The 72,089-nt window shown below is 36.0% G+C and overlaps 1 long non-coding RNA gene across 6 annotated transcripts; it reads left to right on the forward strand.

Annotated features, from left to right (window-relative positions):
* The first annotated feature begins 5,666 nt into the window (after nucleotides 1-5,666).
* LOC103887288 lies at nucleotides 5,667-43,689 on the forward strand. Of its 6 annotated transcripts, none has more exons than XR_004177103.1 (8): nucleotides 5,667-9,859; nucleotides 32,398-32,535; nucleotides 32,749-33,020; nucleotides 33,109-33,708; nucleotides 35,262-35,492; nucleotides 39,753-39,975; nucleotides 40,616-40,777; nucleotides 43,491-43,689. It is a non-coding gene; the product is annotated as an uncharacterized LOC103887288 (long non-coding RNA). The 6 variants fall into 6 exon arrangements; XR_004177099.1 differs by lacking the exon at nucleotides 40,616-40,777 and having other exon boundaries at nucleotides 5,671-9,648; nucleotides 9,759-9,859; XR_004177100.1 differs by lacking the exon at nucleotides 40,616-40,777 and having other exon boundaries at nucleotides 5,671-9,253; nucleotides 9,759-9,859.
* The last annotated feature ends 28,400 nt before the right edge of the window (nucleotides 43,690-72,089 follow it).

Here is a 72,089-nt window from a genome sequence, read left to right on the forward strand (position 1 = left end):
ACTACAAAATGAGCATTGGATACTGTAGCTATTTCATAGATGGACGCATGAAGGTAAGGTCTGACTGCCATGGATGAGGGATAGGATTTTGTCCGTGATGGTTACATACTAAGAGCAAAAAATGATATCCATGTACTGTTAAGTCACAAAATATATTTATTTCTAAGACTTCTAGGCAGCTAATTCTTACCTGGGAAAAAAGGTTGCATAAATCTACTCCCCATGTACTTAAAAAAAATCTGTTAGGAAGAATACAAAATAAATGGTAATCGATGGGGCAAAAAAATGCAAGAGGTAATCAAATATCAAATGCAGTTTATTCATTGCTAAGCACTTAACAAACTTTATCTGGTTTAATTATCAGAACAACCTGGTGAGGAAGATAATATTGCCATTCTACAAATGAGAGGCTAAAGTTCGGAGCATTTAAATACATTCATGAAGTTCGTATGTTATGTAAAGGTAAGAGTCAACGAGAAGCAGAGCCAAAATTAATACTGAGTTCTAATGAAATTCTAAATATGTCTTTTCCCCACACCACATTTCCTTCTTCCAAAGTAAAGTGGTTTGTTACCAGGTATCCATGACTTCGTACTTCGTAGATGTCATTAGATATAAAAAGTGGTAACTCCTGCAGAGGTAGAATTTGAAGAGGTGAAAAATATTTTGCAAGCATTTTGTTTTTATTTTGATATGGCTAAAACTTCTCCTAGATTTAGAAGGTGTGTCTTGCTGTTATGGTGCCAGAATGGAACATTAGTGAACAAAGTTATTAACGATGCTTTTATCAAAGACCCTGTGGAAAAAAGAGTCTCTCTGATGCCATCATTCTTACCCCATCCTCAGACATTTTTGTCCCATTATTGGGTGTTCTCTGGCCAGATTTTATAAGAGCAATAAATTTAGTTATTGAGACTCAAAATTTTTAAAAAAATATGAACCACCCAGGCAAATGAGTTCTATAATAAATTAATTTTATAATAAAGTAATAAAAATATTTAAAATTAATTATCTGTGAATTTATAATTGAACCATTTATTTACTCAAAAATAAGTATACCAAAATGCCCTTTAAAAGAAGTTTGATATGATCAAATTTGATACATATTTAAAATGCATAAATCCCAGTGAACTCAAAACTTCCAAGAGGTTTCTTTCCTTCCTTCCTTCCTTCCTTCCTTTCTTTCTTTCTCTTTCTTTCTTTCTTTCTTTCTTTCTTTCTTTCTTTCTTTCTTTCTTTCTTTATCTTTCTTCTTTCTCTTCCTCTTTCTCTCTTTCTCTTTTTCTTTCTTTCTTTCTTTCTCTTTCTCTCTCTCTTTCTTTCTTTCTCTTTCTTTGTTTCTTCTTTTGTATTTTTCTTTCTTTCTCTTTCCTTCTTTCTTTCTTTTTATTTTTTTGACAGAGTTTCTCTTTTGTTCCCCAGGCTTACTGCACCCTCTGCTTTCCAGGTTCAAGCAATTTTCCTGCCTCAGCCTCCTGACTAGCTGGGATTACAGGCGCATGCCACCACACCTCGCTAATTTTTGTATTTTTAGTGGAAACAGGGTTTCGCCATGTTGGCCAGGCTGGTCTCAAGCTCCTGACCTCAGGAGATCCGCTCACCTCGACCTCCCAAAGTGTTGGGACCACAGGCGTGAGCCACCACACCTCGCCTAAAGTATTTGTATTTTTATCTCTTTCCAGATCCCTTTTTTTTTCTTTTTCTTATATCTCTCTCTTACTCTCTTCACATGAGTGAATGACAGAGAAAGGTATATGAGAAAGTATCCCATGACCTATAGGCATTCTCATTCACATATCTGTAAGAAAACATTTAGGAACAAACACGGTTTGTTGTATGTGTGTTATAGACATACATAAGTCTATAAAATTGCATTGTTTTGTAAGTTAAAACAGTGAAACAGCGACAAGTTCATGTGGCTCAAACCAATACAGCACAGGTCTCTTTCTACAGTGTTCTATGATAGTAAAATCGTTTCCTTTTTCTTGTGGTGCTTGGAACTGTATTCAATATGTGCTGAGCTGTTCAGGGTTATAAAGCTGGCTGTGTTCTATTTTCTGGTTAACTCAATCAGTTAAGGCAGTATACTATCATGGCAGTTAGTTCCTTTAGAACAATGTGGGTAAATGTTGGTTGCTGATTCCGAGGAGTGAGTAAGGGAGTGTGGGTTCCTTTTTCTATTCATGGTTAATTTCTCTTATAACAACCTCTTCATCTATCACTTTCCCTAGTCTCTCAAAATATGCATATTAACCTCTCTCCATTTTATGCAAATCTCAGTCCTCTTACTGACTCTTTACTGCTTCTTAGAGGAGTAAAGGTTTAGAGAAAGAAAAGACATGGTCCATAAGTTGGCATATTTTAGAAGATTTTTTTGAAAACCAAGTTAAAATTTTGGCTAAAGCTATTTCTGTTAGGATAAAAATAAACTTTAACATATTTTTTCATAGCATTTCTTTATTATCTGTCTTTTATCTCTCTTGTTACTTTTTACGAATTATGCATCTTGATTATGTTTATGCAAAGCTCCCTAAATATAATGCCAGTCAACCCATTAGTCCCACACACAGCATCCCACAATTCTCCTTTGTGGTGCTTGCTGTGATACTAATTTGTAATTTGTAAAATTGTTTTTAATGTCTCTACATAGTAGGCTTACTGAGAGGAAATGTGTTTTGATGCATGTGCTTATTTATTAATTATACATTTTTTATTGTAGCTGTAAATACAGAATCTGCCACAGGGCTGGGCACATAACAGGTGCTTGTACATTTTGGCTGAGTGTCTGAAGTATTGAAATAGTACAGCATAATAAAAATAAAAAATAAAAAATAAACCACATAATTCTCTTTATAAGCTGGAGACAAATGCAATGTAGCCCAGTAGCTTAGGCAGTGATCCTGGCGTTAAGCAGGCCCTTGTTCAAACTTTGCCTGTGCCATTTATCAGTCAGCTAATACAGGGCATTATCCTAAGTATCTATGCGACCAATGTTTCTTTTTGTAAAATGTGCATAATAATGTACCCATATCATATTATAGGATCAGTATGAAAAGTAAATGAGACCGTGAACAATGCCAAATGTCTTGAGGATAAAATTCAGAGAAAAATTTACAGGAATGATTAATAATATGAGAAAAGGTTAAACCTCACTCATCATAAAAAAATTCAGATTAAAGCAATAGAAAGCCATTTGACTTATGACATTGGCAAAGATTGAAAGGGTTGATACCATCTGGTGCTGGTAAGGATGTGGTGAAATGTTTACACTCATATGCCCTTGGTGGCAACATAAATTAGTGCAACTTTTAAGAGAAATTAGCCATTTTCTTTTAATATCTAAAATTATCTATCCAATGACTCAGCAATCACACTTCTAGGCATGTATCTTATAAATATATTCACACGATTGAGAGGGGGTGCATATGCCAGGTAATTTATGGTAACATTTCATGAAACAGAGGAAAAAACAAACAAAAAAACCCACAAAATTTTCATCAGTTTTATAATTTTTCAGAAAAATCCATCATTGTTCTCTCTAAATGGAACCCATTTATTCTTGTGTGTATTGAAGGGACATAATTTGGAAATGAGAGGGACATCATATTTTTTTCTAAATTTCATATATATTCATATTTCTTATATTTAATGGTCTATAGCTTTTATTATTATAGACAACTTTTATTTTTATTGAACTTCTTTCCAGATCATAAAATCCATTCTTATTATAGAAATTGTGTAAGACAGGAAATCTGTAATAGATTTTGTCCCTCAATTTAAAATGAAGGATTTTGTGGCAGTTATTCTTCTCTATTTTGAATGTAAATTTCACCGTTCATGCATATGCTCTAATAATCCTAGAAGGACATGTGCAAATCAATAAACCTTCTCTCTCACCAGGTAAAAGTTTAAGGAAAACACAGATGAATCATACATTTCTGTATAATCTGTGCTTTTTTCACAAGATTGCCATGACTCATTTATGACTTTCCGTATTTTTACAACCAGTGTTTTTAACCATAGAAAATCTACTTCATGGTTCAATTATGATGACTCTTGAGTCAATAACATACTCTTTAGTTTACACATGACTGTTTTGTAGCCATAAAACCAAGTAAAGTTGTCCTTGACCATTACTCCACAAAGCAAAATCCTAAATAAAGGAAGAAAGAAATTATGAAATCAAGAGAGTGCTCTTAAAGGTACACGTTGTGTTGGGTGCCACAGACATCATTTAATCCTCACAACTCCCTACAGATCAGTCTAGAAGACAAGGACCAAATGGCTATGAGGAAGGGACAGGGTCGAAATGTGAAGCAAAATCCATGTGATTCCAAATATCACTAAAACAACCAAATTACAATGTTGTGTACTGACTTCATTATTTCAATATCTGTTCCATTTTCTAGCTGGTTTCACGGTTTTCAGGACCAAGTCTTTTGGACAATATTATGTACAATGAATGCTTTTATTACTTAATTGTTAAGCAGTCAGCCCTGGTACTGAGAAAGAAACAATATTCATGGACAATTCTAAAGCGTCATTTTAACCAATAGTTTTATCCTTTGTTCATAAAAGATTGGTGGAAACAGAAACAAAGTCAGTTTCCTTCAATATCTTTAATAATAATTATACCTGAATAAGTGGATGCTATCTGTTCAATTGTATTCTTTTAAAGTAATTATTTCTAAGAGGATGCCTTTAAATTAACTTCTTGACCATAGAGAGAGAGGTCAAGTTTTGAATTACTTCAACAATTCCAAAAATGTCAGGAGCAAGAAATATGTTTGATTTGCCTCATGTTTCCTTTGAGAAGTCCTTTGGGCAAGCTACTTTTAGTCCTCATTTTATCTCGCTGTGTAGAAAAAATAGTAATATTTAAATAAAAGTTTGCTGCAGAAACTTAGAAATAATCTAGCAGTTTCTAAGATCATATTTCTTTAAATCTCTTTAAAAGTAATAAGAAGCTCATGAATGTTGGAAATCACAGAAGATAAAATCTTATCTCCTCACCGTATAACACATTTCTTGTATCATAGCACTGACTTAAATGAAGTCATGGTGTTGTTTTCTTAAAATGATTTTAACTCGGAAGCTCTGGCTCAAAAAACAAGCCTATTTCTAATATAAATAATTATACTGCAACCCCATGGGGAAAAAAGTAACCTGCTTTGTATACCAGCAGATGCTGTTCTGTCATTTTAGTTTACAAGTTTCTCCATGTCTCTTGTTTTGCTCTTATAAATGACCATATTTGAGAAAGAGGAAATTGGGTGTGGTGATGTATATGGAGTTTCTATCTTTAATAAACTCATAAAGTATAACTACCTGCTGCCTTTATTACCCGAAACACTATAGATTCTGGAGTTCTTGTTTGGGAACAATGAAGAAAACAATTTTACCATTTAAAAATTTGAAATTGATTGCAACCCTAAAATTTGAATACTTTGAGTTATTAAAATACATGTTCTGGATATATACTGAGATTTACTGAAACCCAACTTGCTTTCTGGAACGTGCGTACTGAAAATTTCATTTGGAAGGCTAAAAATCTTCACTGCCTCATAGGGTTAAAATTTATCCTATGAGATTTCTCATGGACCTGATTCACCTATAATAGTGGGAAAATGAATGAATTATTAGATCATCAGGTCACTTTTCTTTGCTAGTTATATGTCACATCTTTACTAATAATTGTTCATAGATTTAAATGTTAACAAAATGACATTTTAACAACATAAAAAAGACACATGACAGAGGCGTGTGTCACACACTGCAATCATGAACCCTTCCTGACAGGCATTTTGCTGAATCACTAAGTTCGTGAAGTTAACATTTATCTAACAAAGGCTCAGGTGAGCTTCTAGTCAATTACATGGTGCCAAAAAACAGTCATTAGAGAGTAGAAATTTCTGAGCTTCAGAAAATATAGAGTTCATATCCCAAAAGTGTCTTAGGGAAGCCATTTATAATCATGATGGTATTAAACCAAATACGAAGTTCATGAAATTCACATTTGCATTTTTTTCATAAATAGAGCAAATGATACTAATTTAAGGAGAAAATTTTAAAGATGTGTCTCTTATGTTTAAAAGTTCCTGTGTTCTTTCTCTGGCTTTTCTTCACACTGCTTAAATTCAGGGATTTCCCAAGGATCTGTCCCCGGCTGTCATCTCTGCATATGTCCCCTTGGAAGGCTCTATCATCCATGTTTCTGGATTCAACTACCATCCCTAGACTTAGCATTTCCCATTTGGGATTTTTGCTCTCTTTGGTTCTACATGTCTAAATACTTACTTGATATGTATCACTCTGAACTCATCATATGCCCTCCAAATTCTGACACCAATTTTACATTTAAAAACCAAATTATAATGGTAATTCCTCATTAACCAGCTACTCTTTATTATAAGCACTTTACATGCATTGTCTCATTTAATTCTTACAACAAATAGCAAAGGACACATTATGGTGGTTGCTTTACAGAAATGGAAACAGACTTAAGGATGGGTAAGAAACTGATCCAAAGCAACTTGGAAAGAAGAAATGGAGCTGGAATTTCAACCTAAAGTGGTTCTGACTCCAAAGACGGAGTTTTTAATCATCTTCCCCATCCAGGCTTGAAACCTCAGACAGATCTCTGATGCTACAATGTCTTTTAACCTGCACCATTGTTTATCTTACTAGTTTGAAGATAAACAAAATATACAACTTTGGAGCCCCATGAGAAAATACTACTATTATATATTTACAAATATAATGTCCTTTGTACAAATATCATTAGCTCCTTGTAGCATCCTGAGAATTATGTCAAAAATGAAGTATGTTTGTCAGGCGAATGGGAGTTATTTTAATTCTAGACCCAGATTTATTTTCTGCACCTGTCTCTTTTACATATTTACTGCAGCTTCCCCTGTCCAGACCTTCCAACACCGTGACCCTGGTTTTTCTAAGTGTCTTAACCATTTCTCTTATTTCAATCATCCCTTAGCTTCAGTTGGTCACAACATGTTGCAAATTTTCAAAATTTAAATTCTGAGCCCTGGCTCAAAACCTTCAGTGATATCCTACTGCGTGTGGAATAAAACTCTTTACCCTAGTATGCATAACATCTTTGAATAATGTCACCTCATTCCCCTAATGTCCCGGGCAAGCTAGGACATATCCTTGCAGGACCCACTGGGGATCCATTCCTATCTTCTGTTCTTCCTCATACTTGTGAATCAGCGTTATTCTCTCAGCACAATCACATTTTCATGAGCCTTCTAGGTTTGGCTCTTTCACAGGAATTGCTAGTTCATAAAGCAAGGAAGGAATTAATGTACACAATACACTGTGACATCTCCTGAGCATTTATCCTTTATTCTTAGCATTTTAAATGAACTTTAAATAAATAAGTGTGTGTGTGTGTGTGTGTGTGTGTGTGTGTGTGTATGAGAGAGAGAGAGAGAGAGAGAGAGAGAGAGAGAAACCTATTTATTCAATCATTTGTCCTTAATAGACCTAACCTGTTGGAATCTCAATCTGGTTTGTCTCGAAAAGAGTTTTGATCATATTAGGTACACAATCAACAACACAATGGGTCTGATTGTTTATCAAATTCTAGACTCCCCAAAAGAAACTTGTAAAAGTAAAAGAAGTGCAACAACATTTACTATTCGCTCAACAGACCTTTCAAGGGTCCTCCTATATGGCAGGGAATGCATTGAGTACTTTTTTTTTTTTTTTTTCCATGTCTATGTTCATCTGTAAGTGTACTTCAGGTGGCAGAAAATTCCTGCACATTTCAGACACAAAGGAATAATAAACTCTTGGGTAGGTGAGCTGCCACTTAACAGCTCAATCAAAGGAATATATTTAACTCTCCATGTTAAAAATGCAAACAAACCTTTAACTTCCAAGATCGATTACACGTAAAGGAGGAGGCTTGCTGGCAACAGCATGCTGTCTTGTCAAGGACTCCTTATCATCAAGGAAGAATAAACACTCTAATTATGTTTTTTTTTTTTTTTTACTTTTTTTGTTTGTTTTCTAATTGGATCATTCATTACTCCCTAGAATTCAAATCAACATCAGATTTATAGTTGGAAGCTATTGAAATATTGATTTGGTTAGAGAAATGTCAAGCTTGGCAGGTAAGCTGTCTTACTGCCAGAGAATGATTGTTTTAGTAAACTTGTTTAAAAAGGTTGATAGAATGTAATGAGCAAGCAATTTGCATCTGTATCAGGCATAGAGAGAACTTTTTAAAAATTTAAACAGTCTCCTTAGCATCCCTCCTATTCCTAATTCCTGAAATTAAGATAGCAAACCTGAGCCTCATTATTAAAAGGCCCGGCGTTCATTTTCTACTGCCTCATCCTTATGCTACATTTAAAGTGAGGTACAGAGCATACTAAATTATACAGGATGTCATTCTAAGGATAGAGTGTGCCATTGCTGTACCGTAGTTAAATGTGAGTTCTACATGGTTCTGCAATTTCTAGCCCTATAAACCTCACATGCCGTGTCATCTCTCCATATATCTTAGTTTAATCGCCTTTAATTTGGAAATAACAGATCTACCCTGCTTATCTTACTCTGTTGTAGTGAGAAGAATGACTACGTTTTTTGAAACCACCAGCCATGCTGTACTTTTAAAACACATTTTTTTCCCTTGAGAAATCATTGCATACATCTTATACATATGTGCTTCTCTGCAGAAAAAGAAAAAAGCAAACAAACATTAAACTAAAAATATGTATTTCCAATGAGCTAATGAGGAAAAAAGGGGTGATGAAAAAACAGGGGGTGGGAGCAATTTGGAAATAGAAAGAATGCTGAATACCTGTAAGATGTCTAATTTAGGAGAACATTCTGGTATGTAGGATATTATTTTCTACTCTATCACTTATGGCAGATTTTTTTATATGCAGACGTATCTCTACTCTATAAAGATATACATGTTTACACTTATAGTTGACAGCCAAGTCTCCCTTACCATTGGTGAATGAAAAGGAGCTACTGAAAATAAAAAGAGGGTCTTCTACTCAGCCTCTACCCCTAATATTTATATCAGAAACAGAGATTCACTGTCCTTACTCATTCACACATTCGTAGAAGAGAAGGAAGTTTCCTAGAAAAATAACCACCTCCCGTGTCACCCCTCAAACTTTGTGCTTTTCTGTTACATAATCAGGCAGGGGCAAGACCTAAACTATTTTGAATTGGTGCTGTTGAGGCTCAATTATCTGCTATTGACAGAATTGAGAAGGTAATCAGTTTCAGAGTAGCATGTTACGAATTTTGTCCCAATAGGGACAATTATAATAAACTAGTAGCGGTTGGCTGAATCTGTTCTTTCTTTCCTCCCATCCAGTGGCTTTTAAAACACATATTTTTGTGTGTTGTAAAACAAAACTAGGATTTCAGGAAATCCTAAAATTTGTGACTTAATCCTAAAATGTGACTAGGATTTGGAAAGCAGTGTTTTCTATCAGGGTGGTGTATAAACATCACACTTTTAATGCTAAGAGCCGAGCACTTTAGCAAGCCCTTCTGAACACACCCTGTGTGCTCTCTCCCTTGTGCATCTCTATCTGATGATTCAAAAAAGAAACCTTTTAATCTCACTCCACTGATCAGCTAAGATACTTAAATGTTTTAGTTGTGAGTAAAATAATATGCATTCTCAAAGAAAGTATCTTCAGACTTCAGTGGCCAAGACTCTAGAGTTAGCAATGGAAAAATTAATCTTGGGCTTCTGTTTCTGCCCACAGTTTTCAAATTAAGAACGATGCTTTTGCACTTAATGAAACAACCTCTATTTCTCTTCAAGAGGACTCAGGATATCAGTTCTCCAGGCCCCTGGCGGTCCCCTGTAAGTACCATATGCTGTCCTTCTAAGCTCTAGCAAATGCTTTCCCCACTGGTATTGAAACTTTCAAAATTCTCATTTTCAATCTGCTATCCCCTTCAAAATAGTAATTTTAGATTAGATTTCCTTTTCTCTTTCTTTTGTGGAATTCTTCCAAAAAATGTGAACTATGTACATTAAGGGAAATAATAAATCAGCAAACTATGCAATATTAAAATGCATGCGGTTCACTTTGAGGATTTGCAGTTAGTCAGTGCTAGATACACATATTTGGTGGTATTGTGGTGGATGTGGAAATATCATTCATGTAAGGAAAATGAGTTTATGGTCTCAAGACCATAAATCAGTGGGTTGTCTGAGAAACCCAGGGTACCAATGAGGCATTTCCTGATTTTTACTCATAATATTTACAAAGATTAAAAGAGATAAAATTCCAAATGTGAAGGCTTAAATTGTTCAAATCCTAACTCAAAGAAATAGTGGGAAAGGTGGGTAAGTTAGAGTCTGCTACTGATAAAGGAAAAAAAATCAAGTTAATCTCTTCTGAAATTATCATGTTTGGTTTGGTTTAGATTCCCAGAAATGAAGGAAAAAAAAATGGAAAAAGAAGAGGACAAAAAGTACATTCTAAGCACTTCTTATTTCAAAATTAAAAAGTCAACTTTGGCTAATTCAATGTTTTCAAAGAACAAAAGCACAATCGAAAAACCAACATCCAGATATTTTACTAGTGTGTTATTTGTAATATTCCAATGTAGCTTGAGACCTTAAGGATGAGGTATACTTGAGTTCAATTGCTAGAATTCCAGATGCTACCCAATGATATTCATTTTTATACTGGAGCAAGTAATTTTTTGTGGAGCTAGCCATTGGACACTAGAAAGCAATTTCATTGAAAAGAGAAAAAAAAATGGATTGTATTGTATATCAATTTCCATGGAGAAGTCATTCTGATCTTCTGAAGCTCTTTTTCCATAAAGCAACGGAAACAATTTTTCAGTTGTAGAGGACTTTAAAAATTACATGGCAAATGGCTTAGCACTTGGCTAACCTTTTACTTTATACTGGAAATTACAGTAAACATACTCCAGAATATACAATCTGTTGATTTTTATCCTTTGTGGTAAATTAGATATTCTCAAATTGTATTAACCGAATATTTTAGATGCTGTGAAAACGGACAGAAACAAACGTAGACAGAAGGAAATATTTCTTGATCATTCATTGTAATTCAAATAATATCCATCACCCATAGATTTTTCAAAGGAATTAAACTTCTCTTGTATCATCCTTCTTGCCTACTGGAAAAGTTAAATGTTCTCTTGAAAGTTCCCTGGGGCCTGAAGATGTGTCCAGAGATGAATTTTCCATGGAGATTCTATCAGCAAAAAATGTTTTTAGTATTTAAGTGTGCGAACAATTAGTAAAGAGAGATTCGCCAAATCTAAAATCCTATTTGTGGGACCTGTTCAGTGCATTTGGGGCATCACCTAGCTTTGTGCATGTTTGATTTTCTTAACCAACATGAGACTGTAATCTTCATAACATAAATGAGAAGACAGAGTCTCGGTTACATCATTTGCCAAATAACAAATAATTGGTAAGTGTCTGAGGCTAACCCAGCTCTCCAACCAAGTCCACGCTCTCCCCTCTACTTTTAACACTCTTTAGATGCACTGCAGACCTCATCCCCAGGAGGCGGCTCCCACAGTGCTCCCCTTCCCGCTGTACACATTTCTGGGCTGAGTTTTCCTCTGGCCAGGTTCAGGCACTACCTCGTGCCAGGGAGCACTCTCCCGTTCACTTGGAGGCTGATAGAGTTCTTTCTCTTCTCTCAACATCCTGTCCCTGAGGGCCTTAAAAGGACTGCATTTGAATTTAAGGAATTTACATGGCCACTGTAAATGGAACCAGTGATCTCTAAGAATCACTCTGTGATTCTTCCTACACTTAACGAAAAATAAGATGCCTTTTGCCAACTGGGCTCATGAATGTACATGTCACTGAATTATATTAGACTATTTGCCTACCCACCCACAATTTTTATTTTCTCTACATTGTGTCCCAAGCATCTTACCATTGCACTTTGTAGAGAATATGCGATCAAAAGATAGAATTAAATAAATAATCCATGAGCCAATAATAAGGATCTTAAATTGTTTCAGTCTGCATAGTTATAAAATAGGACTTTATTTTTCATGGTTAGGTTAAAAAAATAAAAAACCCATTATTATCATGTCCTTGAAATATTCCCATCTGAACTGTGCACCAGAGGTAAATTTCTACTTATCTCAGGTAGATTTTTTTCTTTTTTTTTTTTTAGAAAAAGTAGACTTATATACGTGATGTTAAAATGTAATTGTGGTTTTGTATTTTCAGGAGCTGATATTAACTTATAAAACCTATAAAACATAAACAAGAAAGCCATTTTAAGTCTCTTCAAATCACTTGCTTATATAATGAAAAATTTCCCTGAATATATTAGGCATCTCAAACTTAGCTTCTATTAGTCAGTTACATTGATATAAGTTCATTTAACAATATCTGGCTTACTACAGAAATAGTATAAGATGTAGCATCTAAAGTCTGGACTATTTTCTAGGATCAATTAAATTCATTTAAACCGAACATCACATATTTGCATTTAACTCTAATCATGCAATGAAGACAGCTCCATTCTCTGTTGCTTCCGTTTTCCTTTCTTCTCTATTGTTGAACGAGTTTGTTTTTGACTCCAGTTCAGCTTCTTGGGCTCACCCAGTTCTTAAAACTGTTAAAAAGTGTTTAGTTTTACTAAAGTCCTCTATTATGCTTATTACTATATTTAACCCATTTTTTTATCTGAAGAAACTCCCTGGAAATAACCATTTTTTTCCAACATATTGTCATGTCTTTAAAATAGTCTACACAATTCTAAGAGTAACAAATTCAGTTTCTAGAACCATCTCTTTAGACTATCGCAGTCAGGTAAGACACTACAGTTACAAAACAACTTCAAATTTTAAGTTGCTTATTATTCTAAGAAAATATCAGCTCTGTTTGGTTTTCATCACAGCACCCAGGAAACAAAAACAGGAGCTTCAAAAGAAGCGAAACTATTTTTTTTAAATGATTAGGGGACTCTAGACAGTGTTAGACAATCCAGAGTGTTTATTGCCTATGATGAATTGCTTAATTGTATACCTCTGATAAAATTAGTAAGTGAACATTGTACGATTTTAATTAAAATATTTTTGTAAAAATGATGTTTCCCCCCTCTCCTTAAGGGTATTTTTTAAAATTTAAGGAATGAATTATGCAGGAAAAAAATCCGTTGTGTTTGTAAGATAGCCAGTTAGGTATAAATTTTGGCTTGATCCTTTCCAGATCATTTCACTCCCTACAACATGATTTTTCTTAATTAAAACCACAGTGGAATGATTCATTGAAGGAAGATAAAAGCAGAGCTCAAGGGTCAGCAGAATGACATAGTGGAAAGTGTCAATGTGGTCCCCCGGTATTTTCAAAGTTAGGAGGCAACTATTTCCTGGTTTGGTTCTGCCCACAGATCTCCCATAGAAATTCAAAAGAACTAATGAACACTCTGAGTCTATCAAAAGGAGAACAGGCCCCCAGAGAGTGGTTGATTTTAATAGTGTTGACTTTTACATCTCCGTCTTCACAATGCTTGGCTTCATGGCCAAAGTTAATCCACCTCATTTTAGTTATGGGAACAAATTTCAAAAATAGATCTTTCTTCAACTGATAACAGAAAAGGATGGAAAAACTGCTCTGGTAGAGAGGAAGCAGTTCAAATAAGTATATATGAAGACTGTGTTTAAGGCTATGAGCAGCAATAGTGTCACTTGCATGAAAGTATTGGGCCCACATCTATAACATTCTTCCTTAAACGCACCAGCAATTCAAAGGTTAGTGATTAATACATCACTAAAGGTGAAAAAGAGAAAATTAAACTTTTCAAAGGTATTTCCTAAATTTAACTTAAATTGTCTCTGGCTAAACACAAACCTTGAATATTTAGCTAAAATAATTCCATATTTAAAATATATATGACTGAACTGGATATAGTAGTGATTCCCCCTGAGAAAGATTACAAAAGGCCCATCAAGGCCTTAAATGAAGTTATTTAAACGGTACTATCTGCATGACAGCAATACCTCTATTAAATCATATAAAACCCAAGGATGAAACAGGATATCTCCTCAGTTATAAAGGGATATTTCTTATGCTTTCAACACAGTTATTCTAATCTGCAAGATTCTACTTTCTAAAGAAAGAAAGTTGAAATACTTTAGTGAATGGTAAAACATATCATGAAAACTATTTTACAAATGATACTACTTGGGATTAAAAAAAAAACATACACAGGACAGATGCGTGTATTTACGAGGCTGCATTTTAACTAAAAGACAAATGGCTGTTTCAGAGGTTTCTATCTCCAGCTAGTAAATTAAAATGTCTGTGGCAAAAACCAGTGTATTTAAAGTTTCAAGATGACTTTTGTTATTCCTCTATGTCGTTGGTCACTTACAAGTTTCTGAAAACCTTGTGTGTGTTTCAAGTCTGTTCAAAGTTAAACTCTATGTAGATATTTGGAGGTAAATCAATTCAGCTATTTTGAGTTTCACAAAGGAGGAAGAAAAAGAAAATTTTTTGTGCTTCTTTCCACATTTATTTTACACTTATAGATACATAAAAATGTCTGAAAGTTTAAAATAATACTTATTTACCTAAAGGGAGGAATCAAAAAGTTAAATCTGAGAAAGAAGTTTAAAATAGCAGTGTTAGAAAAATATAGAGCCCATGAGTGAAAATATCTAAAAACTTGATGTCCAAGATCTGTGGTTCATGTCAAAACAAAAGTTGTCAACTAAAAGAGAAATGGCTATGATAAAATTATAAATGATAAATTAGTTTGGCTTATATTAGTCAAATATAATTATACTTATGTGATATACATTATTTTATTTTACATTTAGAGGAAAGAGATTCACAGTTGTCCTTTTGAGAGATAAAAACAGGAAGATAGGGTTAGAGAAGGCAGGTTTAGTAATTTTGAATCTAATATGTACTGCAGTGACATTTCCAGTAGGGTGTGTCAAGTATATAAAGTCTGTTACATCTCTTTTAGGTGTTTCATGCATATATTTATGTAGAATAAAGTGAGATTCCTCTACTGACTTGACCCTACATAAGTCAACTAGTAAATAACTAACTTTGGGGGTAAAAACCACCACTCCAGAGAAAACCTCCAGAAGTCTTGCTTTAATAGAGAAAGATGTAATTGTGAAGATGCATTAGAATACTAACAGTGGAAGTCTGAGGAAAACATAAGAACAACGGAAATTGAGAAAATAAACATTTTAAAGATAGAGCATTGAAGCAGAATCTAATAACCTACTTCTCATAAGCCTCTGTGACTGAAAATGTAATTAAATGATCTAAATCTACAGTAAGTTCTTAAGAGTTTGTTCACATTTTAGGAGGCTAGTGCATTTTCCTGTATAGGCATCTCTGTCAAAAATTCCAGGAGGATAATAAGCTAGAAAATATATAACATATTTAAGCTCGTATTCTTGCTACAAAGGTTGGAGTTATTCCTGTGTGATTCACAATTTATTTAATACTATTGAAATTCCAATGGAAATGATTATTAAAATCATGAAAGGGAGACTGGGTGAGAATAAATAAGTTTATTGGAGGAACCCAACTGGGTGACTGCTATCATATTTGGAATACTGACTGAAAAGTCTTAGATTAGTAAGCCTTATACATTCTATCTACATAATGCCCAAATCCTGAATCTTTGCAAACATATGAGTATGTGGTTGAGTTTTTAGACTATTATCTGTATGTGACCATCAATTTCAATGTAAGTTAAAATCAGGAATCACAATAGAAGTGATTTGCTAATTTTTCTTTTCATTTGCAAGATCTGCATTAAGTGGAATTTTGTAAAATATTCTTTTACCAAAAGAGTAAAATTCTCAGCACGCATGAGACATCTTTATTTGCTAAATATTTGGACACATGCTATATGTATGTTGCAGATATCTGAATATAACATAAAACACTTACTACCAAACTCTAGGTGATTCAGAATCGTGTAGCTCAGAACATGTTCCCTAGATGCTCATGAATTCCTCTAGTTCCAAAGTTTCATGCTTGGTAGACAACATAGCATTCCTTGATATAAAATTATGCAGAGCAGATTTCTATGCTATAATGACATTGTAGAGATCAACTGAAATTCCTGTATTTAGAGGTAAACCAACTAAGTCCCAAAAATATCTAGTGACTTTTTAAGATCACATATATGACGATGGCTAAAATTTTTTAAAATGTGGGGCAAATGTTGGGAAGAAAAATATAGACGTATTACTTATTTCATTTATAAGCATTCCCTCCCTCCCTCCCTCCCTCCCTCCCTGCCTCCCTCCCTTCTTTCCTTCCTCTCCCTTTCTTTATTCTTTCAGAACATTAGTAGAATATGTCTTGTATTGCTTCCAAATCTCTTGAAGAACAAAACATATTTAAGTTGCTTGGCGGCAGTTTTAAAAGCTAGATGGCCATCTGGACTAGCTGATACCTTTAAATATAAGCCCCCAACCCGCTTCCCGGCCCTTAAGTTGTTTGTATCCAAAGCAAATATGTTCTCTTAAAATGACTTTCTTTTAATCAGGGAGGTAGGTTGCAAATGGAAATCAATTGCCAGAATCTACTTCTTTCACAAAAACAAAACAAAACAAAACAAAACAAAAACGCTATAAAGTGCATCAAAGTATAGCAGTTAAAGGGAAATTAAATAATAAAAGCAACTATTAATCTTTAAAGACAAATTTCTTTCTCAATACAGATTTAGGTAATGACTTCTCAGGTGGATTAAAATCAATGACATTTCAGGAAACATGGTAAAAAATACCATTTAACTAAATAATTTATGAAACAGTGAAGGCAAGGATGGAATACAAGAATATTAATAAAATATGCAGCATTTTGGCTAAAACTTCTATATGATCTGAGCTATCAAATACTGAAATGGGTTTTAGAAAAATGCACCTTCAGAACTAATTTCTTTGTTCTTTCTCTTTTTTTATACTAAGTCACCCTCAAGGAAAATATTTGCTTGTTTGAGCATCTTGGTTACTTATACACTGGGAAATCAGTAACGTAATGTGCTATGAAAAACAAAATTAGCCAGGACTGGTGATGCATGCCTGTGGTCCCTACGCAGGAGGCTAAGGTGGGAGGATGGCTTTAGCCCAACAGGTGGAGGCTGCAGTGAGCTGAGATTGTGCCACTGCACTCCAGCCTGCGTGAAAGAATAGAACCCTGTCTCAAAAAATAAAATAACATAAAATAAAATAAAGAAAAACAACAAAAAAGAATGTTCTAGATACCTTCCATAATAATTAATGATTAAGTTATTTGAGTTGAAGCTTATTTTAATATATTTCATTTATCTTAAAATACTTTCATAGCTACTATAAAATCACAGTCTTGAAATTTATAAACATCCTATAACTTAATGAGAAAACTTCACTTATGACTCGGGATTTCTCATTCATTTGACAATTCAGAACATGTTGATCCTACCCCTCCTGTGGCTATTTTAATGGCATACTTGGAATTATAACTGTGTGGACTTGCCAAATCTGCCTTCCCACAATATACCATGCTACTTGTCAATAAAAATTACCTTACTATCTCGTAAGTTTTAAAGTACTTTGCACTGAATTTGTTCTTCAGAGCCGATCTTTATTTTAATAAAATATTCTTTGATTTATTCAAACAATATTAAACTGAGCAAAAATATGAACATTTCAAAGATTCATAGAACATCAGATTAAAGGAACTTTCCTATGCTTTAATCTTTCTGGTAATTCAATTAATACGATCTTAAAACTTCTTGAAGATTTTTCTTTAGAAAAATGTAATCCTAGAATTTTGGCGCAATTTTTTTAAGCTACAAACTGCCACTATTGGGACAGTCACTGTCCATACGTTGAAAGTAAACACAATTTTCGCCTTTTAGCTCCTGGATTTAAGCCTAGTAAGCTTTCTAAATATTCATTAGAGGCATTCTGTAAGTATAGTTATCAATATACATTTATTAATTTTCTACATGTTGTGTGATACTGCCCAGGGCAAAAGCATAGAACAAGATGAGTTGATTCGAAGTGGTAAACTAACCAAAGCACTGCTCAGATGAGATGTACCTCAATTTCAATATCAACACAGCACTGATTTCAAAGAGGGGCGGGGGAAACTGTTTTCGAATAGCCAGCCTGTGTATATCATTTAAAGCAAAATACATCAAGCTGAGAAATAAGGCAAGGGTTCTTGGTGGTACTGCTGCACAGCAGGAAGTGGAAACAGATGAGATTGCTCTGCAAACTGTGTGTGTGTGTCTTTCACCTCTCACTTTGAGGGTTGAGTGGTGAAATGCCACAACTTTTTTTTTCAAACTTCCCTTTCAGGGCACAGAATAGACTTAAAAAAAAAAAAAAAAAAAACCTGACAGCTAGATAGATGTTCATATGTACATCAAGGCATAATGAAAGAATAAAATGAATATGCTTTCTAATTTTGTCCAAAACAATACTGTTTCAGTCTAAAATGAAAAGAATTATACTTCCAAAAGCAATACCATTACACACAAAAACTCTTGCAACAGATTACTTTAAAAAGGAAACAAGACTTGTTTTTGTTTTGTTTTTTCAAATTCTGATTCTCGAGCATCCACATTCTTAATATTTCTTTCCAAAATTTAGATATAACATCAGAGAATAACATCCTTCAAAATAAATTGTGCAACAGAAAACTTGAAGCAACAGGTTTTATTCCTGCTTGCTTGGTTAAAAAAATATGCTAATATTACTTGAGGAAGTAGAATAAGAGGTACAGAAGGATTCTCCAGAAAGTGAATAATCTTAGAGTTCAACATTTTTTCTTATTGACTCGCTGAATTTTTTTTTTTTTTTCTTAGCCATTCTTTCAATGGTATATTCAACATACAGTCAACTGTACGAAGGAATATAGGCCACTTTAGTAAGCGTGAACAGCGTTCAAGACAAAAAAAGGTTGACCGGGTGCGGTGGCTCATACTTGTAATGCCATTGCTTTGGGAGGCTGAGCCGGGTGGATCATCTGAGGTCAGGAGTTCAGGACCAGCCTGGCCTACATGGCAAAATCCTGTCTCTACTAAAAATGGGCCAAAAATTAGCTGGTTGTGGCAGGTGCCCCATGGGTCCCAGCTACCGGAGCGCTTGAGGCAGGGAGAATCACTTGAACCCAGGAGGTGAAGATTGTAGTGAGCCGAGATTACGCCATTGCACTCTAGCCTGGGACACAGAGCAAGACTCCGTCTCAAATAAATAAATAAATAAATAAATAAATAAATAAAATAAAAAAGTTAAAAGATAGATAGTTCCAAATGTACCCGCTGGTTTACTAAATAGTTCAAGTTGATCAGTATCACTAAAGCCATCCGGGTAGATTTTCCCCAAAACCCAGTGAATGCATCATTATATTTTGTTTATGTCCTTCTTCAACCTAAGGTGAGCTTTGCTTTTGTTCTGTTGTATGGTAATGTTGATAGGTTACCTTCTATTCTTGAATCATAATGTCTTACTCAGATGATCTGGGCTTGCTTTCTTAAGTATTTTAGTCTGTTTCTCAATCCTGGAAATTGAAGAGTGAGGAAGATTCCTGGAATAGTCATTGATCTGCATTAAAGAACCATGTATTTAGACACCTACCTTTTTGTTATCTTTGTCCTTGTTGAAACATTAGTGTCAATCCTAAATTAATCGGAGCTAAACACAGATTCTTTCTCTGCCCTGGATGTTGGAAAAAATGGTGGTGATATTCACCATTTGCATTGATAACTGAGACTCGGTTATTTGATTGGGATGGGCAGGTATCTCTTTCCTTCAGCACTTCTTTATGTAGGTTCTTCTTAATGGTGAAAGAGAATAATTTTCACTAGAGAAAGAGCCTTAGGTCAAACACACATGAAAACCTGTGCTCCCTCTGGCCCTGTTTGGGATTTACTGGGAATACTCTAACATCCTGCTAAGAATTTGGTGTGTTAATCTAAAGAGCATTGTGTGCTTTCTTAGTGTAAGAATCTGTAAAAGATTTAGGAAGGACTTGGGAACTAACACTTGGTGCCTCTTTCTGGTCGTAGTAAACAGCTATAGTATTTAACTATCTTAACCTGGGAAACCTCACAGGATCTGAGATTTCAATGGGTTTGATATTGGTTTAAGTTTTGGAGATGGTTAGCAGTGAGTGCCTGCCTGTTTCAGGACCACTTCCGGCCCCCTAAAAGACTATTGTTTTTTAGACAAGATATATACCTTTCAAAAAATAAGGGAATTAATTTATGCTCAGTGAATTGTCCATTCTTTCTATATCTTTAAAATAGAATGCCAAGAATAACTGAGAAGCTTGTCTGGGTAGTTGTGTAGAGTATTCCTACATACAGCAAAATCTATATATGGCCAAGAATTGAAAAGTCTCACTACAACTTCGTGGCTAATTGCATGTGATTCCTGCAGGTAGCTTCAGAGTATGTGGGGCTTAAGTGACACTCTCTCTCTCTCTCTCTGTCTCTCTCGATCGATATACACACACACACATATAGAGAGAGCACTATTTTTTTAAGCTACAAACTGCCATTACTGAGACAGTAACTATCCATACATTGAAAGTAAACACAATTTTCGCCTTTTAGCTCCTGGATTTAGGCCTAGCAAGCTTTCTAAATATCCAGCCACCGGCACAGCCATCAATATGCATTTATTAATTTTCTACATATTGTGTGATACTGCCCTGGTCAAAAGCGTAAAACAAGATGAGTTGAGTCGAAGTGGTAAACTAACCAAAGCACTGCTCAGATGAGATGTACCTCAATTTCAATATCAACACAGCACTGATTTCAAAGAGGGCCGGGGGAAACTGTTTTCTACTTCACGCCTGTGTATATCATTTAAAGCAAAATACATCAAGCTGAGAACCAAGGCAAGCGTTCTTGGTGGTACTGCTGCACAGCAGGAAGTGGAAACAGATATATATATATATATATCTGGGAGAATACAGGCTTGGTGGCCATATATGCAGGATAATATTTGATGTCACAGACCAGACACAGCACTGAGAAAAACAAGAAAAGGGGAAAGGGAAGTATTGCTCTAGACAGGAAGGGGTTTTGGCAGAGTTAAAGGTCCAGAATGAAGCTGACTATGTTTGCGTTTGTTTCTCTGCAGTCCCTCGTATAAGGTGAACAATGGTTAATAACAAGAGCTTACATTAACAGCATTTAACATATGCCAGGCACTGTTCAACATGCTTTAACAAGTGTTAACTTTGGTAATCCTCAGAATAGGATATGAGTGCTAATGTTACCCCATCTCACAGATTAAGAAAAAAAAAAAAAAAAAAAAAAAAAAAGACCTGAAATTAGGTTTAAGTAACTTTAGGGTAAGCAACTGAAACAGACTGAGCCCATGGCTTTCCCAGCTCACCCAAGCTGGTATCCAGCAAGTCATGTTCCTGAGTTAATAGGCACAGCTGAGCCTGTTCAAATTATTATTTTATATTAGTCATATTTTAATCATTTGTTTTCAGTGAAACACAGGAAAGATCCATTTTCTTTTTCCAAATTCTCACCTTTCTGAACTGCCCCTTTTTTTCCAGTCAGTAGCCACAACCATTCACATTAATAGTTATTTTAGAAAGTGAAAGGATGTTGTTAAAAACTATTTTATTGTGAAAATAATCTGTACCCACTGAGGAAAATTTGGAAACTGTAGAGATACATTGAGTGGGAGTGGGAAATAACACTGTATTTTTTTTTCCCCTTAAGCAACTTAATATTTTGGAGATATTTCCCTCTAATTATTTCCCTTACCACTAAATAATTTATGATCAGGATATATATGTAATACTTACTGTTTTTTCACCTAAAGATTTTTCAGGACTCCAAAACATCCTCCATATATTTGACTGCATATTGAATCCACCACACTGATTCACTCAGTAACAATCTAGTGTTTACTATTTGTTGGTTACTGTTCTATACACTAAGGAGCAGAAGGGAACAAGACAGAATTCTGTTCCCATGAAGTTGAACTTCATGTGAGTTCAATAAACGTTTCCCTAAATGTAGTTATTTAATAATAGTTCTCTCAGTTCTGATTAATAATTAGTAGGGTTTGACTTTTAAGAAATCTATTTTGTCTGAATAAAGGGAGTAGAATTAGGTTATTAAGTTTACTGTTCTAGTGCTGGGTAATCATATTGAGTATAATTTTTGTTTGTTTTGTTTCCCTTTTTTCACTAGTGGGGAATGCTTTCCAATTTTAAATAAACTACAGCATTGCCAACAAGTCTAAGGCTTAGCCCAAAGTTTTTACTGACTCCCTATGTCCTTTACGGTGTAAGGGTTTATGTTCAAAACTCATCAAGATTAAAAGGAATCTTATATTAAACTACATGTATGCACCACTTAAGGCAGTCACATTTTTCACTTTTAATGTTTCATGTTACTAAAATGTTTTGTTTCTAGGATGCACTCTTATGATACATCACCCAGGCCCTGCTCGAACTCTAGGCACTGTGCTCAAACAAAATTTGAATATTTTTTTTGTTAGAATGGATTGAGTTGAATAAATGGAATAATATAATTCCGTTAAGTGGAATAATATAATTAAATTCTCAGACAGCATTGTTAAAAGGCAAAAATAGCAAAAAGCATCTCAGATTTTTGTTGTTATTTACCCACAAACTGCATTTTGTTTCCATTTCTTTCATAAATTCAGTAAATGGAAATAATTATTGGATTATTCAATTTTGCATATATCTAGCCAATACAGAGAGATATTTGCTGCTTCGGCTGTTGGTAATAATTTAATAGTATCCAAAAGAAGAAAGGTGCACATGTTTTATTTTTCAGAAATATTTGATTAAAATTACTGAAATAGGTTTTATGCAAGAAGTTGTTATGTCGATAGTGAAAATTGCTTCATTACACTCTTTACGAAAGGTGAGTCACTGAATTACATTGATCTCTCTTTGATCAAAGAGTCTATGTTAGTTATGTGTAATGAGCAGAATTTATAGAGCAAATCTGTTTAATGTAATGCTGATTTCAATTATTTTTCATTTTAACTGGCTGTGTTTACCCACACATGCACAGGTACAGATTGAATAAAATTTCCAAAGTAGATTAAATTGTAGCCCAATTCTCTGTACACAGTGCACTGCATGTTCCATACCTTCCAAGTTAGAGGTATGATGATAAATGAATGGAATGCATTTTTACATAGAGTATATGATCAATATACAATTGAGTGTTCGTTACTTGTGAGTTACACCATAGAAGCTGGTGTCTGCTGCCAGTCAGGCTTGTTCAGCTTTTCTGCCTGTTAAGATACAGTTGGATACACTGCATTCTGGTGTCCATGTTTGACAAAAGTTTCCATTTGCTAATGGTTATGTGAAACTTCTTACAGCAGGTCAAAAACAGAAGTGCTTTAGGAAAACCATGAAGAAAGTGAAACCATCTAGAAAGGAATCTAAGTTTCCCTGTTTGTTCCGTTCCCCACGCTTCTCCCCCAGTGAATTCTCTCTGTCCACTCTGACCACTTTTTCAGAATGCTGCTGTCTTGGAGAACTCTCTCAAATTGGTTAATAGAAGTCGAGGCATCAAATAAGAGTCAGCTAGCGCTTTCAGAGTTAGAAGTACTTTCATCTCCTTCAGCTTCTAAAAACTGCTGGTGTTACCATCCTTATTTTAGAGATGAGGAAGCAGAAATTTAGACAGGAGAAGGGGCTGAGTGAAATGGCTTGAGAGAGATTTGAGCTCCTGTCTTTGGCCCTAAGTGTTTTACTGTTACCTGTTTAACATGCTGCCTGCAAGAAAAAGCTACCTGCTATCAATGGCTGTTTGCTTCTCCATGTGAATTTACATTACCTGCTGCATTCTCTGAGCCATTTTGTTTCTTCATCCTTAGTTTTAACGATAGATTTAAAGGTTTTGTGAAGAAGGCCATGCCTTAGAGACCAAGTGGAGGGAGAGTTCAGTTTAAGAGACTCCTCCCCAAGTGTTTGCTGTCACCCCCCTCAGGTATGTGAGCAGCCCTGATGAGAGAAATCTCCATCACTTAAGCGGTGAGGGAAGATGCCAAACAGCATCGGAGGAATGCGAGTGAGGTCTCAGTGGCTGTGCTCAGTGCACACATGTGAAATGTGATGTCCTAAGTTTTCTCCAGGTGAACAGGACTTCCTTGACCAACTGGCTTTTCACAACCAAGAAATGTCAAGGGCTGTCATATTTTTCATGTGATAAAACTTGCTTTATATTAAAAAACTGAAATACAGGATACTTGCGTGTTCTCCACAATGTCTAAATTTTCTTCTAGATAGGACACTGCCATATAAAAGGAACTTGTGGAAATCATAGGTTTAATTTAGTAATGCCCAGAGCACAGCATGTGAAAATATGTCGTGTTATTTTGTATGTTGTATTCTCTATGCATTTTCACAGCTGTATAAATGTCATCGGCAGTTACAGAGATTTTGTGGAAATGCCCACATTGTCATTATATCACCAAGTAATATCGTAAGAACTCATGATGGAAAGTTTTATTAGAGGTGCGTAGGAGTAAAAGTGTCACTCCTATTGATATAATATTGTTCTGCCAAATGTATGACTTTGGTAAATGACCAAAATTGAGCAATTGATATAATATTGTCCTGCCAAATGTATGACTTTGGTAAATGACCATGACCTTCAACTATAGTATGGACATCATGACAGACAGTTACTTGTAATAACAACATTTCTGGGAAAATGTGACTTTACTAATCTATCTTTATTTTGCCAACAAATAACTGCCATATCAGTTTAATTTTACTTTCTTGAAATATATCAAATGAGTTTAGGTGTCAAATATAAAATGGATAGATAGGTAGGTGAATACATAGCTGGAAAGATGCTATATAGAACAATAGGGAATAAGGGATAAATCATACATGGAAATATTCATTAGATTGAATCAAATTAGGTAAGCAGTGTAACCACATGTGAATATATTCTTGTGGAATACAAATTCATGTTTTCATAAACCTGAATTAGCAAGAGTAATCTGTGGGCAATACTTATTAGTTTTACTAATTACTTTATTACCAAACTAATACTTTATTAGTTTTTTAGCTTGCTCAGTGGGAATAAATGCATCTATTAATATTTGGCCTGGAACATTCTATTCCAACTGGCAGCACTACTCTACGGTATATTAATAGCTACAGTTTAGCTGCTAAACTAAGTTCATAGCATTGTTACTAACTTTTGCACACATTTATTTTGAAGTCAGATGAAACTATGAAAATGTTTTAACTACCTTCAAAGTTATCCATGATGTTATGCAATATATAGCCTCTTATTTTTTTCACACTGTCTTTGTATGTGCTTTCACGAATTATTGGACAATAAAATTTTAGATTTCATTTAAGCACAGGTATGTGGGGAATGAAGAAAGTGCAAGATCAATGATTATATAAAACTTGTATTCATTATATAAAACCTAGAGATCCTGAGGTTTCTCTCTCATGTATAAGATATAAGGCTAAATAAGTAAATGATGGACACATATGTGTCAAAAAGCAAGATGCGGCTTAGCTAGAAAAGGCTTCAATGTTAAAGTTTTGCGGAAGAAAACATGTTTGTAAGAACTGAGCACAATGCACTGTAATTTGTGTAGAGGTTGATTCGAGAACAGTTTTTCACTTTCTTGTTTGCTGAATCCTCTCTCCTCCTCACTTTCCGCTACTTTGGGTTTCTCTTTGCGTTGTAGGTATCCTTTCTTGGCTCTCCTTTGAAACGTTTAGGTGGTTAGAAATGGCATGCTTTGCTGCATCTTTAAAATAAAACCTTAAAATTATTATTTAAAAATTTTTTTGCATCCCTAAAAAAAGAAGGAAGAGAAGGATGAGAGGGAGGGAGAGAGGACGAGGCCAAGGTGAGGCAGGGAGACCACTTGATCAGATGCACATGTACCACGGTGGCCTGTACTCATCATTCACTCCTAAGGTATTTGTACCACTAAGAAAAGTATTTCTTAGAGGTCTTCTGAAGAGATTTGCTGTCCCCAATCTCCCCCCAAATACTCATTTGAATATGAATATTAATTTAAAATATAAATCAGTTTTTAATTAAAAAAGCAATACTTGGAATTTAAAGCAACACTTTGTAATTGGGAATGTATACTGGTGATCAGTGAGGTGAGAAAACAAAACAAAATAAAATGAAATGCCCAGCCTTCCCCCGCCACCCCCCTCAAAACACACACACTTGATTTCAGGCTTTCACATCACATTCTAGTGGAATAATTGCCATTCAACTTATTATACAATTGTTAGGGGTCTTATAGTTAGAAATTTCATCAACAATTTTTGTCCATGCAACTGTAGAATTCAAGCATTCTTGCTCAGTCATTTAAATATATGTGTGAGATGTGTTATTCGTATGTTCATTTACTTACAAATTCTTAAATAATTTTGGGACACCTAGTGTAGGCAAAGAATTATGCTACATCTTCTAAGTGCAAATTGAACTGGGTAAGTACTTATTCACTTTTACTTAATAAATTGTAAAACAAATTATTATAAGTAAAGGAAGTGATACATTAAACTCTGCTTTTCTAAGAGATCCATTTATCCACCTTCTTTTCATCCATTTTCCCTGCCACTATCCATATCCCTCCATCGTGTCCACTGCTCCATCCATTTTCCATTCCATTCCTTTCTTTCTTTCTTCCTTCCTTCCTTCCTTTCTTTCCTTCCTTCCTTCCTTCCTTCCTTCTTCCTTCCTTCCTTCCCTTCCCCTCCCTCCCCTCCCTCCCTCCTTCCTTCCTCCTTCCTTCCTTCCTTCCTTCCTTCCTTCCTTCCTTCCTTCTTTCTCTCTCTCTCTCTTTTTCTCTCTCTCTCTCTTTCTCTCTCTTTTTCTTTCTTTCTTTCTTTCTTTCTTTCTTTCTTTCTTTTCTTTCTTTCTTTTCTTTCTTTCCTTTCTCTCTCTTTCTCTTTCTTTCTTTTTTTTCGAGACAGAGTCTCACTCTGTTGCCCAGGCTGGAGTGCAGTGGCCAGCGATCCTGCGGCTCACTGCAAGCTCTCCCGGGTTCACGCCATTCTCTCAACCTCCCAAGTAGCTGGGGCTACAGGCGCCACCCGTGCCGGGCTAATTTTTTTGTATTTTAAGTAGGGACAGGGTTTCACCGTGCTTGCCAGGATGGTTTTGATCTCCTGACCTCGTGATCCATCTGCCTTGGCCTCCCAAGGTGCTGTGATTACAGGCGTGAGCCACCACGCCCTGCCGCTCATGTTCTTTTATCACCCTTCTTGCCACTGCCTGGAGCATACGACATATAACCCACCGCTGGCTTACTGGTTTGTTTCAAGCACTTGACCAGAGTTTTATGGGATGGAGTTATATCTAAAAATATGTGAATATGGTTTGGGAAAAGGAACTCTTTCTAGCAAAATCTCAGCAAAAGGGATTTGCAACAAAATGACAAATGGTTCAGGGTTTAGGATGGAATACATTGTGAGTAATGTCTTTATCAATTAACCTGTTAGTCACACACCCACTTCTCTTTCACAAGGGATGTAAGCTCAAAGTGCTACGACAACCTATAGTTCTGACATCCAGGGGCTATCTGAGTGTAATTCTATTGGTTATTGAAAATATGCCTCAAAACTAAAGAAAGATAGGCTTTGTAGCTTACCAGCAGGGTTGTAGATGTCATGGAGAAAATTAAAAAAAAAAAAATGATTAAAATGGTGCAAGATGATTATTGAGCGAAGTTAACAGAACTTTGCAAACATTATCCCTAAATGCATTTGGTCACATGTCTTCCTGGTTTATCAGACAAGAGCACCAAATGTATTACAACTTGTGAAAAATGTTTAGATGGTAAGCAAAGGAAAGGTTCATTTGAGGAAGCTAAGATTGCCTTGGAAACTACATAAGGCATATGATTCATGTGCACTAATGTACAGACAACTATTAAATACTTATTTGCACGTGATAATAAATTGTATTTACAACAACCCAAATTATTTACCTGAAGACCTCTGATTAAGGGGAATTATTCCTTGAGCAGTAGGCAATAGTGTCATTCCCATTTTGGTAACTCCAACCAATGGAAAGTTCTTTTTATTTATTTATTTAGAGTCTCACACTGTTGCCTAGGTTGGAGTGCAGTGACGTGGTCTTGGCTCACTGCAACCTCCACCTCCCGGGTTCAAGTGATTCTGCTGCCTCAGCCTCCTGAGTGTTGAGTACAGGCATGCACCACCATGCCCGGCTAATTTTTGCATTTTTATTAGAGATAGGATTTTGCCATGTTGCCCAGGCTGGTCTTGAACTCCTGAGTTCAGGCGACCCTCCAGCCTCGGCCTCTGAAAGTGTTGGGATAACAGGGGTGAGCCACTGTGCTCCGCCGGAAAGTTCTTTGTTAAGAATCAGAACTTGGCCCTCTCTTACAGGTTGTTTTCCTCCAGTTATTTTAAAGTAATTTTCATCTCCTTCTAGCACTGGCTGTTTTCCTGGGCTTACTCATAGTTTCCTACATGAGGAGTTATCTGGAACCTATTCATGATGGAGACCAATTGCCCTAGAAAAACTCACTAAGTATGTGATGGACGCAGTGCTAAACCATGTTTTGACTGGCCTGGAGCAGTGTCCGGACACTTTAATTCTTTATTTAGTCCGAGGTAGAAATAGCTTCTCAATGGCAGCACCATCACATTGCAGATGTGTATCGACTTCGTAATCAACGCAAACCCCTAAATTGTGTTTTGTTTCCCACGTGTGCGTCTGTGAAGTCATAGAGTTTTGATCCTGAGCTTTGCTTTTCTTCAGCTGATTAGATGTAGTCCATTGTTACAAGACGTATGGTTCATTCTATACCCAAATTCTGTCAATCAGATCCAATTCTACTCAAATAATTTTCTAATTTGCATACTTTATTCTGAAAAGACCCACTTGTATTTGAATTTTCAAGGAAATGTTATTTCTTCCCAGACATTGTATTTTAGCCTTCTTAAAGTAAGTGTTGATATATTTCTAAGGGAAAATATAGAATATGATTTATAGAAATCTCAGGCCTTACAAACTTGGAAAGATTTGGTATTACAATGTTTCAATGTTTCTGAATGTTTGGGGTTCAATAGAAAACCTCAGTCATATTTTGCCCAAAGCAAGTCTTAAATTTTTAATTATGTGTAATAAACCCAGGCATATTTAATCCATATATTTCATGATTCATTTACACTTCAATCACCACGTTGTTGTTTTTGAAGAACATTTGATGTGTATAAGCCCTTTGAGCCTTTAAAATATGCTTATAAAACCCAATCCCTTCCCATCCACATCCACACAGATATACACATTATTTGAAAATAGATCATTATATTTTGCCCAGGGTAAAAAAAAAAAAAAATGAAATGCCTATTCTTGCGGTGTGGTTTTAACTTTTATATCACACTTGGCGAGATATTTTACTCAGTTAAAAATCATGCCTATGTCAAACCTTTGTTTAAAAAGTGCCTCAGAGTTTAAATATTTTAAATAACTATTTCATAGACTCATATGACTCATCAAACAGACAAAAAAGTGGTTAGCTAAAGGCCTAAAAGAGATTTAAAAGCCCCGAATCTCCTTTTATGTACCAGCTTCCATACAGAAACATTATAAAAGTTCATCCCCAGTCTTTCTCTCTTTCCTGATATTTAAACCAAAATATTCAATTGCCGGCTGCACTTCTCCATCTGAGTGCTCAGATCCAGCATAACCAAATAGAGAACTCATTTAATTCCATTATCATTTACTCTTCCTTCCAAAAAATCCTGTGCTCTTCCTACCATCCTCCTCCTAATTAAAAACAATCTTTTCTCCTTTTCAGGTTTCGAACTCTGTAAAGACTGCTAATGATCTACCCAGCTGCCCACTTGAAAACTTGGCAGAATTGTGGGCCAGAGGGAGGAGAATTTCCCCTTCTCACCCTGAACATCACCTACATTATGCAATCTTAGGAATTCTGTCTCCTAAATACTCCACAGCCCACCTAAAGTTCTTTACCCCTCCCGCCAAAACAAGTTCAAAAACTCATGTCTAAACTACATTCATATTGCCTACATTTTCTTCTTTTTCCTAGTCTTAACCTCATTTAATTCATTGGCACCACAGCTGTCCAAATAATCTTTCAAAAACACAAATTTCAACTTGTCTCTCTTCATTTCAAAATCTTCTAATGGCTTTCCACGCCCTCAGAGTAAATCAAAATCCTTACTATAGTTCACCAGCTTCCCCCATGGCCATCTGTGTAGCCTACATGACCACCTTTTCTCACATCTCTTCTCTGTACATATCATGGGAACACTGGGAACACCATTTCCTTTAATTTCCTTATTTTACTTCTAGTCTTCTCAAAGCATGTCCTCTGCGCCTAGGACACTCTTTATTCACTGGGCATTTTCACACCCAAAGAGTAAAAGTTTTAGGGCTGGTCACAGTGACTCACGCCTGTAATCCCAGCATTTTGGGCAGCCAAGGCAGCTGGATCACTTAAGGTCAGGAGTTCGAGATCAGCCTGGCCAACATGGAGAAACCCCATCTCTACTAAAAATACAAAAAATAGCCGGGTGTGGTGGTGCGCGCCTGTAATCCTAGTTATTAGAGAGGCTGAAGCACGAGAAATGCTTGAACCTGGGAGGTGGAGGGTGCAGTGAGTCGAGATCACACCACTGCGTCCAGCCTGGGTGACAGAGTGAGACTCTGTCTCAAAAAAGAGTAAAAGTTTTAAGATAGCTTGTATCCTACTCACAGTCATGTTCCCAGACCCTAGCAGAGTGCTGAGCATATAATATGTGCTCAGAATGCATCCTAAGGAGAGAGAAAGAAAGGAAGGAAGAGAGAGAGAGAGAATGAGAGGGAAGAAGGGAGAGGGGAGTCCGTGAGTGGACACATAAACTTTTCCCAAATAAACCCATAAAACCACTGTTCTCTGAATAATGTTAGTATCAACTATCAAATTTTTATAATATTAAATCAATGGTGGATATAAAAATAGAAGGAGGGGTTGAAATATCCAAAATAAAGGTCAATCACAGTAAGTCTGGTTTGAAGGATATGAGTAAGTATAAGCCCAATCCTTAGAACATCATCAAACATATAATCATAAAGCTAGAAGACACCTTAGGTAGCTTCTAGATAAACACCCTTACTTTCTAGAAGAAGAAATAAAGATAAGTGAGCCCTTATTCATTTTCTCACCTCCCTTCCTCCTCTGTCTATATGTAATACAAGATTATGTTACTTTATTAGCTTTGCAAAAAGATTAAAGGTTATGGAAATTTGAACCAAATTTTCTTTTAGGGTGTTACTTCAATATGACCTAGACATTGAAATCTGAAAACAGATCCATTTGCCCATCCAGCCCAACACACCACGGCACGGATGGGTGGTGGCTGTTTAGGAGGAACTTGGACATAACCGTGTGGGTGCTGCGATTTAATGCTCTTCTTAAAAAGATGTGGAGAACACCACGAATGACAGCATTGGAGACTCGAAAGCTTTAGCAATCAGTTGTTTGTTTTCCCACCCCTAAGGAGACAAGCTAGAGCTGAACATCCTAACATAGCAAAACACCAAGAAGAGAAGAGGACCATGAAAAGAGGGGAAGGGAGGACATTAGTAAAGCAACAAAGACCACCCATTTGGGATAAAAGGATCTGTGCTATAGAGATAGAGAGAAAAGTGACATTTACTTCAATAGCATGCGTTGAGTCATGCTATGTACTTAGTAATAGTGTGACTAGTCAAGTGAACTAAAGTTCTTGACACTTAGTTGCCTAATCTGCATAATAAGAATTTTAAAATTTGCTGTAACCAGTTTACCTGCAATGATCAAACTCAACAGTGACAATGCGTGTAATTTTTAAAAAATTGTTTAAGTATCATGCAAATAATAATTCACAATTCTACCTGGGTAGGTCCACTTCTAAAAATTGGTAATTCTAGTTGCTTATAAATTGTGCAGATATAGATATTTCAATGCCTAGAGTTTGGTCAATGGGCCACACTCTAAATTTGAAGGTGAGAAAGGAGAGAGCAATTCCACAGCTTGTCTATTACAGAAAATTTCTCGATACAGCATCAGTCTTTCCTAAATATTCATAAAGATATTAACTGGAGTTTTGGAAAATATGCACTTAAAGAGTTGATGAACATGTAGTCATTTCTGGTATATAGATACATTGACCAAATTTCCCAGGAAATGGTAGATTATTTCTCACTAACTTCTGGCTTCTATAACAATGGAAAGCCAAAAATGATTCTGAAACTGATGAATTTACTTACATTTTCAAACATTGCGATCAGTTTCCTAACTTAAGTAACACCAAAGCAAGGTTCCAGTCTGGGGAGTGGAATGAAGCCAAACATTAACTGAAATTTTATTTTGTCTACTTTACAGAAATCCCTTTTCAGAGTGAAAGCACTAAACCTTTGTGCTCGTCTTTACAAAGTAATAGCAGTTTGAAGTAAATCGCTACATTTTCGGCATTGTTATTACACAGATAATTGCTTCTCACTCCCGTTGTCAAGTCTTAAGGTATTTATATAATAGACTTCTCAATAGTATCCGGAAAAATATAATTTTTTTTTACCTCCACAAGATCTACAGAAATAAAGATGTTCTCTCAATGTCATAATCTAGTACCGGAATTACGTGGCAAAGTTTTGTTGTTGTTGGGTTTTTTTTGTTTTTTGTTTTGTTTTGTTTTTTTCATTATCCAGTGGCATGAAACATTTCAATCACATGTAGCTTTCTGGAGCAACGGACTATGGGCTGAGGATTGAGGTTCTGGGAGCCACAGCAAGGCTATCCGATGCCATCTTTCTGTCTCACTGCTGGAAGTCGAGAATCACAGTGCTGATCATCAGAAACTGTGAGTTCAGAAACTCACTCTGGTCACTAGAATTACTCTCCCCACTTTACCTCTGCTGCCCAGGAGATCCCCGAGACCCGTCCCTCTTGTGGAGCTCCTGATGGCATCTTCACTAGTAGCCCCTTGGCTCACATGGGAATATCCCCAGGTACTCCTCGCACGAGGGCTGTGAGGGAGGCATCATGATTCTAGTGTTCAAGCCCAGAGCCTCAAACTAATCAGTGCTTTCCTTCAAGTTCGAGCCTCCAGGAGGAGCCAAGGAGTTTTGAAGGCATTTCAAAGTTTGCAGTTTGTATTCTGCTGCACCAGAGACATCATTGAATCTTACAGCTGATGCTACCTTCTTTCCCACACCTGGATTCGCCCTAAGTCCTGGAGAACAGCACATGGTGGAGAGAGACCCCCAACCAATGTTCCCCTCTGAAAGATAAGAGCAAGACACCTGGGGTGGGCTGGTGACTAAGGGATCTCCACTCCTAGATTCATGTCCATATTCATCCATGGAGTGAGAAAATCAGCCTGTACGTTACTAGTAAAGAAGCTAGTCTGTAAGAATGTATTGATTTAAGTATATATAAAAATACATAGAGTAAATTATAACTCCCCTAAGCGCAATTTCATTATATACCTTAAAAAATACATATTTCAGATGCCATTCACCTCACCACTAACAAAAGTGACAATATCATTTATCATTCCAACCATGGTACCTTTTTTTTTTTTTTTTGAGACAGAGTCTCGCTCTGTCGCTCACGCTGGAGTACAGTGGTGTGATCTCGGCTCACTGCAACCTCCGCCTGCGGGATTCAAGTGATTCTCCTGCTTCAACCTCCCAGGTAACTGGGACTACAGGCACCTGCCACCACTCCCAAATAATACTTCATTTGAATTTTCAGTAGAGACGGGGTTTCACTGTGTTAGCCAGGATGGTCTCAAACTCCTGACCTCGTGATCCACCTGCCTCGGCCTCCCAAAGTGCTGAGATTACAAGTGTGAGCCACCGCACCCAACCCCATGGTATTTTGACTACAAAATAAGACACTGATAATACATGAAAAAGTGGTCTACTATGGACCACGACCCTCAACGAAAAGAAACAAACTGTTGATACATTTGACAAACCAAGACTTTCTCCTCAAAACTAGGCTGTGTGGTCCCCTAAGTCTACCTGATGAGGAAAAGAAAAGTGAATTGGAAAGCAGGAAGGTATTTTTTGGAGGGAGGTTTGTTTTAGGTTGGTTTGTGTTGCTGTTATGATTTGACTGTGATTCCTCCATAGAGTAACACGCAGTCAGTTTTTGTTGTTTGTGGTAATTATGTTCTTGTCTTAGGTTGGTTTGTGTTGCTGTTGTGATTTCACCGTGATTCCTCCATAGAGTAACACGCAGTCAGTTCTTGTTGTTTGTGGTAATTATGTTCTTTAAAGAACGTCATTGCTGTGAGCCCTGAATTAGCAAATACTGAACCGTTGTTCCCACGGGAAACACAGAGGATGTTCCTTCGAGCCTCTGGTCACACATTGTCATAAAACAATCAATACATGACCTTGTTTTGTGTGTGTTTCTGTTAAAGGACACCTTGTTTAACATACATCATTGATTTATTAACATTGAATTCATGGCCAACAGCACTGTAACTAACACTTGAACAAGGCTTATCAAACACATCTCTTTTCTTCATATGGCACCTTGAAGCCTTCTTGCACTTAGGAATACTAGATGGTACTATATCACTGTAGTGAAAGCAGTAGCAGAAAGCACAAAATGAGAAGAATGTAGCACTAAATAGACCACACACCAAAAGGACAGTTGTGTACAGTATGAGACATAAAACAGGAGCAAGGCAGAATGTCGCCTTGTTGAACCTCATCTGGGAACATGCACTTTGGGTGACAGTTTTTTTGCTGCTCTCCACATGTCTGTGAAGGGACATGAAATGGCTGTGGCTATTGACTTGGGAGTTACAGGTAATTTTAGGGAGTAGGCAGGTCTGTAAACATGAAATCCATAAGTAATGAGGACTGACTGCAGATTCTTGTCCTTAATTCCGAGGTGTACCTTTGTTTAAAGTTAAGCTCACCAAGTAGATTTCGAGAGATCTCTAAGAGTGGATCTAAAATGGAGAATCAATGACCTCAGGAAATACAGATAAAGTATGTCTCTTCAGACTGGTTTTGCACCAGTAATGTGACAGTGACCTGTCCTCTGCATCCTCGCTGTGTTTTTTTTGTCCCTATTTTCGTCATTCTGCTAGATGTGCAGTAATACTTTTCCGTGGTTTTAATTTGCATTTCTCTAATAGTAAACAGCTTGGCAGTTTTTTAAACAGTTAAATATTCAACTGTACTTACATATGACCCAGCAATTGTTCTCTTTCGCATTTATTCCAGGGAAATGAGACAAACTTGAACATCGTGGCACATCTACTTATAATAACCAAAACCTGGAAATAATCAGATATCTCTCCATGAATACATGGTTAAACAAAACACAGTACAACTTACTATGGATTACTACTCCCAATAACAAGGAACAAACTGTCGATGCATTCGACAACCTGGAGGTATCACCAAAGAACTATGCCGACTGAAAATAAAGTCAGTTTCCAAAGATTACATACGGTATGATTCCCTTTATATAACATCCTTGAAATGAGAAAATGACAGAAATGGAGAATAGACTAGTGGTTGCCAGGGGGTTAAGATGGGAATCCATGCAGGAAGGAAGTGGGTGTAACGATAAAAGAGAAACATGAGGAATCCTTGCTGTGATGAAAATGCTCTGAATCTTGACTGTATCAATGTCAATGTCCTGGTTATAATATTGTATTGTGCTTTTGCAAGATGTTACCATTGGGGAAACCTGGGCATAAGCATATGAGATCACTCTCTTGTAGTTCTTACACATCCATGTGGATCTATGATTACCTCAATATAAAACATTTATTTATACATAAATGAAGGAAAAATAAAGACCTTCTCAAACCAGCCAATCAACTACACACACGCACACACACAGTTTTATTCTTTCCAACTTTGAACTGATTCTTGTTCCTTCTTCATTCATTTAACAAGCTCTTATCCTTTAAAGAGGCTATAAAGAGAGATTAATTAGATATTAGTTCAGAAGATACATTTTTCAAATTTCTTATTAAATATATGTACATGTACAATTTAGTGAAAGCAAAAAAATCTTTGATAGTAATAATACTGAAGATCCAAATCTGTATTAAGTCAAATATTTAGTGATATAACTTTCATTTCAAAAAGGTTTTTACATAAAGTAAAAATATGTACAATAAAGTAAATAATTTTAATGCAATTTATTCTTTTTTTTGCATGAGGAAACTGAGGCTCCCTTCCTATGCAGAAAAATGGATGGCATTGCCATTAGTGCAGAGCTGATTGGGACTAAATTACACTCCTTGGACCATAAAGTCTAGAACAGATTTGCAAAACCATGATGTGTCGTTATGGATGATCCAGTTTCTTTTTAATGAGAATCTTGGGGCATGAACAAAGTCTCTATATAATGTACTAGTCTGTCGTATGGGCTCTCTCTATATTCTTCTATATATGAAGATACGTAAGGAAAGGGCGGACAGTAATCACATAGGATACATAAAATATTGTTTTCTTTCTCAAAGGAAAGGAAATGAGCCTCCTCGGGTTGGAATTTATATTAGATTTTGTAGATTGCTAGGGCTGCCAGCACAAAGTACCACAGACAGGGACACTTAAAGAAAAGAAATGTCTCATGGTTCTGGAGGCTACAAGTTGAAGATCAAGGTGTCAGTGGGGTTGGTTGCCTCTGAAGCTGTGAGCTGGGGGAATCTGTTTCATGCCTCTCTCTGGTCACATCCTGGCCATTTTTGGTGTTCCTTGGCTTATAGAATCATTGCTCCAATTCCTGACTTACCTTCACATGTTGTTCTTCCTGTGGGAGTTTGTCTCTGTGTTCAAATTGCTTCCTTTAATAAGGACACCTGTCATACTGGATTAGGGTCCCACCCTCATCCATGAAGTATGACCCCATACTAACTAATTACCTCTTCAATGACCCTATTTCCAAATAAGACCACAGACTGAGGCACTGGAGGTTAGGGCTTCAACATATGAATTTTGGGGCGCACAATTCAACTCAACAGATTTCCTTTCTCATTCTTACCCAGTGGACGGGATATAACAGAAAAAGCCCTCATTAGGCTATCAAATAAATTGTGCCCAAGATGCAGTGGTAGAAAAATGTCCTAAGCAACATAAAGATAAGGAGACACTGTAATAGATATATTTTGGCCTTATTTTATCTAAATCAAAAGATTAAAAGTAAAACTCTGAATGCACTATATGCTTACAATTAATGCCATAACTTTCTTTTGCATTAATACTAGAAGAAAACTTGACATTTTCTAAAAGTTATTTTCTTCTACTTTCTGAAGGTTTTGAAAATGCTGATGTAAATTTTTCAACTCTAAGTGTAGGTGACCAAAATTATTACAACGTTTAATCTGAAATAAATGTTAAACGAACAACACTTTCTTTCATTTCAAAAGTTATTGAAATAGGAATATCATTAAAACTAAACTGGTTTAGGAAAGCTAAATATATACTAAGAAATAAAAATAAATATAGTAATACTTTTAAAGTTCCCTGATTTTTATTATAAGTACTTTGTTTAAATGTGTACATATTAAGGGCTATGAGAAGGTTATATAACCATATTCATACAGATTTGTCTCTATATAATACAGAGCAATAATAAACTTACTTTTAAAATTCAAATCAGTTGTTTTAAACTGGGTAGACCAATGAGTTGATTGACTTCAGGGTTTTTTCCCCACTTTTGAAGCAGATATGCTGACATCCTGTAGACATATCCTGAGATGATTATTCAAAGTGCAAATTAATGTCATACCCCACACATTCAAACCTCCTCTGACTTTGGTTCTTTTGCTTTTTCTCACCCATGTGCACATCAAAGACATTCTGTAATGGGAGTAATGGAACGTTGGTTCCTAGGGAAGGTGAATGAAAATTTCTGCAGAATACTACTTTTTAGCCATGAAAAGACAGAAAAAAACGGGTGGGTGGCTTCAAATGTAAGTAGGGGGAAAAACAAATTCTAAGAAATCAGAGAGTTTGGTACCCATTTGGAAAGACATGAGCTATTTTTAGATGTAAAGAGGATGTGATGATTAACCTGAAGCCTAAAGCCATGTAAATCCAAATGCAGCACTTTTCAATATACGAATGCACTGTTAGACATTACCGTGGTACTGAAATACCAGTAAGTAAAAGAAGATATTTTCCATTTTTAATTAAAAAAAGGCTTTCAATTATGCCTGGAAGAAACAGTATATTATTAAGTATACAAGGAAATGTGATTTCAAAATTTTATTGACAAAAAGTAGTACATTTGAAAAATGTTGAAAAAAGCTTCCTAAAAGAATCATATGTTTTAAATGTTGGGAGTGGCTGACTCCCAAATGTCAGTCAAACAGGTGTAATGGAGGTAGAATTGTTTTATTTTGAGTCTTAATAGTTTTCAAGCATTCTAAGAATTCTCAACTATCCACTTTTTACACATGAAATTCTGGAGCTAGTGACGCAAGTGAATTATTTCCCTGAAAATGTCACCATGCAACTCAAGAAATTTTGTACCATGACTATGCATGTAGCTTTACATTGGTGTATTCCTGAACTTGGTTCTCATACCCTTAGCTCTCTCTTAGCCTCCAGCCCACTAGTGTACTTAAGGTCATAGTTTTATCCTGCAACTGTTTAGTTTTATTTTAATCAGGTTTCAGTCTAATAATTAAAAATTAAGAGATATTCCTAAACACATCTAGATAAAAGAAACAAAAAATAAATGAATAGATAATGATAATTTAGCATAATGAGACCAATCTAAGCTTTTTAATTGCAAATATTACTTAGCATCCCAGAGCCTTTGTTTTCTGATCATTTATAAAACATGGGAAAGTATTTTTACCTGGTTTGTTGTTACAGGAATTAGATGGCATTAAATGTAGAGAGTTTCGTGGATGCGACAAGTAACAGTGTTGTTATGATTCTGGAAATATGTGACTATTGTTAGTTAATGATACTGCTTTTGCTCAGATTAAAATTGTGGATTAGCTCTTCACAAATACATAGTGTATATATATTTTATATACTATAAAATATATATATAGCAAAGTTACAACAAGGGTTTACCCAATTAATGTTGTCCATATCTTCAACTGAGAAGAGATTGCTTTTGGTGGAAAATGGTTAATCAAACCTGAGCACTCCCTTGCCTAAAGCTTTTATTGAAGGTGATCTTTTTTATTTATAGTCATTTCGTTTATGATGCTAGATGGTCAACATATTCTATACATTTCACAAAATGTGAATGCAGTAGTTATCATTGTATGACACTGTCTAGTTAATTTACTCCCCAAGAGTTGGAGTTGAAAATGTCTTTTATCTTTTTATTCTTATTTTTTCATTTAATATCCTACAAGAACAAACATCCTTCCAATATTTTTTCTTTGAAGCATTGGGAAAGATTAATAAGAAAACTAAAAAATAACATGTTTATTATAGAGAGGCTGGGCTCACCCTCAAAGTATCTATCCTGAGAGGATTGCAACTCTTTGTGTCAAAAATGTCTAACCTGGGTCCTATCTTCTCCATTGGACCTATAATATAAATAATTATTATCCATTATTATTTATAAAAGATACCTATTCCTAATGACTTTTTTAAAAAGAGTGGCTCGTATAAGCCTTTTCTAGTGACCCTAATGTGTACGTGTATGCACTAGTTCAAACTGTAATGACACTCTCTCTCTTTCTCTCTCTCTCTGTCCACCTCTCATTTTCTCTTTTTCTTTCACAGTATAGAGATGTATAACTCCAGCAATTTCAAAGAAGTTTTCAAAGAAGAACTTCCCTGCAACCCTCCTCATAGAGCTATTGACCTGGCATCCTGGACTTTGAGGAACTAAGATTGTTACTCACTTAAAGCTATTGCTTCTTTCGCATTCTTTCTTCTAAGACAAAATTACCTGCCCTGTACTACCAGGCAAAGGAGAATGTCAAAAGACTGCAGATCAAGTATGGTAAGTGTGTTTCCATTTGGGAAAAGCCACTGAATGGAAAAGCAAATATATTTGTTATGTGATTCTGATTACCCGGATTATAATTTTCCTGGGACATTTCATTTTGCAGTAAAACTATGCAACTTGAAAGGTATAAGAACAACATTTTAAAAAATTAAAATTTTTTCAAAAATTAAAAAAGTCTTGTAAAAAATATAAAAGCACAAATAAGAAAAGCTTCTCAGAATTAAAATTGGAGACCAGAGGAAAATAATTCCTGTTGATGAGTAATTACATGGGTGACAATTTAACAGGGAAAAGCAAGAAAAAAAGAGTCTGTCACTAACCAAGGGTAGCACGTGATATAAAACAGAAAACAGATTGACTAGCCTTTGAGAGTAGAATTCTTGACCATCCCGTTCAGGGGCTAGCAAAGTAGCTTCTTAACTACTTTTTCCGTCCCTTAAAAGTCTGGAGAGGCTCCCCTTTCTAACATGTCTACCAAGCTGAGTTTTGTTTTTTTTTTTTAACTTTTCAATATAGTCATTTAAATAAATTAACCACTAACCCATGACAGAAACATGGGATTACTATGCCTAAACAACTCTGTTGTTGATCTTCAAATGTTGTCATCAGTCAATTTTGCTCCATATTGCATCAGGTCTGGGCTTACTGAAGGAAGAATAATTTCTTGGAGAACATTTCTACGCAACTGATGGAAAGGTGAAGCAGGTTATAGAATCACCATTCTACTGACAGGAAAATTCCTGAGAAGACTGGCTCTGGTTTGAGAAAAACCAAATGTATTACCTCTCAATATCAGGTTACTATTATTAATAAGTCAGATTCCCAACTTGTGTATACATTGATAGAAATGAAAGATTGGACTCATGGAACACCCAGAGACTGACGTTTAACATTTGAACACTTTTCATCAGTGAATCACCCTGTCATTTTGGAGAAAACGACACCTTCTCTGCTGAACTAGAAATCAGGTTTTCACATGTTTTTCATGATAGTTTTCAGAATGCTTGCGTAAAGATAATACCTGTTGGTCATAATACACTTCAAAGCTTTTTTTTTCCTACTTTGTCTTCCAATAAGTTATCCCATTATTGGATTAGTTAGACACTGTTATCTAACCACTCCATGCCTTTGTTTACTCTCAGAAAAGATAGTTCTAGTTTATAAACCACTTTGACCATCTTTCCAGGAACATTCTTTATAAAGTGCAAAGTGTTCTCATTTGCATTTTGTCCTGTTGGTGTGAGGCGATATGTTCAGGGATTGAGTTTACAGTGGTAACTTGAACTGACTCTTTTCTAAACGTGAGGGAGACGCTCAGTCATGCAGTGGCACGGAGCGACTCCAGCAGAATAAAGCAGAGTTATCGGGATACTCTGTCTCGGGCATTATAATGACTGTGTTGGTGACAGCTTGTCTACTGCCTGGTGGCATTAATAAAGAACACTGTTTCTGGGGGAAATTGTTGTGTTGGCCTGGCTTTCATGTGATATGCCAAGACACAGACCCCATTCAAATGAGTCACTTTGCGTTTCACTACAGACAAAGGTACCTTGGAAAATAGTATTTGGGAGTTTCACTGTACTGTACTTTGTTTTTATTCTTGAGAGGAACCTTCGATCATTTAAAGTAGATTTTGCCTTCACCCCCTACCCCCACCCAATAAAACAAACCGGGAAATGCTCATTTACATATTTTGGCTTAATCACGGTCAACTCTCTTCTATCGCCATTTCACTGCTCACAAAATACATATATTTAAAAGTGAAAATACTGAAATATGACTTCACAATACAGCTAATACTACCAGTAGAAAATTCACGTCACCATGTTCAGTAGACAAACGTGAGAAGCAATGAGGTGTCAGATTGGAAATTTGGGAGGGATTCTCAGAAATAAGTAACTTCAATAGGTTGCTTTTTGCATAGTGCAAAATTGAACTTCACTTTATTTAGTGGAAGTGACCCAATTCAATCTTATCTGAGGTCAACACAGCTTATTTCATTTGTGTTTGACTACTGCACATTTTGTCATTTAAAAATTTAAGGAGAGGAAGTCAAGGTTATAATGAGAACTACGAAAGACAGATGCCACAATAAAGACTTTTGTGTTGTTATTGTTTTTGTTTTGGTGGTGATTTGATCCAAAAGAGGAGCACGTAGATTTGGAATTCACACATAAAATTCATACTTCAGAAGACCCAGCAATAGTAGTTGTGAGACAGCTAATCACTGAAGACTTTCTGCATTATTTTTATAACAGAGAGATTGAATGATTTACATACTCTATCCTGCAAGTATACATTTAAATTCCTACACATATAATTTGAAAAATATCCCAGAATAATGGCATCCTATCTGCATGTCATTATTCAAATAGAATAGAAAATAGGATAAAGAAGAGAGAGAGAAAAGAAAAAAATAAAAGACATGAGATATTCTGGTTATAGAAGCTCACTTATTTAGTGAAGTGATCAGGATGCTTTTATGAGTCCTGGATGCGGCTACTTTGAAAACCGATATGTTTGTGAGTAATGCCCGCCCAATTAAACCTAGGAGCCCAATTCAAATTCTGCTTATATGAAAAGGAGGAACCCCTGAAAGCCACCAGAAGGCAACCTTGGCCCAGAGCAAGAGTGGAAGAGCAACGAATCAAACAGAGCATACTAAACATCCTAAAGAATATTCACTGAGGAGATAGGGCTTCTACCTCATCTGACAACCTGTGGGTGGAAAGATTTCTTAGCAGTTTCAAAAAATTATATAGGCCGGGCACAGTGGTTCTTGCCTATTATCCCAGGACTTTGGGAGGCCGAAAGGGGCAGATCACTTGAGCCCAGGAGTTCGAGACCAGCCTGGGAAACATGGTGAGATGCTGTCTCTACAGATAATAACACTAATAATAATAAATTAACTAGGAATGGTGGCATGCACCTGTAGTCTCAGCTACTTGGGAGGCTGATGTGGGAAGATTGCTTGAGCCTGAGAAGTTGAGGCTGCAGTGAACCATGATTATGCCACTGCACTCCAACCTGGGCAACAGAGCAAGACCCAGTCTCTCTCTCTCTCTCTATATATATATACACACACACACACACACACACACAACACACATATAGATAGATTATATACAGAGAGATTATATGTAGATTATATATACACATTTAATATATATAATATTATATATAGATTATATATATAATATTATATATAGATTATATATATAATCTAGAAGATGATTATTCTAGTTGATTCGCAAGTTCTTTATTTCTATACTACATATTGCTCTGAACCAAGGACAATTTTTAAGCAATTTATATGGATCATTTGGCATATGTTTCATACATACATATATATATAGAGAGAGATAATCTATATAATATATATAATAAAATTATAAATATATTATTTTTAAAAAAGAAACAGGAAACGTTATAGTTTGCCCCAACCTGCATAGAGAAATGCTAGCTTCTTCACTCATTTATCTTTTCTTCTTTCATTGTTTGATTAAAAGGAATAAGCTGTTGATGAGCTCCTGGATGAAAAACTGTACCTGCTTCAGCAGTATAGGAGAACAAAGATGTGAAGAGTGACAGGAAGCGTGAAATCCTGACGAGCACACTTCCTTGATACCCTCAGAAAGATGTCCTTCTTGGGAAGATGGTTAGCTCCAGTGACCTTATGCTGTAACATATAAAAGAGAGAATTGGTCCAGAGTGTGTTCCTCTGTGTTGCCAATAAACTACCTTTTGCTTGCTCCAGTGGGAGGATGTATTGGGGGGGTTAAGTGGAGTATGTATGAATAAAATGAAAATAATTGGATCTATGGTATACCCTGCATTGATGGGCAAATGCTAACATTATTTGAAAGCCCAGTAAAGGAGAGCGAGGATGAGAAAAGAAAGAATTCAACTTATAAAATAAAAAATCAAAATAGCCATGTCAACTCAGCCAGCCTCCTATTAATTTGGAAATAATCCAATTTTAGCTGAGCCATCCAATTCCAGGGATTAACATAAAATTAAGTCATTCCTAGGTATATCAAGAGTTTTCTAAGTGTATTGGCTTCTTACTTTCAAGAAAGCAAAATCTATTTGGGCGCTAATATCCTTACATGTTCTTATTTATTTTGGTGGATTTAGTAGAGCCTGGACTGATATTCAAAGTTGTTTCAGGAGAAAATCAAAGAAAATTTACCAGAAGAAAAGTGTGTGCCAAATAGTCATTCATTAAAGCAAACCAAACCAGTCAGGCGCAGTGGTTCCCGCCTGTAATCTCAGCACTTTGGGAGGCCAAGGTGAGCAGATCGCAAGGTCAGGAGTTCAAGACCAGCCTGGCCAACAGAGTGAAACCTCGTCTCTACTAAAAATACAAAAAATTAGCTGGGCATGGTGGTGGGCACCTGTAAACCCAACTACTAGGGAAGCTGAGACAGGAGAATCACTTGAACCCAGGAGGTCGAGGTTGCAGTGAGCTGAGATTATGCCATTGGACTCCAGCCTGGGTGACAGTGCAAGACTCCATCTCAAAAAAAAAAAAAAAAAAAAAACAGCAAACCACCAAAGTCAAAGCTCTAGAAGATGTTTCTTCCAGTTGATTTGCAAGTTCTTTATTTCTACACTATATATTTCTCTGAACCAATACTTTTTAACCAATTTATTTGGATCATTTGGCATATTTTTCATTATTATTATAATTTTCAGGCCTCAAATATATCTCCTTAAAGTTTTCACTGAGCTATAGAGGGATATATGTGTGTGTGTATATCTATCTATCTATCTATCTATCTATCTGTCTGTCTGTCTATCTATCTATCTATGAACTATCACCTAGTTCAACATAACATAAAATTATATCATTTAGGAGTAATAATCTTACAATGTTTAATCCAATTTGATGTCTTAACGCAGTACTTACGTTTTGAAAATAAGGTGTGAAAACATATTCTCTTAATTTTGAATTCAATTCCAAGCCTATTGAAAAGCTGAGAGCTCAAAAGCTGTGCACATTGAATAATAATAAATGGCTGGAAACAAATTTTCCCATACATATAGAAAACAAAGGGAAACTGAAGGAAGTAAATTTCAGTAGCAAATATCAGGCAATGACATTGTTTTCTTGCGTCAAGTGAGTCTAGACTGAACGCAAATACATACATTCACCCAAAAGGACTGTGTTAAAAATACATTCTCTTTTATTTTTTGTATTTGAGAGTTCGATATTTAAAAACCTGGTATCACACAAATATTTCAGGAGGTGCCTCCAAGGGAAAATTAGTAAATAATTACTGGGCACTTACTGTGGAGCAGCCATACTACAAAGAACTAGGTTAAAATCATTCTACCATTTGGTAGAATGTACAAAATCATAAAAAGTTTGGATACTATCTTCTGAAAACCGTTTAACGGTAGGTACATCATTAATCGAGTAATAGCAGAACCTCTTTTCCCTGTGCGTATCTCATTGTAAAAATTTACACAAAAAATCAAACACAACCCACAAACAGAAGATAAACATGGGGGAAAAACACACATAAATTTCTTATGCAAAAAGATTAGACAGTTTTGAGAGGTATGAGGATACTAAGAAAACTGAGTACCAGCTCAAACGTTTGAGAATTTTAACAATCTCTGTGTTTTGGTGACTTCATCAGTAACAGACCTCACACATTTCTTAGCTTGGAAAACATGGCACAGAAGGGAATCAGGCTCTCACCATGGTTTCCCACTCGAAGGGACATGTCAGCGCAAGAAATGGCTAAATTTATATTCACAATCATTTAAAACAGGGAAGTCTGACCTGAATAATGTGCACCTCAGCCTCCTAATTAGGCTAGGACTACAAGGATATGCTGCCACCAAACCCGCCTATTTTATTTTATTTCAGTTTTTAAAGACACAGTCTCACTCTGTTGCCAAGGCTTGTCTTGAAAGCTTGGCCTCAAGAAATCCTCTCACTTGAGCCTCCCAAGTAACTTCATTGTCTTTTTCTTTTTTTTTTTTTTTTTTTTTTTCTTTTTTTTGAGAGGGAGTCTCGCTCTGCCGCCCAGGCTGGAGTGCAGTGGCGCGATCTCGGCTCACTGCAAGCTCCGCCTCCCGGGTTCACGCCATTCTCCTGCCTCAGCCTCCCGAGTAGCTGGGACTACAGGCGCCCGCCACCTTGCCCGGCTAGTTTTTTTTGTATTTTTTAGTAGAGACGGGGTTTCACCGTGTTAGCCAGGATGGTCTTGATCTCCTGACCTCGTGATCCGCCCGTCTCGGCCTCCCAATGTCTTTTTCTTTTACTTAGAGGTTATCTGTGTACATTTATATCTCTATCTGTCTACCCAATAATGTCGATGTTAACACACCATAAATAAAATACAACACAATAGGGAAAATGTGTGTGGAGTTTCAGAACGGCTACAGTCCTTCACTCCCATTTAATATTCTTGTCAATGTTAAAATGATGACATGTCTAACTCAGGCTTTCTCGCTTCAAAACGGAGAAAGGGATCATGGAAGAGAAAGAAACAGGTTAGAATAAAGTTCTGAAAAGTGAGGCCTGTGACACTGACCAAACTTCCTTCTGGGGCCATTTTCTTTAGGTGGGTCACATAGTAGGATGTCCATGGATCAGACCATTGAAGGGTCTAGTTTATGAGCGCTGTAAGGCAAGGTCAGAATTATTTTTAAAAGCTCTCATACATCAATCTGACTATCTTCATCTTAGGTCACATAAACATTTTCTGTGTTGTAGAAAGTTACGTTATTTGATCTTAGCGTGGATTTCTGGAGTAATTTTATTGAATACATTTATTTACTTAGTATATTGGAGTCATTTCTGGTAACTATGGAGTTATTGATATTCCATTTGTTATATTAAAATGGCCCAAAAAGTACAGTACTATGAAATAAGACAGGCCCAGGAACACTGCTGTTCTACCTTTGCATAATCTATGCTTCATCCAATTAATATAAAAGGACTTTAATTTACTGACATGTTTTCAGGTTGTGCAATGTGTTCACAGATCACGATGCTAGTTTGCTTACGCCTGCACAAACTTGGCTTTTCCTCTTGGCTTTTGTCTTTTTCAACCCCACCCTTTTGCTTCTTTGAAGTCATCGCTTTCTTAATCAAGTTGAGGATACTTATATAAGTAGGGCATTGCTGACATGGTATCCATCTACTTTTTTTTTTTTTTTTTTGGCTAAAAAAAGAAAGAGCTTCCTCATCTAGTGGGAGCATCGCTCCGTCATGCTCCAGGTCCCATTCCTGCTCCCACACACCCAGAGATTTGCACTTGTTTTATGTAAGAGCTGCTTTCTAAAGAGCCTGGCCACTGAATGGCTTTCTCAACAGTGAAAACTAGGCACAATTCTGATAGCCCATCTTTCCATCAGTTCAGCTAACTTTCACTGTACACCTTGCATTCACTGGTCACTGTGCAAAAAAAACCAGGGATGAAAAAATTCAAAGCCAGCAACATATAAGGCACAATTCCTCTACTCCAGGAGTTCACAGACTGGTGAAGGCAGACACAGGCAAAAGAGTAGAACTCAGTCCAATAACTAAAGAATTGATCCCTGCATACTAGGTGTCTCTGTACCATGAGTGTAATGCAGGTGATGTCGGTCCATACGTATCTTGTGTGTTGGTTGTGAAAATGCAATGAGCTTATGCAATTAGCATGTAATTAGCTCTCAACAATGATATGATGTTATGATGTGACGGACATTCAGATGGGTGACGTGAACACTATGTAGCATGGATAACACTGAAAGGGAACGAGACGGGGTACCTCTGGTTGTGGCTCAGGAATCTTTAGAGATATATGACTATTTAATTTGCAAATAATAGTTAGAACTGCAAAAACACATTCACTCGGTCTTGTTGAGAAAGAAATCCTAAGTCCCCTGACTTAAACTCTCTCAACTAATGAAGGAAAGTGACCAGGATGATTCAGAGTGCGGTTATTGGCACCCCCAAAGCACCAGAGTCCCGGAAAGACGCTTATCAATCTTCTGCCATTGGCTTCTACTTGCAGGTGCCTTCTCTACTATTCAATCATAGACGATAGTTGGAAAGACAAATGAACTCAAGAAAAGCAGAGAACAATACTGTGGTTTTTAAATCTGTCACGGTTCTTCCCCCCACTTCAAAGTTGACTTGACAACCGCATTTATTTCACATTGCAATTGCTACAGGTTAATAATACTGTTTTATCAGGAAACATTTATCTTGAGGAAGAAAGTTATCCTAATACAGCAGATAACTTATCCAAGGACAAATAGAAAGGGGGCTGTGTCTAGAGGGTAATACCAATGCCTGGCATGCTATAAAAATAAATGAAATCTGATTAACACTATTGGAGGGAAGAATAAGTCATCGTTTCTATGAAATATTATTTTCCTGATTGGAACCATTTCCATTTTTGTCAGCTTAAAACATTGCATTAAAGATGAGATGACTTTAAAACTGTGACAGCTATCTCAAGCCCTGTGATTATAAATGGTGTTATAGGCTTGTAATCCTGTGGGTTTAGACTAAAGTATTTTCTTCATAAATTGAAAGAGAAACACACTAGGAATTCAGAAGATTTTAATTAAAGTTGTTCAAAAAAATTAATGGGAATTTTAAAGGCTGGCTCACTAAGTATTTTTGATAATGAATTTAATTTATAGAAGAAAATTCTTAGCAAATTTGGTAATGCCAAAAAGAGCCTACATATGCACAATGTATATTTTCATGGAAGCATTAAGTGCACTGCTTTTACTGATTCACATACGTTAGTTCATTAGCAGCTCCATTCAAATATGTAGATTAAACCTAACACCTATAAAATGGCAACAATTGCTTTTTAAGGGAGAAAAACAGACCACAAAGGGTTAGACAGCATTGTCTTCATGATAGAGCTAATTTCTTTTGAAAAAGTAATTCGTTAATGTATAAAGTGCAAGCAGTCTGGTTCACAAATTAGGAAAGAATGCACCTGGACGTGACTTATTTTGAATTGGACAGCTGAAACACATCCCGTATAAAATCACTCACTCCTGTTTTTCTATAAGTTTGCCTGAAGCATTGCATGGCATCTCTCAGAATGTGTTACACAACTCAGCAGAGCCAAGGCTAAGCAGTGCAGAGGACATGGTGAAAGCTGGTATTGCGCAAAAAAATTAAAAAATTAACAAAAACAAGCAGGTGGGTTGTTTATAGTGAGGCAGGTGTGGTTTCAGTAATAAATCAACCCACTCATAATGATAATAGCTTGTGTTTATGCAAGTTCTTTCTTTATGAAGCCCAATTTTTTTTAAAAAAAATTATGATTATTTTAATTCAAAAGGCATCCCTGTGATTAGCAAGAGCACACACAGGTTTAATTAACTCTGTTTTATGGATGAGGAAACTCGCCATGTCCTCTGTTGATAGGCAAGTATTGCAATGTGCTGGATTCGACATCCTGTTCGGCTGCTTAGTTAGACCTACGGAAAGCAACAGTAGGTCTCTACTGGTCACCAAAGAGATGATGGAAAATGGGACAATGAAGACAGAACAGAGAAAGTCATTACAAAAACTGTGCATTGAGGCACCAGCGTGTCTGTGGCTGAATTTCCAAAGCAAATTTCCAGCTCAGAAGTTGGAACTTCCATGTTGGAAAACCCAAAGTCTAAGTCTTTCTTTTAAACAAAAGAATAAAAACCCGAAGAACCAAGATGTAAATAATTGAACTGCTATAGATATTCCTAAGCTTTAATGCACATAAATCAACAAAGAATAGTTGTATTTTCATAAAACCCAAATTTGAGTTTTAGCCTACTGAAAGGTGTTACCTACATGTAGAAAATCAGTCGTTCTGTTCATGAATACTTCAACTGGCTCTGAAGTTTCTTAAGAAAAAGAGAAAAAATGGTGGGTTTTTTTTTCCTACTCTGAGAGAATTTGTATCATTTTCTATTCAACAAATACTTTACTTCGTGCCAGCCATTAAATAAGAAGCCACTCTTTTGGGAGTAGGTTTCAGTGCTTTAGTTACTATTTAGTTTGTTTTGTTTTTTAACTTACAAAATGGAATCCTTTCTGAAACTTCTGTTGCAAATGCACAATTCATAATTACATTACTGTGGGAGTGCGAAGTTGGTGAGGTGTCACAATGCAGAGTTAAAGTGGTCTGGTTTTTGAGATAGAGTTTTGCTCTGTAGCCCAGGCTGGAGTGATGGGCGGGAATCACAGCTTACCGCATGCAACCTCCAACTCCTAGGCTCAAGTGTTCCTCCCGCCTTGGTCTTCAAAGCTCTGGGACTACAGATGTGAGCCACTGTGCATGGCCCAGCCACTCCTTTTAAATGTGAGAAGGTGAAGAAAGACAACTTCCACACTGGGAACCAGGTAAGTGTCCCCCTCCTTCCATATCCCCAGCATCCATCATGAGATAATTTTCAAAGTAGGGTTCTTCAAGCCCACTCTTGTATTCATTCATTTTTGTTCAACAAATATTTGAGAATCTCTTCCACATGAGGCGGTCCTTGAAGGGCTGGTATGCAGTGGCTAACAGCACAGACACAGTCTTTGCTTTATGGAGTTGATCATCTGTGGTGTAATGTGGCATTTAGATAGAATGATTTGTACACCCAGAAACATAGCCGCTCTTACTCTGTGTATCTAGGATGGCGTATCAGTGATACATTGAATCTCAACAAACTGGCTTTGATAACAAGTTTAGTAGACCAGGTCTTCGGTTCAACATCAGGGAAATGCTCTAGTGAGTGATGCTTTGCATCTCATATTGTCTTGTAAGGACAATCAATAGAGCATTGGCAGAAGCAAATTTACCAGTGAATAAATGATTCCTCCTATTTTTAAGTGCCGTCCTTTCAGTCCTGTAAAAAATGTGAAATTATTTTATCAAATTGTCCAAGATCTGTCCCTCTACATCTCTCTGTGTCATCGCCATACAGTGGCACTCTTGGAGAAAAAAGATGATGTTACAATGAAAAGTCATGTCTGTGACCCCTTCCAGCAAGGTACCCACAACTTCCTTCACCATTGCACGTGGCAGGGCTTTTGTGAAAATCTTTTTAGGTGATCACAGTAAATTATTTGTAGGTGGTATTTGGTTTGAAAACTTTTTTTTTTTTTAACTGAAACAACCTAATAGGAAAACTAATCAGAGATCAGGAGGAGAGTGGTATATCAGTCAGGGACTAATCAAGAACAGAACACACTTGTGAATTGAAAATAGAGAGGGCTTAGGCTGGGGAGTTGGATGACAGCATAATGGAAAAGCTACAAAGCAAACAGGAATAGGGAGACAACCTAGAGCCCATCAAGGCTTCCAGGGTCATCATCTCTAGGTTGGAAGGACAGAAGAAGGTGGTGTTAGTGGAGCCAGGAAATGCACGTTCTCCCAGGGGAAGCTGGAGCTAGGGTGTACCTGCCAGGCACGAGCTGGAGTCACAGATGCAACATTGACTATCACGTTGTCATCGTACTCAGAGAGGGAAAGGTGTATACACCCAGTATTTTCTTATGCTTTCTCTACACTTCCATATCCCCACTCCCAGTATCCCCCAAGACATTCCCAGTTGGAAGTCAGTGGCTTATGAGAAACTGGCTGCAGGGGGATCAGCCCACCTGTAACACACAGAAAGGCACAGAAACAATGAGTCATGGATTTGAGTGCAAACAAGCCCAGTCCTGCCACAGAGAGTTATGGAAAAAACCTGCTCATTGTTGAAGAGAGGCATCTATAAGAAGCGTGAGGAAAATGACTGATAGATCCTTTTACAGTATTCTAGGAGAGTCTGTGTGTGGGGGGGGGGGGGGAGGGGGGCAGGAGTCTCTGGGAACTCTCTGTACCTTCCATTCATTTTGCTGTGACCCTAAAACTACTCTAAAAGATAAAGCCTATTAAAAACGTATTTTTTAAAAAACTGACAGATGTTCTTAAAATTGACTAATGAGTTCAGAGAATAAACTGAGGATGAGATGAATTTGTAAAAACATCAGCAGCACTGTACATCAAAAATACCCAGTAAAAATGATAAATTTTTAAAAGATCACAGAAGATAAATAAAAACAAACCCTCCCCACCTTATGTTTATTATTTTTTCTTATATACATAAAAATAAGGAGCTATAAATAAATAGAAAACACTATTGGAATATTTATAGGGATTCATGAAAACAGATTTTAAGAAATTAAGATACATATTGCCAGGTGTGGTGGGTCGCGCCTGTAATCCCAGCAGTTTGGAAGGCCAAGGTGGGTGGATCACCTGAGGTCAGGAGTTTGAGACCAGTCTGGCCAACATGGCAAAACCCCATCTCTACTAAAAATACAAAAATTAGCCGGGCATGGTGGCACAAGCCTGTAATCCTCGCTACTCGGGAGGCTGAGGCAGGAGAATCACTTGAACCTGAGAGGTGGAGGTTGCAGTGAACTGAGATGCTGCCACTGCACTCCAGTCTAGGCAACAGAGCAAGATCAAAACTAAAAATAATGATGATGATGATAATAATAATAATAAGAAGAAGAAGAAGAAGAAGAAGAAGAGGAAAAAGAAGATAATATGTTGTTTCTGGGTGGCAGCACTCAATATAGTTACTATATTTTCTTCACAGATGAATACATGTTAATCCAATCTGGAATAAAATTCCAATAGTGGTATTCTGTTTTTTGTTTGAGCTTTTGTTTAGTTTGTAGAACTTACATAAATTTGTTTATGAATCATCTGGAGATAAAATAAAAAGAGAACAGCTAAATGATGGTTATCAAGTGATAGAGTCCAAGAGTCCAACAATATAAAACGTGAATAAATGCACCAAAGCTATAGTCACTAAAATAGGAAGATTTTCTTGCAAGACTAAAGAGGTAGATCAATGGAATCAAAGAGAATGCCAAGCAGACACACACACACACACACACACACACACACACACACAATTTAATGTTTTTAAGCAGTATGATACTTTTTTGAGAAGGGAAAGTGACAATAAATGGCATAAACCATAGTGGAATTTTAACTATTGATAATAGAAAAATACTTAAGTAAAATAAGTATATAAATATATCATCTAAGCATATATATGTATATATTTAGATTTATATAGGTAAAAGATAAGAAAAGTACTTACATTGAGTGAGAAAATGCAAGATTCCAAGTTATATCAAAAACGTATATTTATGTATCTATAAAAACAAATATGCATATGAAGGGATGTGAAGAAGATATTTCAGGCTGGGCACGGTGGCTCATGCCTGTAATCTCAGCACTTTGGGAGGCCAAGGTGGGTGGCTCACTTGAGGTCAGGTGTTTGAAACCAGTCTGGGCAACATGGTGAAACCCCATTTCTACTAAAAATAAAGAAATTAACTGGGTGTGTTGGCACATGCCTGTAATTCCAGCTACTTAGGAGGCTGAGGAAGGAGAATCACTTGAACCCAGGAAGTGAAGGCTGCAGCGAGCCGAGGTCACGCCATTGCACTCCAGCCTGACAGAGCGAGACTCTGTCTCAAAAAAGAAAAAGAAAAAGAAAAAAAGAAAATATTTTAAATATATGAAGAGTCTTTCACATTTTTAGCTTCTGGACAATTTATTTCCTTCTGTTTTCCATATTTAGCCTAAAACCATGTATTACTGAGTGATTTACAGATTTGGGGCACATTATTAATACTAGGTAGTATTTGTTGAGTTCTTAATATGTGGCAGACAGTGTTCTAAATCATTTGACATGAACTAATTTAATCCTCTTAACACATTTACAAGGAACATATTCCCCTCACTTCATTACGTAAATAATGAAACAGAAGCCTAGAAGGGTTAGCAACTTGCAGATCATATAGTTACTTTGCAGCAGGTCTGAGATTTGGGTCCCAGAGAGGTAGCTCCAACTACCATGCAACTGAATCCTGTGCAGCACAGTTCAGTCTCATTCAACAAAACAGCCTCCACGTTGATTAAGGAATCTTAGCTCTTAAAAGGTTCTGTGAATTGCATTTTTCCACCCAAGCCTATGATCACTCAATTGGCTGCGTAAGGTAGTTTGATAGGTGCTCGCATTATTTTTCTGATTCAAAGACAGTCTTTTCAAGCGCTACGTAATTCAGGATGAGAGGTCAATAATTTCTCTGAGTCCAGGTGTGCTTCTACTGACTCCTACTTGTCCTTGAGCTCTCAGGAGCCATCACCCTTGCTTCCAGAAAGTTGAGTTCTTTGTGTGCCCTAGACTGTGAAATCAGAGACGGTCCGTTTCTATGGGAACCAGTTTATTTCATCCAAGAGGGCCGTGAAGAGTCACTTGTGAACGCTAGAGTGAAGGACAAGTTCACCACACAGCATATCCTCAATTTGAAACACCTTTTCTTTCATTTTCTTTTTCCCCTTCAGAAATGTCTCCTTTCAATCCTGTGTAGCTGAAGGAATCACATCTTTCTTAGACAGTCTAGATAAACTCTCTCCTGATCCATCTTCACAGTACCTAGCGCCAGGGAACAAGCTCTTCTCACAGAATAGCAGTAGACACATTTTGTAGCCTTCTTCATCCCCTGAAGTAGAAATGACAACATCAGAATATATAAGACTATTGCTTTACTAGAAGGGTCTCGAATCTTTGGGCAGAAATGGGAAGAAGGGATAAGGATAGGTGATTAAGAAAACCAGTATTATTATTCTTGTCTTTATTTCTGAATGTCTCCGATTTCTCAGTTGCCCAATTCTAATTGTAATTCAAGAATTAGGAAAAAATACTGGTAACGCTAGCTTTATCGGTTGTTGTTTGCTGTTGAGCCTTTAAAATGTAAAGATCAATAATCTATTTCTAGAATAGAAGCCTACAGTTTTTCAATTTAAGTATCTTTAAACATTTTTATCATAAATGGCGTAGACTCCTGTAGAAACCAGTGCTTGACAAGAGATTTCATTACTACCTAGAAATAATACTTTCATGCATTTTATTATGAAAACATTTATTTTTGAAAAATAGGCTCTTAAGTGTTTACCGATAAACAGAAAACAACACAATGGACTTATCATGATCTAGTCAATTCCTGAAATTAAGGGGATTTGTGAGTACATGCAAATGTTTTCTAAAAGTTTATTTTGGAGATCAAAAACATCATCAAAAATGTGAAAGTAATGTTTTTCAAGAAAGACCTTTTGACTATCCTATCTCTAAATTTTAATTTGGTATCATGATATTTAAGAGACTAGATATAAAATCCATTTCATCATGGCATGAATTCAATGTACAAATTATTTTATCATGGAATAAAATTAAACATCTAGGATATAGAAATAAGGTAAGGAAAAAGTAAAAATATGTCAGCTGATTCCTAAATGTAATTGGATGTGAAAACTTCAATACAAATGACTACATAAAACTGTTAAAAATTATTTTTAAAATTCTCAAAACAAATGTCTTTCTTAACTTAAAGTTACAGGGAATCACATTTTAAGATTTCCAGCAAGCTTAGAAAATTCATGATTGTCCCCAGTATGTAAAACGTTCCAGGTAGATATTTTTGTGCTATGTTTTATAAATATGGAAAAGGACTAGTCAATTACTCTATTTTAAGGTAAGCTATACCTAACGTCTCGCAGAGTTGTAAGTATTTCCCAAAACTTGCACTTCCTGCAAATTAATAAAAGTGCTCAGAAGGATAAGTGGGTTCACCATGAAGCAGATTGCAGGGTATGCCATTCCGTTTGGACTTTTTCCCAACAGATTTAATTACTCAAGTGCCTCAAGCATATTTGCTTTTATATTATTGGTTTGGCAAATAAGTAGCACCATTGATTTAATAAACATGATGATAGCTCTTTCAGTTCATCATCTTAGAAGTTCAGACAGTAAAACACCGTTTTCAGGTACAAGTTTATGCTAGTCTTTCATACATCAAAAGTATCTTCCAACGTTCTGTGTAGTGACGACAGAGCCTGGAACTCATTAACCAATCCTAAAATTCAACTAATACCAAAGAATGTTCATGTTAAAAACTTAAGAATAAGTTTTTGTTAGAAAATGAAGGATGCCAGTTTAAGAAATATACTATTTCCAAAGATTTTAAATTGTGATGTTTATATTGACTTGTAGTACAAGAAGCTCAAATTATGTTCATTATAACTACTTTTAGATTTTCTTTCTTTTCTTTTTCTTTTTTTTTTTTTTTTTTTTAACATTTGTTTTAGTATGGTTCTTACTTTGAGGCATTTGTATTCCTAGATTGTAAACATTTTGAATTAGCGTTGCTATCTAGCTACCTTTAATATGGTCTATGGCTATCCTTCTAATTATCTTCTTACAACCATTATCAGTCTTTTAAATTTTCTTTTATGTCAGTTTGAAAAGTGACAATACATTTAGGGTTAACTATTATTTTAGCCATTTTGATTACACAATTCTCCTTTTGACCTTCTGGAAACCACATGACCCTCACTGAAGACCTTTGCATAATTACCTATCTGATTTTCTTATCTCCCTCTTCCTTTATATTTTTTCCCCCTTAAAGTTTCTGAGTGAAGTACAACCATGGTCATTGTCAAAGTCACAGTAACCTTGCGAGGACTCTCCCCATGGTCTCCACAAGATAACTCACTGCTTTATCTCAGTGTCACGCCATTCCTAAAACTATTGTCATGCCTTTTTATTCCTTAATGAAGTGTTAATTAACTTAACCAACTTTTCCTTTCATTCATTATTTAAGACAGAATAAGACCCACATGAAGAGTTTAATTCATATACTTCATTATGTAGATAGTTCCTTTACACATATATGATAGATTTTTATTCCATGAAAGTATTTACTGCATTCAGAAACTTTCCATTTTCTAAAAGACTCATAATCACATTTACATGATAAAAGTTGAATTACACTGAAATAAGGAGAAATTTTAGACTATAAATTCGCATATCAATGCTGGCATCACCCTTTACAAGCTTATGTATATAGCTGCTAATGGACATTTCTACTTGGATTTTTAATAGACTTCTCAAAATTAATAGTGTCAAAACCTAATTTTCTGTCTTTCACTCTAAACTTGTTTCTTTACAAGTCTTCTTCATCTCAGTATATGGCAACTTTAATCTTCCAATTGCCCTACCAAACATTTTTACTTCATCCTTGGTTTACATCTTCTTTCATAAAGTATATCCAACTCATCAGTAGATCTTGTCAACTTTACCATCAAATCATATCCCATGTCTGACCCGTCCTCACCACCTCCCTTGTTACCAACCTGGTCCAAGACACCATCATCTCTTGCCTGAATATTTTCAAGTAACCACTGCACAAGCCAGCTGGGGATTCTCCTTTATGCCTCCTCACTCTGAATCCAAGCTGCTGAAGCAGCCACAACCTCCTGTATAGTCTCTATGTCAAAGAGAGTTTTAGCAAATCTCACAACAGAGATTAAATCCTCCAGCAGGCAGGTGACAGACATGACTCTGTTTTCAATCACCTGACCCTATCCAAGCATGTGGAATCCAGGATGTGCCATCCTGGCATGTGCCTAGAAGACAGAGAGCCGTAAGCCTTTGATGAAAAAGTTCCCATTTTAAACTTAACAAAAGAAAAAGGTGAATTGCTCTTTGGCTATAAACAAGTAACCTTGAAACTATTTTAAACTTTTACCAATACATAAATCCATTTTGAACAGGTTAATATATTGTCCCAAGAAATGCACTTACAAGCCATCAAAAAGCAATAGATTTTGTTAACTTGTAAGGTTATGTGAAGGTAGGTAAATTCCACTGTAAAAAAAAAGTCATATTATTTTTTGAAAAGCATAGAATTAATCTAAGGTTTTACAATACTTCTGGGTAAGCTATACCTAACCTATCACAGAGTTGTATGTATTTCCGAAAACATGCACTTACTGCAGATTAATAAAAGTGCTCAGAAGGATAAGCGGGTTCACCATGAAGCAGATTGTAGTGTATGCCGTATAGTATGCCAATAGTGTCGTAATTATATGACAGCTCAATCATAGAGTTTAAACTTAACTTCATAGAGTTTATGCTTAATACGTGTATGTGTGTATATATATATACACACACACACAGCTTGTATATATATAAAACACATAAATACATATATGTATGTATATATCTATATATATGCGTGTACAGCTTGATTAAGGAATATATACTGTAAAATCCCCCCATTGTAACTATATAGAGTAATGATTGTTTACTAAGTTTATTCAGCTGTTTAAGCATCAGCATAATGCAGTCTTAGAGCACTTCTATAATCTTACGAAGTTTCACGTGACACTTCGCAGTCTTTTTCTGCTCCTACCTGTGGCCCTGGTGATATGGTTTGGTTGTGTCCCCACCCAAAACTCATCTTGAATCATAATTCCCACAATTCCCATGTGTCATAGGAGGAACCTAGTGGTAGGTGATTGAATTATGGGAGCGGGTCTTTCCTGCTCTGTTCTCGTGATAATGAATGAGTCTCGTGAGATCTGACGGTTTTTAAAAAGGAAGTTTCCCTGCACAAACTCTGTCTTTGACTACTGACATCCATATAAGATGTGACTTGCTCCTACTTGTCTTTCACCATGATTATGAGGCTTCCCCAGCCATGTGGAACTGTGAGTCCAATAAAACTCTTTCTTTAGTAAATTGCCCAGTCTCAGGTACATCTTTATCAGCAGCGTGAAAACATACTGATACGCCTAGGCAGTCACTGATCTGCTTTCTGTATCTATAATATTGCTTTGTTCCAGGAATTTTAAATATCTTGGCATCCCCTGTGCATATAAAAACAAAATAATATATCCCTAAAATTTATAAACCTGTATTTCAAAACCACAGTAAATAGTTGTCCCCAATATCAACTGAGGGTAAAATAATAAGAAATGTATTTATCCAGGAAGAATTTTATTTACACAAAAATAACATCCTAACCCCTAGTAAAATAGTTTAGAGCATTATATAAGATAATTAAGAAATCTTTTATTAAAAATATGTCAGTAGGCCGGGCACGGTGGCTGACATCTGTAATCCCAGCATTCTGGGATGCCGAGGACGGTGGATCATGAGGTCAGGAATTTGAGACCAGCCTGGCCAATATGGTGAAACCCCGACTCTACTAAAAGAAGTACAAAAACTAGCGGTGCATGGTGGTGCATGCCTATAGTCCCAGCTATTTAGGAAGCTGAGACAGGAGAATTGCTTGAACCTGGGAGGGAAAAAAAAAAAAGGAAAAATAAAATGTTAGTTATGGTTTTTTTTTAAGGCTGAAAAATAATCACATCTCAAATCAGAGTTCCCTTCCAGTTTTTTAATATCCATTGTATAATATCCAATGTCATTTACACACATATTTTATAGCTGGAAATCTTGTCAGGTAGGAGACAGCAACCATGCACCACTGAATCCATACCCGCCATCACAGAGAATCTTAGCACTAGTAGCTCCCAAACCATGAAATGAGTGATGAAATTTAAAGACACCTTTGAGTGCCCTAAAATATCTCCTATACTATCTTGACCACAAGGCCTGAAATAGTTTCTTTTATGAAAAAAGAAATGTTTGAGCTTCAGATAATTTAAGGTAGTTTATGTGTTACCAGTGTCTCCTCTTATATGTTCTTAGATGATAGATGTATGGACTATAATACATTTCTTCAGGTAGGTAATCATCAAAAAGTAAAAAAAGATTATCTACAAGAATGTGAACTTTTCTGTTCATCTGATAATATACCTTAGAAGACATAGAATTGGGGTGGAGGGGAGAAAAGAAGGAATGATTTTTGAGAGTTTAAAAAAATCAAGAGTGTGATCTTTAAGGTAATGTAATTTACTGTGTCATTTACAAAATGTTATTTTCTGACACTTGTAAAATGAACACACTTGAAATGAAAACTAGCCCAGGGCTGAAGCTTTTGGGAGTTAGTTGATTAATGATCGATTATTTACATTATCATAAATGTTGTAATATCTTACATATTTTGTTGAATTTTTAAACTTTCTCTTTTTGTCTCTATCATTCATTCTCTTTTTAAATTTATTTCTCTCTTAAACAAAATAAGACCATTTCTAGAAGAGATTGCAGGCTCCTATCAAAAAACTGTACAGCTAGAGGTGCAGTGAACTCTTCACCAGATGACAGTAGGCAAGAAGTCGATGGAAACACGTTCAGCACGTGTGAGACATTGGATGAAGACCTCCAACTATGACTAAAGTCATCGTTTTGAAAACCTGATACATTCATGGTGAGCTGGTGCCAAGACAAATGCAAGTAGAACTGTAGCCTGGAAATACTTAAACATTATTTGAATTCTCAGAAGTATCATTTTTACTTAAACATTGGCATGCAAAGCCAATAGTCTGAGTAATCCAGTCTTGAAGTGTAACTTTATTTGTTATGGGGATTTGCTCAGGGAAGAGAAGGGGAAAAAATAAACCTAGCCCTTCTTCATCTAGTGCAGAGAGAAAATAGTTGTTTCTGCAACACTGGAGACATTATTTGAGGCCATGTAAGTGACACTGCCTCAAGCTACTTTAACAATTCGCAACAAAAATCTGATTTAATTGTTTTTGGTGAAATGTTCAGTTGGCACAGGCATCCGGGGATGATTCTTGTTTGTGTCTTTATTAGCAGATGGATACTAAGCTCTACCAGTAAGAATCTCATGCCACAACCAGACACCTGGGACAGAACTGCTTAGAACCCAGTGCGAGGAGTTCCCTTAATTCTCTGAGGTATTTCCTCTCTTGAAGCAGTGGAGTTGATGAGACAATCATAATCCAGGTGTTATTACCCTGGAGTCCTTTGTTTAAAAGTTCTGCAGATGTCATAGGTTTGTAAATAAAACAGCTTGTGAATGTGTATATATCTTCACTATTTGAAGTTGAAAGGTTCATAACTTGAGTAAGATCTATAGAGAGATTTTATTAAAAATGATTTACATAGGAAACAGTTGTATCGTACATACCCATTCGTCATTAGATTCTTGTCCCTTGCATGGTTTCTTGTTTCCTATGAAACAAGACACAATTACCTAATTCTCCACTTACCTATCTTTTAGGACTTGTCTTCTTCTCATATCCGGTTCTTCTCCACTCCCTTGACGCTTTGTGGGTGACCCACTGTGAGGGGAACAGTTGGACATGGGGTTTTTTTCTCCATTATAGATGTGCTATAAAGCATTTTTGAAAATACTCTTTATTCCATTTTTCCTGACTATATTCTTCTAAAAATTCTTCAGGCTTATTTTGTTTTGAAATTTCCAGTTTGGAAGAGTCACTCTTAAATTTGTTACCTGGTTATTATTCTAATCATTCCTTGTCAGGCGCCATTGATGTTGTTTCTTCATCTCCCTAACTTTAAACTTGGACATATTCCAGGGGTCAGTTCTTTGGCCTCTTCTATTTTCCAAGTGTAGTTGGTGTCTACATATCCCCTCTAGACTCGCTGTTTTAAGTACCTTCTAGGTAATAGTGATCCTTAACACTAAACTTCCAGGCTAGACCTGTAACCTAAACTACAGAATGCAAATCCCACTGTTTATTGATATCATGTCTTAGATGTCTAATAAGCATCTCCAGCACTGTGACTGGTAACTCTTTGTTTCTACTTACTCTGGACAAACATTTTGGAGTCATTGTTAATGATTCTCTCATCCCCAGATCCAACTATTCAGCAAATCATGGCAGCTCTATTTTTCAAAATACATTCTAAATCCAATCGCTTTTGGTCACTCCATGACCAAGAGTGGTTCAAACTATCATCATTTCTTAATCTGGATAGTTGTAATCAATAGTCTCCTAACTAATCTCTCTGCTCCCACCTTTTCCTTTTCAGTTTATTGTCAGTAGAGCAGCCAATGGAATCTTACTGAAAGTACATCACATCACCTTATTCCTCTGTTGAGAGCACTTTAATGGCTTCTCATCACCCTCACCGTAAAAACCTGTATGTCTCTGCACGGTTTGTTTCTCTCCTTCCTTCTCTGATCTTACCTCCTACTACTCTCACCTTAACTCACAATCACACTAATTGTTTTTTAAAGATCAAACTGGAACAAACTGCTTTTATGATTTTTAAATATTCTATTTTAAAATCAGAACATGCTGATATCAGTTGTAGAGGCTTGAGGCCATAATTCCCTGAATTCAAAAAGGCAGTCCTTCACACATTACTTAACAAACATTTCCATAAGACACATTTCCTTCTCTACGATAGCCAGTTGCAGAGTCGGATTAGAGCTGATAACAGCCTCTAAGATCAGAATTCTTTCTGATGGGAGAACCTCTGGCAACGGCTCATTCTCATTATGCACACTACTGTTGGCATTTAGCTCCTGGAAGAAACCCAGTCACATAACAAGGGCACTTTTCCATCCTTCAATAAATGCCTGAAGTCCACAAGTTCCAGATGGGATAGAACAAGCCCTTCGAGCTCCTGTGTTAAATGGATTCATAAGTAGAGCATCCCATTAGAGAGTATTTTCTTCTGATAGTGTACAATAGTAATCTGGCCCAGTGTGTGTGTGTGTGTGTGTGTGTGTGTGTGTGTGTGTGTGTGTTTTGTCATTACCTGTAATTGAAATAACTATCAGACAGCAAATAGCACACGTGTAGCATTGACTTCAGACTAGTGGCATAATGAAGTAGTGGCCAGAAAACTGTTTAGAGTCAGAAAGCTTAGGTTTATCCCAGCTGCAACTTACTGTGTAGTCCCAATAAGTTATCCTTTTTCCTTTGAATGTCAATTTTCTTACCTAGTCTTTATTGTAAAAATCAGGAGAGAAAATGTACATATGGAGCTTTGTAAACCACAAATCATTGCACAAATGCTATGCATATTTGAATCATTTTTATTGCACGCTTTCTTAAAATAAAAGCCAAATAGTTTTAAGAAATGTGTTACATGTCAAATTGAATTGTTAAACATTAATGATACATACTAGACGACATTCCTTTGAATACTTCCATTTTATGCACTTGCTTATGCATATTGCTTATGCAACATTATGCTTATGCATAATATTGGAGTTCTATATTCCAATCCCTGAACTACTGCCTACAAACAATTTTCAAAGAGGAAAACCAGAGACTATAATATGTCTTTTTCTTAAGGAATTAAAGCTGACTCCTGATAATGAGGACTTTAATGTACCCACAAACTATCTCTTCAATAATTCATTTTACATTGTTTGCCTGACATTGACATAAAGCTTACCAATTTGTCCTTTTTTGTCTTATAAAACTTGGCACTAGTCAATTTGTATATTTCTGGTACTTTTTACATTGCCCTTAATTTCTCAAAGATTGTTAAAGGTTATCTTGCAAATATATTTGCAAGATTTTTAAATACATTAAAAATATTTTTAAAGGACGGCATTTTTATTATTTGGGATTTCAGTCTAGTCAGTACAGGATAGGTTGATGGCTACTACAACAAACCCCAAAGCTCAGTGGCCAAACATAAAGAATACTTAATTCTCACGCAAATTCCAATGCAAATATTTATTGTCAGGTGACTCTATAGGGAGCCTTTCCCCCAAAGGTGACTTGGGGATCCAGCTCCTTCCATTTTCACAGTTTTTGAGTTTTGGTTTATTTGGGGATATTGGCCTTCCTGATTCAATTTTTACAGGTTTTTCCCTCTTTTGTATTAATCATAGGGTACGCATCCTTTTTCTATCTCATGTACATGCACTCTTTTTTTTTCTAAATATCAATTACTTTATTATAGTAACTGATACATATGGATGATAGAAGAAAGTAACAGCCTTAAAGTATATTTTATATTAGACAATAAAAATATTTTTAAATATAGGCATATTTTATTTTACTTTAAGTTTGAGAGTACATGTGAAGGCTTGTTACATAGGTAAACATGTGTCGTGGAGGTTTGTTGTACAGATTATTTTATTACCCAGGTGTTAAGGCCAGTACACAATAGTTATGTTTTCTGCTCCTCTCCCTCTTCCCACCTTCCCCCATCAAGTAGACCCCAGTGTCTGTTGTTTCCTTCTTTGTGCTCATAAGTTTTCATAATTTAGCTTCCACTTATAAGTGAGAACATGAGATATTTAGTTTTCTGTTCCTGCATTAGTTTGCTAAGGATAATAGCCTCCAGCTCCATCTATGTTTTTGCAAAAGACATGATCTTGTTCTTTTTTTTGGCTGCATAGTATTCCATGTTGTGTATGTACCACATTTTCTTTATCCAGTCTATCATTTATGGGCATTTAGGTTGATTCCATGCCTTTGCTAATGTAAATAGTGCTGCAGTAAACATTTGCTTGCATGTGTCTTTCTGGCAGAATGATTTCTATTTCTCTGGGTAATATACCCAGTAATGGGATGGCTGAGTTGAATGGTAGTTCTGCATTTAGCGCTTTGAGGATTTGCTGTACTGCTTTCCACAATGATTGAACTAATTTACATTCCCACCAACAGTTTATAATTGTTCCCTTTTCTCCACAACCTTGCAAGCATCTGTTGTTTCTTGACTTTTTAATAATAGCCATTCTGACTGGTGTGAGATGGTATCTCATTGTGGTTTTGATTTGCATTTCTCTAATAAACAATGATATTGAGCTTTTTAACATATGCTTGTTGGCTGCATGTATGTCTTCTTTTGAATAGTGTCTGTTCATGTACTTTGCCCACTTTTTAATTGGGTTGCTTGTTTTTCTCTTGTAAATGCATTTAAGTTCTTTACAGACCCTGGATATTAGACATTTGCCAGATGCATAGTTTGAAAGTATTTTCTCCCATTCTGTAGATTGTCTGTTTACACTGTTGATAGTTTATTTTGCTGTGCAGAGAGTTTAACTAAATCCTACTTGTCAATTTTTGCTTTTTAAAAAATTTTTGCTTTCTTATGATTGTTTTAGGGTACACACACTCTTGAAAACTGGCTTCCCTGTGTAGTCACTGGGTTCATGTATGGGTTTGTTTTCATCCTTGTTCTTTACTCCTAATGCCAAAGAGATATTTTCCAGATCATGGTCATTTCCAGATTTCAAGCTACTGTTTTCTTGTGCTCAGAATCTAGTCTGCAGTAGCAAATTTCTTCATCATTTTCTCTGCCCTCTTCCATATGCTGTTCCTGGTCCTGACAAGTTGTACCTTGGCTATGAGTCACCCAGTCATTTGCTATAAACATGCATGCCTGCATACCACTTGTCACACCATCTAAACACCTAGTAGTTCACTCCTCATGTATTCTATATTCAGCATTCCCTATTTCCATGCAAATCAGCATTGCCATCTAAGACTGCTCATTGCTGGAAAGTTCTGCAGAAGACCTTCTTAATTCTTCATGGGGACAAAATTATGTCTCTTGTAAACCCATAGGTCTTTTTCTATTCTGGCTGATGTCTATGTCTCTGAGGTTTCCTCACAAGCTGTTGAGTTAGAAGCAGCCTTCAGGCAATGTAAGTAGAAAAAAAATTCATTTAATTGAGGTTGAAAAAATTTCTCCTACTAAGCAATACAACATCCCTCTACATGTATTTGCAAGATACTTTGAGACCCTTTCCTTAGAGGAAAGCTGTAAATCAAGAGGCCTTTGTGTTCTGTAATCTTTTAAAACCAAAATAACATTGGTTAAGAAAAAAAGTGTTTTATGTTCTAAAAAGAGAGACAAAGTTGAGAGTAACATAATTTAAATGACTGATTTTAGATTCAGCTGTTACTTAGAAGTAAAGAAACAGTACTGAAATTTTTGTGTTCTTTTGTTTTCCCAGGTGTTAGCAAGCCCTCCCGGCTTAACTGGCTCTATGTTTACTCCATCCTTTGGATCATTAATAATGACAGTAAATAAAACCCAACCAAGGAAGCTAGTTCTTTTAATCTGACAGGTACTGAAGAGGCAGTCACACCTCAAAATGAAGACATACCTGCAGCCAGAAATCCCTAAGTTTCCCATATAACAACTGAGCTCTTTAGCAATACAATTTTTAAATTTTAATAGTTAGGAAAGAGACTTGGCTAAGTAAACCATGGTCCGCTATCCCCTTGAGCCCTGGGTACTCTCTGTTAATGCTACCTAGTCTCAATATGCTTGAGGCTTGGTCTTTAGATGTGAGCTCATTTTACCTTTACTTGGTTTATCTATTTGTTTAACATAAGAAATATATTTTAGAAAAAATAGAAAAAAAGAAGTCACTAGAAAAAACAAAAATTACTTGTAATTCCACCGTCAGGAGAAAACTAAGTTTATCATTGAATATGGATCATAATAAAAATTTTCTATGCACAGAATTAGAAATGCATTTTAGAACTGTGTAATTTATTTACCCCAAGTGGGGATCATCTATAAAGATTTTTCCTGATTTTTATAAAAAATAATATAGATTATAATAACCAAATAATCACCAATGGCCCCATTAAGAAATAGAAGTTCATTAATACCATTGAGTCAATATGAGTTCCTCTTCCTGGTGCCATTCCCTGCATCATGGAGGAATTTGAAATTTTATTTCCCTTGTTGTACTACTTTCTTTGTAATTTCACTGAATATGTATGAGTGGCTATATAATATATTAGTTTGCTTTTGTTTGCATTTAAACTTCATGAAGATGATCCTATGGAATGAATTGTGTTCCCAAAATTTCATGTTTCAGTCCTAACCCGAAATGTGACTATATCTGAACAAAGGGTTTTTAGGATGTAATTAGGATTAAATAAGATCATAAGGTTGGGGCCTTAATTGATAGGACTCTGGCTTTATAAAAAGATAAAGATCTCTCTCCCTCAATATCTCTCTCTATTTCTCTCTCTTTTTTTGCCATGTGAGGACACAGTAAGAAGGTGGCTGTCTGCCAACTATGCAGAGAGCCCTCACCAGGAACTAAGGCAGCCTGTACCTTGATCTTGGATTAGCCTCCAGAACGGTAAGAAAATACATTTCTGTCATTTAAACCACCTACTCTATGGTATTTTGTTACAATCTCTTTAGTAGGAAAGATGTTATGAATTTTTACTGTTATTTGTAGCTTGATTCTTCACTCAACACTATGGCTCCAACGTCATGCATGTTGATGCCTGCAGCTGTACTTCAGTATTGATATTTATACAGAATTCTATTTTTGAATATTTCACAATTTATTTCCCATCACATGATGATGTGTCTAGTTTGTTTGAAGTTTTCTGCTATTAAAAACATTTTAATCCCATTAATCAATATCTTTTGAATACTTGTTAAACTCTGGTTTGGGCCAGTCTAGCTGGGGTAAAATGGTATCTCACTGTCACCTTATTGGCATTTTGCATATTATTCAGAGATTATGCATCTATACTTCAGGTCACTTGCACCTTATTCCTAGAAATATCTACTTACATGTTTGTGATTTTTCCACTAGCTCGTTTATTTATTTCTTACTAATTTCTGTTATTACCTGTATTTTCTAGTTATTTGCTAATATTACATGATAAAAATATATTCTCTAGTTTTGCCTCTCTTTTTCTATGTGATGCCTTTTGATTCACAGAAGATTTTAAACTGTATGGAGTGAAAGTTATCAATATTGTCTTTATAATTACTATTTCTGTAATACATTTTAAAAATACTGCCTACTCAAAAAGCATAAATATATTTTACAGTATGAAGTAGAGAACACATTTTTCCTACATAGAAAATTATTTTTCACAACACCGTATATTGAATAGTTATTTCTTTTGTATTAATCTCTAATGTTATTTTTGACATGTATCTAATATTTCCCTCTCCCACCCCCATTGATCTTTCTCTTTCTCTGTGTGTGTGTACATTATTGTTTCAACAACCTAATTCTTTTTATCCCTTTCTTTTTTTTTTTTTTCTTTTTTGAGACAGAGTTTTGTTCTTGTTGCCCAGGCTGGAGTGCAGTGGCACGATCTCAGCTCACTGCAACCTCTGTCTCCCAGGTTCAAGCGATTCTCCTGCCCCAGCCTCCTGAATAGCTGGGATTACAGGCATGTGCCACCACACCCAGCTAATTTTTTGTATTTTTAGTAGAGACGGGGTTTCATCAAGTTGACCAGGCTGGTCTCAAACTCCTGACCTCAGGTGATCCATCCACCTCAGCCTCCCAAAGTGAGGGGATTACAGGTGTGAGCCACCGCCCCCGGCGTGTTTATTCCTTTCTTGAAAGCACACTCTTTTAATACAGCTTTAGAACAAGCCTCAGTATTTAGTGGGACAATTCATTCCCTAAGGTAATTTTGTATTTTTTGCTCTTCCATCTAAATTTTAGAATCACATTGTCAAAGTGCATGGGGAAAAAAAAATCTGTTGGGATTTTTACTGGAATTGCACTGGAGTTATAGATCAATCTGGAGAAGGGAAAATATATTTTTATCATTGAATATCCTTTTTTATGTACATGTATATTCAGTGTTATAAATATTATAGATAGTGATTTATAATCTAATTTTTGTGTAGCACCAGATCTCAGACATCAAAATATGGTAACTATATTTCTATACAACATTATAAACATTGACTAGTATTTCATTGCATGATTGTGATATCGTTTATTTAGTCATTCTCCTTTATTTTGATGTTTTCATGATTTCTTTTGTTTAATATTTAATTATTGCAGTAAAAACTGCAGTAATATCCTTGGTTAGTTCCTTTAATTAAGCTCTTTAAGGTGGAATTTCTAGATGAAAGTTTATAAATATAAAAGTATTTCAAAATTGCATCCTAAAATAGTGTTTAATTAAAATTGATCTTACAACTATCACCAGTAGCATACGAGAATGATTCCTTAAACCCTTAAGAACAGATTATTATTTTAATCAACACTCATTTAAGAGGAAAGAACGTATCTTGTTTTGGTTTTAATATTAATTAATTTGAAATATTTTATTCTTCTTTTTAAATGTTTTTACTATACCTAGTTACACTATTTGCCTTTTTTTTTTTTTTTAAAATGAGATCTTACTCTGTCACCCAGGCTGGAGTGCAGTGGCATAATGTCAGCTCACTGCAATCTCCACCTCCCGGCTTCAAGCAATTCTCTTACCTCATCCTCCTGAGTAGGTGGAGGCTACAGGGATGCACCACCATTCCCAACTTGTGTGTGTGTGTGTGTGTGTGTGTGTGTACTTTTAGTAGAGATGGGGTTTCACCATGTTGGCCAGGCTGGTCTTGAACTCCTGACCTCAAGTGATCTGCCACCTCGGACTTCCAAAGTGCTGGGATTATATGTATGAGCCACCATGCCCGGCCTATTTGCCCTTTTTAAAAAAGTGGGTTGCCTTTTTCATATCGACTTGTAATTTTTTTTTTTTTTTTGTATTTTAAGCATATCCTCACTTATCTGATGTAAATGATCAAATACCTAATTCATGAAGGGCTTAAAACCTAGGTGACGTGTTAATAACTATGTAACAAGTCTTCACGTTCAACACACGTATTCAAGAACTTAAAGTAAAATAACATGTTTTTAAAAATGCAAAGAAACTATAGATTGAAAGAGTCAACAAACTAAAAGGAAAACAAAAAGTATTTGATTAATCCAAAAGACAGCAGGAAAGAAGGAACAGAGATGAAAACATATGGGATAAATACAAAACTAATAGAAAATTGATATAATTTAAAAACAAGTTACGAATATATTGCAAAAGGTACCATACACAAAGCCAGTGGATAAATATTTTTGGAAAAATGATTTACAAAACAAAGATGATGAAGGGAGTTATGACATAAATTATAAAAAATACTTATAAATTGTCCTAAACAAGACAATGAGGATATGAGCATTAGTTCATAAAAGAGCAAATCCAAATGTACAAAAAATGAAAAGATAGGTAAGCTCACAACTAATTAAATAAATAGAAATTACGGTAACTAATATTATATCACATTGTTTAGAAAAATATATGGATATCACGTATCTGCATAACCTATAGATAAAAAGTTCCCACTCGTCAATAACTAGTGCACATGTAAATGCTATAGTCACTTAGAAGAACATCTGGCCACATGTATTAAATTTGATAAATTAACATGTGTATTTGTTATCGATTTAATTGTGTCTCCCAAAATGATATGCTGACATCCTAATACCTGGTACCTGTGAACTGGACATCTGTCGTTTGCAGATGTGCTTAAGATGGGTTACACTTAAGTAGGGTGGGCCTCTAATCCAGTGTTCCTGGGGTCCTACTAAGGGAGCAGGGTCAGAGGTAGACATGGAAGAATGCCATGTGATGACAGAGGCAGAGATTGAAGTGTCACAACTGCAATCCAAGGAATGCCAACATTTGGTGGCCACCATGACAAGGTAGAAGGAGGCAAGGAAGGCTCCAACCAGTGTCTCAGAGGAAGCATGGCCCTGGTGACATGCTGAGTTTACGCTTCCAGCTTCCAGAGCTATAGGAGGGTAAATGTCTGTTTTCTGTGGTTCCCTGTTACAGCAGCCTTGGAAAATCATTGCAATATTTGACCTCCAAATCCCACCCAGGAAACCTCTCTCCTTAAAATAAAATTAAAAAAAAACCTACGAGCATTAAATTATACACGTGCAGGGTGTCTTTTTACAGCCCTGATAAGACTAGTGCAATGAGGAAATAAACAAATGAAAAGGGAATAACTCATCCATAGGAATACATTATGATGAATATGTACCCAGAAATATCATGTGGTCATGTACAGTCAAATAAATCATATCAATTGAACTAGAAGGATTTGCACAATGTAGTTTAGTGAGAGAAACTAGAATGCAGAAAATTACGCATACTCTAAAGAATCCTGTGTGTGTGTGTTACTTCAAATCATTCAGAAAAATACATGGATAACACATAGCTGTATAGCATATGGATAAAAAAGAACCCACTCACAAATAACTAGTATAAATGTAAACGTCAATGCTACCGTGTGTGTGCTTGTGTGTGTCCATGTGTATGAGTGTGTGTTTGTGCGTGTGCATGTATGTGAGTGTGTGTGAGAGTGTGTGTGTTTGCATGTGTGCGTGCACCTGTGTGTGTGCTTGTGTGTTGCCTAGAGGTGCTGCCTGAAAAGATTGAGGATTTCTCAGTCACACTCTGATTTTGAAGCTTCTCCAATTCTCTAACTCTCGAAAGTGTTCCTCAAATCATGGTGAACCTACTGTATCAAAGTCTCAAAGTCCCTTTGGCAACATTTTGTTTTGGTTTGTTTTTTCTTAAGCTTCCTGCCAGACAAAGCAATCCCGAAATAAGTCATCTGTGCTAGATAAACAAGCACCAGATGAAGAGGTGCCTCTGCTTTCTGGCCTCCAACCTCACAGCAGCCTTCTTTTTTCTGTAACAGGATATTAACAGAGCTTTGCAAAGGTATCTCCATTTATTTCCTCTAACAACAGCCACTTTCTGAGCATGCTGGATTTCTGCTTGCCCATAAAAAATACTCAATAAATATTTGTTGAAGTAAGTGATATGACTTAATCTATACAGAGTACAGCAGAAAGTCCTTAAAAATCTGTGATATGAGAATGAATTTATTCTACATGCATAACATAACAGCTAGTCAGTAAATGTGTATCAATACAAATAAAGAAGAAAATAATCTGACTTTATAGAAATGATATCAGAAATTGTTTAAAATCTGTAGTATGTGGATTCCCCTTACAGTCTCAAGGTTAAAGGAGGTTTTACCAATTTTCCTTTTCTCTTTTTTCTTTTTTGTCACTTCTTTCCTCTTTTGTGAGAGAGGAGGCAAATGCCCGCTTATACATCATCTTTTTGTCAAAATATCTCATTTACCTATATTGAATTCCTTACCAATATGAAATGTAACATGTCTTCCTTTTTTTTAACTTATTTTTAAGCTGCGATGGGTTTTCTTACATTCACATAAGTACTATTTTTGTAATTTTAATTTTTATCTTAAGTTCTGGGGGATATCTTAATTTTTTAAATTTTTTACTTTTTATCTTAAGTTCTGCAGGACGTGCAGGTTTGTTCCGTAGGTAAACGTGTGCTATGGTGATTTGCTGCAACTATCAAGCCATCACCTAGGTATCATGCCCAGCATGCATTAGCTATTTTTCCTAATTCTCTTCCTCCCCGCACCCAACCCCCCAACAGTGCTTGTTCCCCTCCCTGTGTCTATGTGTTCTCATTGTTCAGCTCCCATTTATAAGTGAGAACACATGGTGTTTGACTTTCTCTTCCTGCAGTAGTTTGCTGAGGATAAGGACT

This window comes from Papio anubis, chromosome 11 (genome assembly GCF_008728515.1).
Source record: "Papio anubis isolate 15944 chromosome 11, Panubis1.0, whole genome shotgun sequence".
NCBI lineage: Eukaryota > Metazoa > Chordata > Mammalia > Primates > Cercopithecidae > Papio > Papio anubis.